Here is a 72,089-nt window from a genome sequence, read left to right as displayed (position 1 = left end):
CATGCACACCTGACACCATGTGCTTGCCAGTGGCCAAATGCTCCACTCTTTTTCTCTTTTTAGTAAATTATATCTTCAGATAGAGTTGGTGGTGGTGGGGGGGGGGGGGATTTTGATCAAGATACTGTACACCAGCATCAACACAAATTAATGCTTAATAATGCACTATGTACTGTACTAAACAGAATAGAGCATGTGGCCACTGAAGGGCACATGGTGTCAGATGCAAAACACTGCTGTGTCCACTGGAGGCCTTGTGGCAGTCAACATGTTAAAATTGAGAAATTTGTCACAGCATGAATGATGAAGATGCTTCCTGCAACTTCAGGGCATACAGGAAGCTACACTGGCACATAATTTTCATCTCTACCTTACAGTAAATATTTTGTCACACCCTACTTCCGCGTTGTTTGAAAAATTGCATAGTCGAAAAAGACCGCAATTTATGGTAGTCCTTGCAAAGACAATTCACACAGAAGTGCATGTACAATTATTGTACTGTACCTTGCATTCATTGAATGTAATATTCACCTGTATAAAGTATTCAGAAACAATTCTTTTGAAGTGATCAACACTGCTTGAAGACTGAAATTTACAGATAACACTTGAATTCTCGCTTCTTAGTGCTTTTTGTCTCCACTGCACTTACTTCACGCCAGATCTCTTCCCTGTAAATGTTTGTCATGATAATCATTTTTAAACAGCTTCCCTTCCACTATAAGCAAACTTTTAAGACATCAATCTTTTTCAGTTTAAATAATCCTAAATTGTCATTGAGATATTTGCTTGTATTTTTGGTAGAGAGCTTATTTGCAACTGTTCTCTTCTTATTTACCTTTATGGTTGTTGTGTATGACTTAATATTCAGGCTTTAATCAAAACATCTTTCTGATGACTATCTTCAGTATCTAGACCCAATGGAAGAATACTTCTAATTGTGCTGACTTACCAATATACTAACATCTTCACTGAGAGTTTCACACTACTATGTTCAAGGATGTACAGGTCGTACACCCATGCAACACTATGCACAGACCACCACTTCGGTCACCAAAATGATCATGTTCGACAGTGCTGGATGAGATGCAGGAACATACAGTGCACCCAGGAATATTGTTGAATGTAATTGTTTTGGTTGTCAAGGTTTTATGTTGTGGGGAGGCATAAGTTGTAGGGTGTGCTGAACTCCGTATCTTTGAACAAGGTCCACTCACTTGTCAACATTACTCCTTACCCATGTGTGACTTCTCAGGCTGCTTTCCAATCTGACTACATTTTGATCGATGACAATGTGCAACGACAGTGAACTTTGCAGATAGCAGAACTCTCTGAACGAGAGGATATTCGGTGAATGGGTTAGCTTGCCCATCCCCCTACTTAAATCCCATTGAGCACATACAGGATGTATTGGGAGATGTATTGCAGCACATCTGCCTGCACCAACAACCATCTACCAGTTGGCAACCAGTGTTGGATATATAGGACCACAAGAACTTCTTACCAGGCTTGTGGCCAGTATGTGGTCATGTTGCAAAGCATGCACTGGCAGCTGTGGTGATACACACCATATTAAGAATACGTCTTTTTGTAGTGTCCATGGGACCATAATAGATCACAATGACTTCACTGTGATAGTTGTCTTTTAATAAATGTCATTTCACTTCATCTCATTGCTTATTTCTTCCAGTTACCTTCTGTACTTTCTGTTGCAGTTCTTCCTACTTATGATTGAAGTTTCAATGAATTCTTTTACTTGGCAACAGCACACTGTGCAGAAGCTGCTTTCATCCTTAAGCTTTGAATACCAATGTAAAAAAAACTGCCACATCAGTGCCACTGGCAACCCTAACTAATTATTTATCACATCACAGCATCTGCATCATGCACACACTTGTTCCTCAGCAGCATCATTTTTATTGCTTTTGGGCTGTTGATGGGTTGGACCTATGTTAGCAAGATGCCAATGGCATGCCAGTGTGTCAAATATTAAGGTCTGTAGTTTCTGAAATTGACATTTATTTGTTGATTGTGGCCGCCTCAATCACAATTATTTCAATCTCTCATTGCCACTTTTTAATTTCCAAATTAGGATTGAATAGCTACTGCAAGGAAGCTTTTTTACAAATATTTGTCTGGTGTATAGCCTTATGTGGAAATAAAACTAGGATCATTGCAGACAAGAAACGAAAAGAAAGTTTTTAAATGTGCTACAGAGGTCTGCTAAAAATAGACGGGTACATTTATTAATAAATGAAGTAGTACTGAATTATATTGGGGATAAGAGCTTTAGGACACAATTTTACTAATAGAAAGGAGGTGTCGACAGGGCGTAGTGAGGCAGCATCACAGAATAGTTAATTCTGCAAAGGGACGGACACACACACACACACACACACACACACACACACACACACACACACACACACAAATGAACATTTTTATCCTTGAGAAAGGGTATAAGAAAATACAAGCATAACCACTCCCAACACAAAACAAGGAATGAGAAGTTTGTAGAGATACGAATCACTGCAATCAAACTAGATTTTCTTCTATAATGTGAAAAGGAAAGTACTATGTCCAAGGACCATAACAGCGTTTATTTAACCCTTCAATCCATGACACTGTTCTTTTGGTCCTGGCAACCTTTCATTTTATTGATAAATTGCCTTAAAAATTGTTGACTTCAGTTTACTTTCCATGTAATCCTTGGAAATACAAATAACTAGGTGCAAATCAACTTCTTTTTCTTACTTTTCACCATACATGTTTAATGCATGGCAGGGATCTTTCTAGGTCCTTTAGCAAACAAGCCACATTTCAAACAATTTCTCTTTGGTCTGAATGGCACATTATTTTGGCAATTCAACACTTGTCGAAAAGTCAGAAGCACTTGAAAGCTACAACTGACTATTATTGTGGAAGATACATGTGTTTCTTTATGCTAGAACTGTTTAGGTAATCAGAAGTCTAGTTACACGAACAGAATAATTATGCAAGATGCATTTATCCTTTACAGATTAGATAATATGTTAGAAGCAAAAAAAATCATCTGAAGTCAGTACAAGTGATCAAAATTTGGATCAATAATTCCTGAATGGCTTGAAGACACTCAGATCAGGAAGGTGACAGTGATTCACATACTGATAGTACCCAGGATGATAAATCTGTGTCGTTTAGCATTTCAAGTAGAGACAAACAGCAGAAGGTCCAATTTCTTTATTGTTTCTGACAAAAACTCAGTGCAATAAAACATCGCTAAGCATCAGAATTTGAGTGCACAATATAACGAAAATTCAACCTTAATCAGTAACAGGTAGCATAACTGTCACTAACAAGGGAACCTCCCCATCGCACCCCCCTCAGATTTAGGTATAAGTTGGCACACTGGATACGCCTTGAAAAACTGAACACAGATCAATTGAGAAAACAGGAAGAAGTTGTGTGGAACTATGAAAAAAATAAGCAAAATAAACAAACTGAGTAGTCCTTGTGAAAGATAGGCAACATCAAGGTTAATGGCGCTCAGAAGTGCCGTGGTCCCGTGGTTAGCGTGAGCAGCTGCAGAACGAGAGGTCCTTGGTTCAAGTCTTCCCTCCAGTCAAAAGTTTAATTTCTTTATTTTCGCAAAGTTATCATCTGTCCGTTCGTTCATTGACGTCTCTGTTCACTGTAATAAGTTTAGTGTCTGTGTTTTGCGACCACACCGGTAAACCGTGCGATTAGCAGACGAAAGGACGTGCCTCTCCAATGGGAACCAAAAAACATTTGATCGCAAGGTCATAGGTAAACCGATTCCTCCACAGGAAAACGTGTCTGATATATTCTATACGACACTGGTGACGGCATTTGCGTCACATGACAGGGATATGTTGTCGACCAACCTAACTTGTACACTTAGCGAATGGGTAAAAAGATTCTTCTACATTACCCGATTTCGGTTTTCTTGAGGACATGTTAATCACTCCCAAAAAAGTGATGAAAACATAAGAGTTTGTAACATAAACTGGAAACAAAACATTAAAATTTTCACTTGAGGGAAGACTTGAACCAAGGACCTCTCGTTCCGCAGCTGCTCACGCTAACCACGGGACCATGGCGCTTCTGAGCACCATTAACCTTGATGTTGCCTATCTTGCGCATGGACTACTCAGTTTGTATATTTTGCTTATTTTTTCATAATTGCACACAACTTCTTCCTGTTTTTGCGATTGATCTGTGTTCAGTTTTTCAAGGCCTATCCACTGTGCCAACTTATAACTAAATCTGAGGGGGGTGCGATGGGGAGGTTCCCTTGTAAGAATACATGGGATTATATCTTTGAGATCACACACTGTACTAATTTAGAAGTTAGGCACATTGCTCGTTTAAAAAAAAGAGAGCATTACATCTGAGGAATGCATTTTTGATCAAACAAAACAAACCAGTGTTCCTTATATGACAGTAAAGACTATAACAAATACATTGGGAGGAGCCTCAATATGTATCACAATCTTTATTTTTTCACAAGTTTTCCATTGCTTTAACTATTACACGAAAAGTTTACGACAATGAAAACTTTGAGCAGAACAACGACATTCCGCCAAAAATGAAAGTTTCCAAAGCAACATAAGTTTTCTATTTATATATGGTTTTGAATAGAATTAGACAACTGCAGGTTATGTGCCGGTCAAGAAAACATGCCATACTGCTCTGTTCTCTGCACCACAGTGCCAGAGTTTTGTTCCATAACAAAACTAAATCAGGAGTTTATTCTCTTGATGAGAGGGCAACACACAGTAACCAGTGGATTCTAATGGACATAGCATCCATAAATACATATTTTCACAGCAACATCCCGACTATGAGAAAGGCACATACGAAAAAAGGAGAATTTCCCTAGAGGAAGTAAGGCAATGAATGACATAGCCTCACATGGAGAAGGGCATTAACAAACCCCACCTCCAAAAGAATTTTCTACAAACTATGGCATATACGAGTTACTGACAGCTGAAATTTACACGAACTGGAAGCTTAATGAAGACATGATGTTCCTTGTGTCCACACAGATTGAAAAGTGATCTAACACAGCAAATGCACAAAAAATTGCACAACAGAGTAATATTTGCAAAGTGGGTATTTTTTTATGAGTGGAACTTCTGGTGTAAGCACAATAAAACAAAGTTTGCTGTTTATATATCAGAAAACTAAATTATGACTCAGTATTTCTGACAATCACAGTAAATACTTTCTTACTCATTCTGCCATCAAACCCATCATAATTCGGTAACATTGTTTTAAAAAATAATTTTTCTGTTTATTCTGAGGTCGGGGTCTTATAGAACCCACTCATCTCATTCTGAGAGTCCAGCCAATTGTGTATCCAAGGGTTAAAAATCCTATCATGGAACTAACAAGGGAACCTCCCCATCGCACCCCCCTCAGATTTAGTTATAAGTTGGCACAGTGGATAGGCCTTGATAAACTGAACACAGATCAATTGAGAAAACAGGAAGAAGTTGTGTGGAACTGTGAAAAAATAAGCAAAACATACAAACCGAGTAGTCCATGGGCCACATAGACAACATCACGGAGACAGGCAGCTCAGGAGCGCCGTGGTCCCGTGGTAGCCTGAGCAGCTGCAGAAGGAGAGGTCCTTGGTTCAAGTCTTCCCTCGAGTGAAAATTTTACTTTATTTTTGCATAGTTATTATCTGTCCATTCGTTCATTGACGTGTCTGTTCACTGTAATAAGTTTAGTGTCTGTGTTTTGCGACCGCATCGCAAAACCGTGCGATTAGTAGACGAAAGGACGTGCCTCTCCAATGGGAACCGAAAACATTTGATCGCAAGGTCATAGGTCAACCGATTCCTCCACAGGAAAACACATCTGATATATTCTATACAACACTGGTGACAGCACGTGCGTCACATGACAGGAATATGTTGTCGACCAACCTAACTTGTACACTTGGCGAATGGGTAAAAAGATTCTTCTACCTTGCCCGATTTACGTTTTCTTGTGAATGTGATAATCACTCCCAAAAAAAGTGATGAAAACATAAGAGTTTGTCACATAAACTGAAAATAAAAAATTAAACTTTTCTCTCGATGGAAGATTTGAACCAAGGTCCTTTCGTTCCGCAGCTGCTCACGTTACCACGAGACTACGGCGCTCCTGCGCCTCCAGTGCCCTTGATGTTGCCTATCTTACCATGAACAGTTTGTATATTTTGCTTATTTTTTCACAGTTCCACACAACTTCTTCCTGTTTTCTCAATTGATCTGTGTTCAGTTTTTCAAGGCCTATCCACTGTGCAAACTTATAACCAAACCTGAGGGGGGTGCGATGGGGAGGTTCCCTTGTAAGTACTCTAAGTGTTCTCTGGGAAGGCTTCCTTAAGTCCCACAGCCTAAATTAAATTCAACTGGTGCATACCATTCTTCCATTCCCTCCAGAAGTGTTAACTTTAGTGCTTCCTCAAACTACGTAGCATTCAACATATCTTTCTGCAGTGTTTGTCCATAGTTCTTTGTAATGAATAGAGAGCATATAATCATCATATTTAAAGTTACGAGACAGATTCTGAAACTACTGTGGAATAAGGTGACTGCTCTTCGTATACAAAACACACACAAAAAGAATGTTACATGTAATTAATAATCCCTTCTGACAGAACAATATGGTTTTAGGAAACAACATTCCTGCTCTGGCTGCAGATCTGTGCTTAAAAAAATTGCCACCTGGCAATATTGTTCTTCATCCATTAAGAAAAGGCATTTGTGCGATCAAGAGTACATTAACCCTTTCAGATCCACAGTGTGACTACTTCCGACAGTATGATTTTTTGCTACAACCATGTCCGATGATATCCAACCGCTGTCATGCCACGATTTTGAAAAAGATGTAATCTGAAGATTCACCTCTACTGATGCAAAACTGGTAGCGACTTATTAAAAATATTTTAACAGCCAGTGCACATTTTATTAACAAACACATTTCCATTATTGTGCTATAAATATGAGTTTGGGACAATGCAGTGAGTAGTAAATTGGGTTAGGAAGACTTCTCAGAAATAATGGAAATTAAAGGACCTCCCAAACATTTCATTAAAATAATTCAAAGCCTAGGCCCTATACAGAAACACATCAGTAACTGTTGAGACCAGACCAACTAGTATCTAGACAAAATTGTCATTGATCAGAGTTAAACAGGGATGCCCAATGACACCACTATTTTAAGTAATTTGTACACTTGCTGCCCACAGGAGTGACAAAATACTGTGACACTAATATTGTAGGTAATGGTATTTTAATTATTCTTTTATTTGCAAATGACTGGACTACATACAAGGTAGCACACAAAATTTATCACCATTTGTTTCTTATATAATTTGAGTGACACTAGATAGCCAGTTGAGCTTCTCACCAGCAATAGCAGTACACCTCTGAGAAACAAACGAGTTATGAAATTATGCATAGTCATGACACAGTAGCTAGGAGTCTTGTTGTACTGTTTCGAGAATTTATGTGTAAATTCTAGAACCACTCAGCCTTCTACCGTCTCGAGCACACATATTTTTGATACGAGTGTGAGAGAGTGGAATCCTACCTACTACGTGTCACATGTGTGTGTGTGTGTGTGTGTGTGTGTGTGTGTGTGTGTGTGTGTGTGTGTGTGTGCAGGTTTAAATTAAGTCGCAGGAAAAATGCAGACACTGCGGTCGAATGGCACCGACAAGTCAGGCAGTCCTTGGATGTTTACTGAGTGCATACGAAAGGACCATAGAGTATTTATGTAACTTTCTGGTAATAGTGTCAGTGGCTATTGTTAGTGAAAAAAGAACCCTTAAAAGACTTATTCCAGCCTTGCTAGAGGCAAGACGTATTTCGTGAATCCTGTGATACTGAGTTATAGTTATTAAGCGAAATCTTTTGTGGATGTAATTAGATTTGTTTTTGACGTGAGGCGATAAGAGTGACTTACAAGAAATCAAATGTTTATGTGAGAAGGGAGAAGTTTGTTCTGTATGAAGTTTTAATATATTGTTAGTAGATGAAAAGCAGAGAGGGAGAATTTTACATATTCCTGTACCTAGCATCACTCTTCGGAGAAGAAGTTTAGAGAGATTTCAGGAGCCAGCAAAGATCGGCTGCAGACAAGTAAGTCAGTCATCTCGTAAAAGGAGTGGAAATTAGTATATCTGCTTCACACTTAAACAGTCAAGCAAAGTGTTAGAACGTGGTAACCAAAGAGAAAGGACAGAAAAAACAGGAATCCTAAGACCAAAAAATGAGGAAAGCTGCTGTTGTATGTTGCCATAGCAACAAAACCAAATACAACAAAAACATTTACTCCGAGATAACGGAACATGCTCTAGTATTTAAAGGAAAAAAAAATTGAATTGATAAATGGAGAAGAAGATTCCAATGTGTTTCTCTAAGAAGAAATACACCTAGAACACTTCGATTAAGAATATCCGGTGCAAGGAATGTAGAGCTCTCACACACATCGTGGGCACGCAGACACAGAAACCACATCCGACGCCACCGGTACCAGATGCTGTTCACTGGTGCTGATCTGCTTCCACATCCGCTCACCAACGTAGTGCAAATTCTCTGCCGGGTGAGTGTAAAACAGAACTTTATTGTTTTAGTACAAAGTGGTACAAACTGTTCAGTGAACTTTAGTAGTGCAGTTATCATACTTAAAGTTAATTAAATGCTTAGAAGATCTAAAGCTTGCAAGAATATGGATGACGTACACCAAGTCGAGGAAAGTCAGGAACCACCTATGGCTATGAAAGTTACTAAGAAAGTGCCCAACTTGTCTGAGTTAGTAAATTTAATCAAACCTCAAAATGCGACTAAGTGAAAAACTAGATTCAGTAAGTTCTCGATTAGATGCCCAGAGTGAAGCTTTCAATGCTCCATTGAATCCCCAGAGTGAAGCTTTAGGTTTGTTAAATGCTAAAGTCAACACCTCAGAGCAGAGAATTTATGCAAAGGCATGGATGCTTTAAAGACCGAATTTGACACAAATAGTAAAGCAGATAATTTGAAATTAGATTTAAAGAATGAATTTACTAATTCCTTGGCCATTCATGTAAATCAAATGTTTACCTACTTCAATCAGAAACAGAATGATAATTTTCAGGATTTGACAAAAAGATTAGAATTGAATATTTAGGATACATGTAATACTGTAGAATAAGAGATCAATGAAACGTTAGGATCATTTGAGAATGTGTGTAATTTTAAATTTAATGCTGTAAAGCAGGGATTAAGTACTTTGAAAGAGTGTCGATAAGCAAGATAAGTTAATGCCAATAATCCAATTGCAAATTACAGGTGTAAGTACATGAGTAGACAATGTAGAAAGAAGCTTCAAAGAGAAAATAGCAAGCCCTGATATCATAAATGTAAGTAGTTTGGAGAAACAAGTTGAAATTTTAGATCGGAAAGTCACTGAGAGAATAACATCCGGGAATGTGTCTCCTTTGGCTTCTTCCAAACATACTGATACCAGTAAAGGCATAGATGACCTGTGGAGAGAAGTCAAGCTTTTCCAGGACAAAATAGAAAAATGGGCAACGTCATCTAATGCTGTGTTTAACTAGTGAAAAAGTTACTAATTTGAAACGGCGCGCTAATTCAGGGTTATCCAGTCAATTCCCTAAATTTAAGCCAGACGGGGATGTACATCTGACCCATTTTTTGAAAATGTTCAACCAAGCTTTGCCAAAGAATTGGGAAGATTCTAAAAGATAAAGTTTGCTGTGTGGTACCTTCTAGGAGGGACCTCAGAATGGGGAACTGTGAATATTGAGAAATTTACTTCTTTGGGAGACTTCCAAAACAAATTTAAAGAGAGATACTGTCCTGCTAGTGCACAAGAAAAGTTGATATCAGATCCATGGGACCGGGGGGGGGGAATTATCTATCCCCCAAGGATGTTAATATTCTGAGTTAATGGGCGGAGTGACTACCGTTGAATCCCGATTTGTTTTCAGTGTTTCTTCCAAAATAGTTTTCCTGCACCGAATTCCTTTAAAATCTGAAACTATTCTGTCATTTATTCTTTAAAATCTAAAACTATCCTATAATCTTATTATTTAAAAAACCGGATATTGCCATAAAATAGAGAAAAACTTAAGAGAATCACAGAAAAAATGATATCTAGGTGAAATAAATAAAATATTGTATTTGTGGAAAATGTAATAGGATGTGAGTAATTGAACAACTGTGATACCATAGTGCATAAATTTTCTATTTTGTATAGAGTATTTTATACCTCTTATGAGATGTGACGTAAATGGGAGGGTTTATATATGTAGATAAAAGCATTGTTTGTAAGAGCAAATAAATTATGGCTAACACAAAACATCCATCACACCTTTCAGACAACCCTCGTAAACAAGTGTGCCTGATTCTTCACCATTTGCTGTTTCCATAAGGTTGCTAAGAATTCCTTCGTGGACCTCAAGGGTGAAGGTGGGAATGTCCGTTCTGTAGGAGACAGTTTAACACTGAACCTCCTCCGGCATCTCACGTAAGTACCTGAGGGGTTGGGATCCTGGGGAAGGGTTTCCTGTCTTTGTGGCTATCTTCTTTCCCTTCTTCAATCTTAGCTACCATATCTATTTTTTCTGTATTTCTTCTCGTTTGAGGACCTGTCTTTTTTTTCTTTTTTTTCCTTTCCATATTCACAAACTTCTATCGCTGAAGTCCGTCCTTGTTTCTGTGGTTTCTAATAACCTACATCTTATCATTAGATAAGAAGGCCGAAGAATCAGACTACACTAACACATATCCGCATACACACAAAAATACATTTAGACACATATATAACTATGATGATTCCTCATCGCATATGTATTTAAGAACTATGACGATTCTACATCGAGTATACATACAAAAGAGAACTTAAGCCAGAGTGGAATTAACGGTGATAGTCATTTAAGAAAAGTCAGTGCAATAAGTACTCTGATGAATTTTAGGATAGTGGGACTTTAATGGTATATGCAGACATATTATCTACTGAGAGTATAGAAGTCGAGAAGTATAGGAGGACTCTAGGGATTGAACGATGTGTTAAAAAGTGAATACGAAGTGTGAAATGTTTTGTATCTTACCAGAGAATACCTAATTATAGTATACATAGAAATATATACTAGGTTAATGAACCGTCAGGCCTACTCAGAAAGGATAAGGGGGTGCATCCGGCATTTGCTAAATATATAGGGCAGGTGTACCTACATGAAGATAGGACAACCTATGGCCTAAAAAAATAGGGATGCTTTATTGGGGTGTGCCTACCAGGATGGAAAGAGTAAGTGCTCTCATAAGGTCAACCCACAAGAAAGCTATAGGGTACTGATCCTAGGAGAAGGGGACAGTATCGTGACAGAAGTCACAAATTTTATAAGAGTCATTCAGGAAAGCTATAGGGTACTGATCCTAGGAGAAGGGGACAGTATCGTGACAGAAGTCACAAATTTTATAAGAGTCATTCAGGAAAGTTTGAATTCTATGCAGAACTAGCATTATTATGTTTCAAGAAAGTTTGCGAGGGTCAAAAGAACACTTTCATTTTGCCCAGAGTTCTTCCAACCTAAAAAACTACTACTACTCATGTCATGAACACTTGGAATTTACTTTTGGAAATACAGAACGAGTCCTCACAATTCCTAAATACTAGTGAGGAGCTGACTAAAACCTCGAGTGAATCCTCATGGCTAAATATTAAAGTAGGTTGAGAGAGAATAGCAAAGTAGTAAGCAAAAGATTATTCACTGTTATTGAAAGAAAAGAAATGTATACCATAAAAATATGAAATTGTTATGTGTGATATTATTTACATAATGATTATGTATAAAATATCGCGTGTTCGATCTGAGGAGAGGGATATGTAGTTTTTCGATTATTTCTGAGTAAATTCTAGAACCACTCGGCCTTCTACCGTCTTGAACACACAATATTTTAGATATGAGTGTGTGAGAGCGGAATCCTACCTACTGTGCATCACCTGTCTGTGTGTGCAGGTTTAAATTCAGTCACACGAAAAATGTAGATGCACCGGTCAAACAGCACCGACAAGTACCTGTAGGGCAGTCCACGGATGCTTAGAGAGTGCGTACGAGAGGACCATGGAGTACTTATGTAACTGTGATAATAGTGTCAGTGGCCATTGTTAGTGAAAGAAAGCCTTGCTAGAGGCAAGACGTATTTCATGAATCCTGTGACAGAGTTATGGTTATTAAGCCAACTCTTTTGTGGATGTAATTAGATTTGTTTCGGACGTGAGGCGACACGAGTGACTTACAAGAAAGACGTTTGTGAGAAGGTAGAAGTTTGTTCTGTATGAAATTTTAATATACTGCTAGTTGATGAAAAGTAACCTTTGAGTATCTACTTATTTCACAAGTAGAGGGAGACTTTTAAATATTCCTGTACCTAGCATCCCTCTTTGGAGAAGAAGTTTCAAGAGATTCCAGAAACCAGCGAAGAAGATTGGCTGCGGACAACAAGTCAGTCATCTCATAAAAGTAGTGGAAATAGGTATATGTACCTCACATTTACATTGTCATCCAAAACATTAGATTGTTTCTAACATGGCTGACAAAGGACGACTAACAATGCAGCAGTGATCGGTAGTTGAAAAGTCCTATTGTGACTCAACAGGCGGTTTCAACAACAGTTCAACAAATTGTGGGCCCCTTGCAAGAAAAGCATTCAAAGGCTGTATTGTGAATTTGTACAGGAAGCATCAATACTGGAAGTAAAGCGACCTCAGCTGAAGCCAGTTTGTTCACCGGAGAATACTGAAGTGGTATGAGATGTTCTACCAAGGCAAATCTTACAGAAAGGCAGCAGTGCAACTTGGCATATCCACCAGATGCTCCATTCAATGGATTCTTTGAAGTGGCCTCCAGATGTACATGTATAAGACAACCTCTGCTCAGAAGCTCACTCCAGAGGACAAGCAACAGGGACTACTGTTTGCCCAGTGGGCAGAGGCAGAGAAACACTCTCTCAACCTTTGGATTTGAGATTAGGGTGCATTTTCATTTGGACAGTGTGGTTAAAATGTACACTTTTGGGTTACTGAAAATCCTCATGTGCTTCATTAACAACTTACTGGACTTCTCTTCTTTGAAGAAACTGAAAAGTGCACATTGAGCACACTCCGCAGTAACTTCTGTATCAGAGATTCTTGCTACTGCATTGCCATGTACTGCCAACACTGTGTTTGATTTCTTACATGAGCATTTCAACATATGGGTCATTTCACTCAGAGTTCACAGGTTGTTTCAATGATGGACAAAATTGTCTATAGTCCAGACCTCACCCCTTTTGTAACTTCTTTCTTTGAATGAACCTAAAGGAAACAATTCTTCCAAAATGTTAATGCTGTAATGGAGCTCAGACACATTATTCTTTACACTTGGTGAAATCACCAAAGATATATGCCGTAGGGTTTCACTAACATCAATGTTCATGTGAAGGTTAGGAATCTATATGGTGGACATACTGAGCATGGCTGCATTAGAACAATTCTCCACAGAGTGTTATCCGTGGTACTGTGTGTTCCTTTGAGTTTGTCTTGACAGTGACATATTTTGAATAAACAAAACTGATATTCTGTGCACTACCCTGTACATAAACTATTCGCAAAATGGCTTGATATTAGCAGTACATAAACTGGACAGATGTTAACTTTTTAACTTTTACACATCAGTAACAAAAATCAAGGCAATGGGATTTCAAGAGAAACATCTGAGAACTAAAACAGTTATAATGATAAGACTATGTACTCTTTCTAGAGTATCAACTACTGAAGAGTATTTTACTGTGAGATAATACAGTTTCCAATAAATTTCAAAGAATAGGTTACAGTCAATAAGTCATTTCAGGTGAAACAAAGTTCTGTAAGTTGATGGCAGTCCTCCCCAGTTAAAAAAACTGCACCAAAAACTGCACAGAAAATCATCAAAGAGGAAATTTTATCTGTTAGCAGATTTCACACATTTATGATATGATATATAGGAGAAACCATAAATTCTTATTGTAACTAACAGCATACAGATCAAATGAATGTAAGTAATATTTTGGGCAAATGAAAAAATGAATTCCAAATATTTTGCTCAAGAAACAGGATAACTGGCCAAAATTTATGTGATGGAAGGCAACAACAATGTCTGGACTTTTCAAAAAAGAAACATCAATTATGAGTACGATATTTTACCCTTTGGTACATTTGCCCAGCCTGCAGGTCACAGGACACCCCAAAATCTGTAGTGCATAAACACAGTCAAATGATGACAACATTTCACTAAATCCTACACCAGTTTGCAAACAGGAGTATTTTAACCAAAGCTGCAGAGTCCACCATTTTGCATTAGAAGATTCTGCCTGGATGAAATGCTTTCCTTGACAACCTGAACTCTTACTACATAGTACTTTATTTCCTTTTCTCTCAAATATTCTTTACATTTTGGGACAACTTATTTGCAGCAGGAGATTATTTTCCATGGCAGTTTTTAACTGATCACTGTGTAGCATGTTTCCTGTTGTCATGCCATGCTATTTTATTACTTGCTCTCAAACGTATTTTGACAATTATAAGGAATTCCTTCTGGCTTCCTTCTCAATCATCAATATCTCCTAGTAGTGGCAAGCAGGCAACACTTCAGGCAATAACATGGGGAGGGGGCAAATGTATCAGAACAAAGAGTCCACCTCTATCAAGTACCAAGGATCTCCTTGGAGAACTGAATACCGGACAGTATTAGGCCACACACTGGGAGATATATATATCTCTGCGTGCGAGCGTGTTCATTCATATTTTTGAAAGACTGGCAATGAATTATTAAATGAAATAACTGCAAGGCATGTTCAGCTGGTGGTCCTGGTCTCTCCACTGCACCCATAGAACATCCCCTTTGGATGGGGGTGGTGCCACTTCTGGATACTGACGTGTGACATTCCCCTGCTCCGAGTCCACCAAATTAGGTAAGAAGGGCAAAATCAATCACAGCCTATTTCCAAATGATATCCAGGCTTCCTAGTTCTATCACTCTCCAGCCAATGGTCCTCTTAGGTATCAATTAGTACCCAATTGCTTTGCAAAACACTTTCCTAGACCACAAACAAATTCCAGCTAACTGTGATCCTTGTACTTTGCATATGTGGTGGTAGTGGCAACAGCAGCAGGAGGAGATCAGTTTCCTACACCAACCCTCATATCATTTGTCTACATATATGATTGAGTGAAATGCCAATCAGTGAGTACTCTTTCTGTTCCACAGTTTGCTCCAAGTATCCCACTGCAATTCACTTTGCCTCATTTATTATTGTGTTCACCTCACTAAGTGTTTCTGGGGTCCCACTTCAAGGGGGGTTAGCATCATAAAATAAGTATATTCAGAATATGGACCAGTTTCTTTACTACCTTTTCTTGGTACACGACACATACGATATACTCAATAAAAAAGATACACCTATGACTTGAGAACATATCCGAAGAGAAAGTACAGCAGCATATTATTTGTGCCATAATGTTGTTGACACAGAGAGACTAATTCTCCAAATGACCATTCAGTATTCTACATACCTTTAAGTTGGCTGAAAATTTTGCATCATTTGCAGTAAGATTTATCTTTCATGCTTAAACTATACAGAAGCTTAACAACTCTGCATGTAACACAAATATGTTATGTTTGCTATCTGGACTAGCCAAAAACTTACCTTTGTAAGGTGCAAACACTAGCATAGCTGATAAACAGAACAGATTAACACAATAGCTTTTGTGCCATAAATTTTCTCCTCCCCTCATCTCACACTGTTATTCTCAGCAATTGCTGTTTCCTTGTGTTTCCATCTTTACTTCTCAATATAACTGACAATGGTATAATGCTTACTGATGCACCATCTGATCTACTGACATCTTTTCCCTCGATATACTTTTCCTGCATCCCTGTTAATCTGTGATCTGGGTGAGCTCCCCAGCCCTCCAACCTATTTCCTCTTCTTTGTGTGTGTGTGTGTGTGTGTGTGTGTGTGTGTGTGTGTGTGTGTAGGGTTTTCTGTTAGTTTGGAAATGTGATAGTTTGTAACAATATTCCACACTACCTTGTGACTGCAAGTTTTGTCAGTGGTACAGAGCGGTCAATACTCTTCACATTACCAGAGATATTAGTTAACAGATTTAATGCCTTCATTAAATTTACATTCTCACCAATGACTGTAATAAATGTACACACACAGTACTGAATCTTTCGACATTCCCTTTAAAGACTTAGGCTATGAAAAGATCTACTGAACATTTTAGAAATCTTTGATGTTTCTACCTTTAATAATTGCATGTGCCATTGTTGTGTATTTAATGGTACCTGTTCCTTTAGAGAAAGGTCTATAACCACATTCCTCACACACACACACACACACACACACACACACACACACACACACACACACTTGATTTGCAAAGTTCCATAGTTTTCGAAATCAATCTCTGCTGAAAACACATTTTGTTAACTATGGGGATGGCAGGCACAGTTCGCACAGGATACAGGGCCAATGTGCAGTGACCAATTTTCGCCGAAAGTGCTGGGAAAGTTCAGCTGTTTGTTCAGAAGGGGAAGCCAGCCAACATTGTTTGCCTGCTTTCGGCCAGTCATCAATGGGCTGCGAAGTCAGAATCAAAGTGGATGACCTGCAATCTTTATCAAACTACAGAAACTATTTTATAAAAAAATTCATTTTTGCATTACTTACAGCTTTATATGTCTGCATCAGGTTTATAATGACGTGCCATCTATTTCATTAACTGTCAGACAGTGATGTTGGCATTTAAGTAAGACACAGCACAAAATTAGAAAAAGTCTGCAATGAAAACTGAAGGCTGCTAACAGGCATAGGCATGCTTATTCAAATACAGAGAGATGCAAACAGGCAAACTAAGCCACTGCGGTCGGCAACACCTATATGAGACAGCAAGTGTCCGACAGTTGTTAGATCAGTTACTGCTGCTACAATGGTAGGTTATTAAGATGTAATTTGGTTTGAATGTGGTGTTATAGTCGGCACACGAGCGATGGGGGACAGCATTTCCACGGTAGTGATGAAGTGGCGATTTTCCCATATGACCATTTCACGAGTGTAACGTAAATATCAGGAATCCGGTAAAACAGCAAATCTCTGACATTGCTGTGGCCAGAAAAGCATCCTGCAAGAAGATGACCGACGATGACTGAAGAGTATCTTTCCAAAGTGACAGAAGTGCAACCCTTCCGCAAATTGCTGCAGATTTCACTGCTGAGCCATGCGTCAGCGTGCGAACAATTCAACAGAACATCATCAATATGGGCTTTCGGAGCCAGAAGCCCACTTGCCCTTGATGATGACTGCACGACAACGCTTTACGCCTTGCCTGGGCCCCATCAACACCAACACTGGACTGTTGACTGGAAACATTGCCTGATTGGACAAGTCCATTTAAAAACATATCGAGCGGATGGACATGTACAGGTATGGAGACAACCTCAGGAATCCATGGATCCTGCATGTCAGCAGGGGACTGTTCAAACTGGAGGCGGCTCTGTAATGGTGTGGGACATATGCAGTTTGAGTGATATAGGACCCCTGATGCGTCTACATAAGATTGACTGATGACATGAAGCATCCTGTCTGGTGACATACATCCATTCATGTCCATTGTGCATTCCGACAGACTTGGGCAATTCCAGCAGGACAATGCAACACCCCACAAGTCCAGAATTGCTACATAGTGGCTCCATGAGCACCCTTCTGAGTTTGAACACTTCCGCTAGCCACCAAACTCCCCAGACATGAACATTATTTAGCGTATCTGGGATGCCTTGCACCGTGCTGTTCACAAGATATATCCACCCCACTCTTACTCGTACAGATTTAAGGACGGCCCTGCAGGATTCATGGTGTCAAATCCCTCCATAACTACTTCCAACAGTCTAGTCATTCCCATGTCATGTTGCGGCACTTATGCATGGTCATGGGGGCCCTACACGATATCAGACAGATGTATCAGATTCTTTCACTCTTCAGTGTATGTTGCTGCATATGAAATTTAGCCAACATATTGAAGTTTTCTTTAGATCTGGGTGGATAGCTCTATCACCAATCTCAAGAAAATTGATCTGAAGTAGCAGACTCATTTGCGATCAAGTCACTGATAAAGCCATAATGAAATATCCACAATGTTCTTCACATTTCATGAATGGCTTGAGATACTGGAATGACTTTGGCAAACAGAGGTGAAGTTGACATAACCTTGGCATATGGTTATTATGACAATTTTTATTACTACCATGTTAGTCCACAAACTACAGACTTTTTGATGGAAGAATATAATTTTTAAGTGTCACTGATAGTTGGTGAAACGAGAAAATCTAAGAGTTTTGGAACATAAGAGAAGACATTACACATCTATTTTTGTACCAAGGATGTGCTTTTCATGCAATATTGACCATACTTTTCCTCAGTTAGTAAACTTAATGAATAACTGTTTCAGAATTCTCTCAAATTATGCCCGCTCGCTCTGCTTTAGTGGAGTGACGCTGTTCTGGCAAAAGAAGCAAATTTTAACTTGACAAGAGAAATGTAAGTTTTTTTTCACAACTCGCCACTTATGTTGCTACACTGGTGAGTTACAAATGATCAACAAGTTAGGCAAAAATAAATCACGGCATTTGTTGCATTTTCAGCAGAATTCTTTTGATACTAACCAAAGCAGAGGTGACAGAAGATCTTTTCGAACTGTCACCATGCAAGTTTGGGCAGCAGGGGCTCCACCTAATGTCTACAAAAAATACAAGAATAGGCTTCATATCAGAACCAAATTTCCCCCAACACTCGGCATTTCCCCTACAGTGGATGCCCACAACCACCATCACTACTGCTCTCCCTCATGCACGTCTCACCAACTGCACATCTACCAGCCACATTATTCTGCAAACACACTAAGTTTCACATTACCATATATACCCGAATCTCAATCAGTTTTTTTTCCAGTTTTCAGGATCCAAAAACCCCATACGACTTCACTGAGTGCAAAGCGAATGGATGTTCTGAAATATGACCCTAGGAGCTGCCACAACTAACTTTTGCTGTCAAATATAAGGAGCACTACATAGGCCTGCTTTGCAGCCACAAAGAAATGCCTGCCTGTGATGGCAAAAGTTTTAAAAATTAAGGCACATGAATGTTCGACGAGGTTTCAGGACTGCATCCGGATCACACTGACTTCTTGCCACAATATTTCGGCTGGCAATTGTCCAGCCATCTTCAGGTGAGTGTCTGTCACTGGAAACTGCAAGTTCCCAGCGTCAGCTTTATAGCAAAAAACAGGAACATGAGCCTTGTGCACCAACATTCTAAGGACGCCAGTAGTTTATGAAGTGTTCTTGTTGTTTCTGATGGAGACAGCTTTACGGAGAAGCTGGAACATCTAGAGTCAGTGTTCAGAGGCAATGGTTACGCTCCACATCACATTAGAACAGCGCTAAGAAGGAAGAAACACCAACATCAAGAAGGTAAGGAGCCATTCAAGACCAGGGCACTTGTTCCCTACATTGGCAACCTTTCATCTAAAGTAGGCAGAATCCTCAGGAAACATCAAGTTAAAGTAATCTTCTGGCCACCAGCAAAGATTAATGCCCTTCTAGGTTCAGTAAAGGACTATACAGGTCTGTGGAAGGCTGGGATCTACAAAATTCCTTGCCAGTGTGGCAAGGCTTACATCAGACAACATGCACAATACATGAAAGGTGTGCTGAACATTAACGCCACACTCTCCTTTCACATCCCAGTAAGTTGGCCGCAGCTGAGCATTTTATTACCACAGGACACGCTATGGATTTTCCAGCCACAAAAGTTTTGGCCCCAGCGAAAACTTTTTGGGATTGAGTAATTAAAGAATCTGTGGAAGATACGCCAATCTTATAAACTATGACAGGGGTTTTCAAATGGGCAAGGCTTGGGACCCGCTGATCTCTTAACTTCTTCCGAGAGAAGACTAACATAATGACGTTCGGCAACATTTGACATCTGATTTTAGCGATGCAAGTGTGCATTCCAACAGAGGGCGGACATGTAGTTTTCACCTTTACACATGCCGCTGAACAGTATTTCCAGAGAGTGCGAGTTTCGATAGAGGACGCTCCTGTGATGGCCGGCAATGTGCATACATTTTCGAGGCCAGAACTTGCAGTTTCCAGCGACGGGCACTCACCTGAAAATGGCTGGACAATTGCCAGCTGAAATATCGTGGCAATAAGTCAACGTGATCTGGCTGCAATCCTGAAACCTCATGTAACATTCCGTACATCAGAAGAACTTCAAGAATGACAAGGCACAACAGATTGCTCACGTGCAAAAAATCGAAAATTTTACAGCTAGCCACAACTGCATTGGTCCTTTTATGAAGTGCTGAGGTTTTTCACTTCAGAGGTGTACTTCAATTCGCAGAAGCTGCCGAAAAATTGTAAGTATTCTTACATCGGGGGGGGGGGGGGGGGGGGGGGGGTGAGAAAAAGTGGATGTCCACCATACTTGCTTGCACTGCAGATGGACTCCCTTTCATAGATTTTATGTGAAATACTTCACCAAAATCTGAAATGTTTAAAAAACTGTAATTTTCTGAGCAAATGAGAGTGGGTGCTTTTTGATGGACATGCTGCTGCAATGGATTAGACTTGCACGGAGTCGTTTCCCTGCTGTAATGCTTGGTTTACACAGTCTGATTGGTGTTAGATGCGTACACAGGCCATACACCACCTCAGTAAAATGAAAATTGTTAGATAGCAAAACTTACTTGGCAGTAGTTCTAGGCAGGTTGACAGCAACTCTGCAACCACTCAACGTCTGTTCTGACTTATGCATATAAATTGACAGGCTTTCAAAACGGGACGTGTAAAATGCGCAAAAAGTGTACCAATGAACTGATGATGCATGGAAGTGTAATCCAAATTGGGCATTTAAGAAATGTTCAATATTGAATGAATTAGATGGTGCAGTGGATGACTGACTGTACTAAGAATTGAGCAACAAGGAATCTAGTGATAGCGATTCAGAATTATCTAATTGAAATTTTATACCTTTCGTAAAATTTGTATTATAAATCTAATAAAATTCTGTTTTACATTTACACTTCTTAATTTCTAAGTTATTTTCGTTCTTTTTTGTAAGTGCTGCTAGTCATACATTTAAAGTATACTACAAAAGTCGACTAGCAAGCCTGTGAGTGTCAACACTACATCTTGGATGTTTTCATCCCAGTGACAAGAGATGGTTCCTATGAACTGTGAATCGCCCCATTATTAAAACTGAAAACTTTCGAAACTGGAGGTTCCTCAGTAAATAGTACATGAGAGGGCAATTCCTCATATCATAAATTACTGTTCTTCCTTAATCCAACATCTCTAGTGATTTTCCTACATAAATCTTTATTAGAATCATTTTCTCCCCTTTATTTCATGTGAAGATCAAATACTATCTGGTCCCTGAAATTTGAGCTCTTACTGCATGTATATGACCATTTGTTTTCATTTGGTTAACAGACCTTCATTTATAGCTTTATTTTGATTACTTTCCTTAAATATAACTAATTTTCTACTTTTTATGTACTACATAAAAGATAGTTTCAAGCCAGTTATTAAAATTAAGGAGAAAAGAGTTTCTCAACACAAACTGTATATCCTGTTGCTATCCCTCTGATGTGTAAGTTAGTCTCAATTTTCATATTTAATTACTTATTTCTGCCTATTTACACATCTACAAAGTTCTGCCACATTACATACAATCTCAATTCAACTGTTCATAATGCTTGTTAGATAAAACTGTTTTCATATTTAAGAAGCACAAACTCGCTCCACCACTCACTGACATTTTTGTCGAACACCTCTGCTTGTAAAATACTCTTCACATACTGCAACTAGTCAAACAGGAAGTTCCAAATCTCTATACAACATGTACATCAATAAATGATATTCATTAGAAAGAAATGGCTGATTTTTTTTATAGAATTAAGTCCAACAGTCGTGTCAGGACAAGAAAATGTAACAATGAAATAAGGCATTTAAAAATAAATTAAGAGGGATGAATTTAATACAAGAAGGCAATTAAGCACAAATACAATATTTGTTCACAAGTATGCAGGCATACATACATAATTTTAGATTCCCTTTGTTTCATGTATTTCCGAGGAAAGTTCAAATTTTAAAGGCATTAACTGCAAAAAATAGATATCTAGCAATTTTGTCTGTATACCCTTCCATAACCAGGTCTCTCAGAGACTGCATCTCTTTCTGAAAAAAGAACACGATTTAATTTCTGCATGTCACCTTGGGGTGACAGAGAATGCAGTCTCCCATTTTATCGATGTATGGCTGTGCTGCTGAATATCTTCCAATCACAAGGACTATGGCTTTTAAATTAAGGTATAATAGTATAACAAGGATTGGACAAGTGCTGCAAATTTTTTAATACAAAACAAAGCGGAATGTGAAAAAATTTCCTTAATACCCTACATTTGTCATATGCTTCTTAATAAACTTAAATACTAAATTACAGAACATGCTTTGAAAGATCAGAAATGTCTTAAAACTTCCAACACCTTTACTCTCACATCACAAACATTCATTTTTCTTGTCCATTATTGTTCTTCAGTACTTACACCCATCTCCCTCCTGCAAAAAATGCTCTGTTAACAACTGCAACTATCAGCCGCACTCTGAACTACCAACACTTGTTGTTAGTTTCAGGCTAATACTACAGACTTCACATGCACTGTGTTGGTATTTAAATAAATGAATGATAAGAAAGGAATAAAACTCAGCACAAACAGTAGGCACATAGCATGACAGCAGCACCCACCCAATATCCAGTTTTCCATTTTTCATAAGCTGTAAAGAACTTGCATCACTACCACCAACAACCTGCCTGGGGAGAGGATTAAGTAACTTTATGAATTGGCAGTTCTGAACTTTCTAATTTTTTCCATTAATATACATCTGTAACTCACATATCAGAATAAACACAAAAGTTTGAATCGACAAACCTATTATGCTGTGCACTTCTCCCATGTAAAAAGGGATAACAGTTTCACTATCACCTCTTATCTCTTTTTAAAATGTGATTCGAAACACAGGAGGAGCGCAAAGAATGGGGACACAGCCTTTCCCTTCACTGGTCCCCACCCTGGCAACAGACTGCCGCTTTACAAGTCCGCAAAAACAAAAACACAACACGCTGCACAGTGTCTATGGTCACAGTTACCAGTGAGTCCGTGAGTCCACGCACTTACACACTTCTGCAGGATACGAAACCTGGAGGCAAACCTTTGCATGCAAACTTGCAGGAATCACTTACCACATCCCAACGTAAGCAAAATGACTGCTTTGGAACACTATTGGAAAAAGTACAGGGTGTTAAATTTTTGACCCTGACTTGTTGGAATTTTGATGGAAACAGTAAATGAGAAGAGCAAGTGATTGACTGAAAGTTTGCCAGTAAAGGATAGCAGCATCAGAGTTCACCACAATCATCCGCCAAGCACAGTTCATATGGCACCTAGCGGTTGGCATTCTTCAGTTGGTTGGACAGCCAGTCGAGACCCTCGTAGAGGCCATCTCCACTTGTGGCACAAGTGGCTTGTATGTACCAATTTCGGTTGCGCAGTGAATGCAGGCCAAGTTTGTCCGTAATTTCTGCTGCATTCATTGCATTTGGCAGATCCTGCAAGAACACACAATTATAACACTTTTTAGTACTGAGAGATTTGTCTGCATGGCTGTGAAAAAATATTTAAACAGTAAATATTAACCTAAGATAAGGAATATTACTCCTATTTACGGAAGTTCATAAAATGATTCAGTCATTTTTTAATGTTTTAACCCTAACGATAAATAAACTACCACTCTGTACCAATTTTCTCCTGAAAGTGAAAATAGTATTAACATTAAGGCTATTCAATTCTGTGAGAGCTGCACTTTTAAACAAGTGAAGAAATATACCTAGCAGTTAAGACAACTTCAGACTAGAACAAAGAAACATACAAATGGAGTATAACTTGTTTCTAAACTTAAATCTCTCTTAACTGAAGACATCATGTATAAAGAGAAAAATACAGAAAAAACAGCACCATCACCTTCAGTACATTTTCAGTTTCTGGAAGGTATACTGTACTCTTCATCCAGCCTCATCAATAATTGACACTGCAGTTCATGATGAATGTTTTATAAATTCACAACTTCACTTGCCCTGTCTGCATTATACATGATATCTTCAGCAGTGTCACCAATATTTAAACACCCGTGCTCCAAGTCTCAAACAGACATTTCTAAATGCTATGTAAGCACCTCACAGCAACTATGGCGTAGAAATCTTATCCAACTTCTCTTCCAAGCCTAAAATTTATTAAATAATGCCACAGAGTAGTTTCTAACCCTTGAGGAGGAGATGATTCAATTACCAAGTCAGCATTCAAAACAGTCTACAGGTTCAGATTCTTTAAAACTTCCCTCTAACTGCAGAGTACACAATCAAATTGCCACAAACTTATTTCTAGTACCTGTAACATAGTGTTACAAACAAGGAAGTTAGTAGTATATGACGTATTCATTCACTATTGCAGTACAGTAACTGCAAAGTTTCTAATAAAGGTGTCACATTAGAAATGTACTCTGCTGAATACAATAAAACCACATACGCAAAACTAAATGTAAATGAAGAGACTTAAAAAAAAGGATACTGTTAAAGTAAAATTATTCTTTCCCTGTACTGTACTTCAAAGGGGGGTTCAGATGGGCACTGAAAACCAAGTTTTACATGAATTAATTGAAACCTTTGAAAAAGTATTGAAAGAGTAAATAGAATAGTTAAAAAAATTACTCAAATTCAAGTTTAAATTGTTTGCGAGGCATTTCTAAGGTGACTGAGCACAACATTTTAATAAACCTTTACTCTGCTATAGAAACTGATGTGTTTATCCTGACCCTGTGACAATGCAATTCTGAATTAAGATTATCCCAAGCCGAGTAGTCAGTTTAAGTAAACAAAATTGTTTCCACAGAACGGCATACAAGACTTTCTAAACAATGAATATGTGAAAGAACTGTTTCAGATGCTTAAACTGGGTCAGACATTTTACTTCTCACTTTCGATGTGTCTACTACTCATTTATTCCTTAAAAGGGGGGGGGGGGTAGATGTAATGGATTTTTGTCCAATATTTTCTTGATCCACACAGTTTAATTTATGTTTGTGAATTTTATCATGGTGGCAGCTATAGAAATCCTTTAAATTGTTAAACTGCTTAATTCTGCCCTAGCAGCCACTCCCACCTTTTCTGACATTTGGGAAACTGTTTGCTTCAGCGGAATTTTTGTCAGTGTGAAGGCTATTTTCTTTCGATATCTTTGGCTGATATCTTTCTTGCATGTGGTTTATTTACATTTTGACAATACTAACACATATTAGTAGGTGGAAGGTTGAACTCTCGAACCTTCACGTGCAAGTCAGGATTTATGCATAATGGGTGGTGGGAAAACTGTTTAGGAAACGGAGGTTTCATAGAAATCCGTTTACCAGCAAAAAAGAAGCAGCGCGAAATGAAGAACATAAGCTCTCAGCTTCAGCATTGAAACTTGTGATTGGAGAATTGTACAAGTGTGTGAATTATGTTGATATGGATTCCACTGTATTCAGACTTATTGATTTAGAGCTTCTCCGCCAGGCTATAAAGTTTTCATGTTCATGTGTTAGCTGTAAAAATACGGAATACATGATTGTTGCTGAAGAATGAAGAGTGGGAATAGCTTGTGATTTTAAATTAATTTGTAATCTGTGTGGCTCTAAATTCCTCCTTAAAAAACACTGACACTGCTACCTATGAAAGCAATTTTAGGTTAGCATACGCTCCGAGACACCTTGGACCGGGCAGGAAAGGAGGTAATTTATTGTGTGGTTTTCTGAACATGCCTCTATCTTGGGCACAGTTTGAAAAAGCAGTGAACGAATTGGTAACAAAAAAGAAATATCCTGGGTTAGATATTCCCGCCCGCCCGTCTGTGTGTGTGTCTGTGTGTGGATGGGACCTGGATGAAAAGGTGTTACACATCTCTGTATTGGTATTGACTCAGGTAAAGTTTTAGATGTAGAAATTATGTCTAAATACTGCCACCAGTGTGCAACAAAGCACATGTACAACAATGAAGACAGTGAGATACTGTAGCAAGAAAACATGCAGTAGCATGCTCCAAAAATTATAGTGGCTCAAGTGGGGGCATGGAGGCTGCTGCAGTTGTTAGGATGTTCTCATCTGAGGTCCAGTATAGTGTTAGATACACTAAATAACTTGGTGATGGGGACGCCTCTTCATTCAAAGCTGTAACAGATAGTAAGCAGAGGAAAGAAAACTAAACTTACTGTTAGACACAAGGATAATTGCGTCTGAGAAACCATTTTAGGTGATCTTCATTTAATGCCATATAAATTGTTTGCAGCAAGTGACTGCATCTATCTTCCAAGATAATGTGATCACCAATTACAATAAGTTTGGTGAACATCTGGATGTAGGAAGTCATTCCTCTCACAAGAACCAACTGAATATTATCTTGCTATTGGAATAGTTGATGGTTTAGCATCTTCTCGAGCATATCAAGAAATTTGACGAGTTTCTTCAAAGTAGGGTAAAAGCATTGGTCTGTCTTCAGGATTTAAAGGGGATGAACAAAAATAAAACCAGTGGTGTTTCAGTTTCCAGTCACCTTGGAATGGATAAGTATAGGTTCTGTGCAGTTATCAAAAGAATCTTATGCCATTCTTCCCACAAAATAGTGGCAATTCACATGATGAGTCAAGTGGATAGGAATCCGTGCACTCTGCTCTTCAAAGTAGGCTACAAAAGGTCAACAATACTGAGATCTGATAACTGGGGGCCAGAAATGTGACAAATTCATCCTCATAAAACCAGTCCTGGGCAATGCAAGGTGTGTGAACAGGGGCCCTGTCAGCATTGAACACTGCATCACCATTGGGGAACAAGCACTGTACTATGGGATGGACTTCATCAGCCAAAACAGTCACAATCCTTGGCAGTAAAGTGACATTGCAGAGCATTCATGGTGCCCATTAAATACCATGGTATGGCTGTCCAAATCATCACAAAATTCGTTTGATGCTTGGAATGTAAAATTAGCTTGGAAACAGTGCGACTAAGACTTACCCAACCGAACAATATTCTTCTGTTGTGCCATAGTTCAGATTTTATAGCTTCGGCATCAGGTTCTCCTTCAGCTCACCCTACAATTCCCTGCATATGGGATTCCCTTCATGTAGTTTTTGTGGTGACAGGGTTCACGAGTGCAAGATTCAGTTCTGCCACGACTTATGCAGCTGTTGTTCCATTACAGGGTGTATACGCAGACAAGGAAAAGAAATTCCTGGATTTCCTGGTTAAAATTACACTCTTCCCAGGTGAACATATACTTTTTCCATATTAAGTGACAGTATACTTTCCCTCAGAACTGTGAAGTTTATCAATCCTTTGAGTGGTTAAGGTTTTATAAATGGCGCAGAACTTCTTTGCGGCAATTTAGAAAACAAAACCCAACAAGAGCAGGAACGCATTTTGGAAAGACCTTTGATGTGGCGTAACACGTACAGTGCTCATTTTCGTATTACGAAAGTATAAATTGTAATTCCACCAAACACAGCACAAGTTAAGGTTTCAATTAATACACACAGAGTAGCTACAAGGAAATCAAAGCATTAACATATAATATCGATCTTTAAGATTAATAAGCTACAAGAAAAGCTAACCTTTCACGTGTGTGTGTGTGTGTGTGTGTGTGTGTGTGTGTGTGTGTGTGTCAGTCGCTTAGCTACACAAATGCACTAGTAAAATTTTAAATAATGAAATAAATGTCTGGTCTTTTGGGCACAAAATTCTTCTAAGTGGCTGGTCCTCTAAGCTTTAAGTTTCAAATGAGAGTCAAATGCTCTGTGATTTAAGAAACTCATCGCCATCTCTAACAATTCATCTTGCGTAGAAGGAATTCACTTTGAAAGTAATGCTTTTCAAACCTCCATGCGAAATATTTTCCTGCGACCTGTTAGAAATAGGTTTCTTTCTTTCAGTAGAGCACCAGAAAACAGGCGTTACTACGCATGTGCAGCTGCAATGATTTAAGGCAACCTGATATTAAGCTTTTCAGTGTGGTTTTCGGGACGCAAGTTTTCTTGGCGTACCGGTTCTGTTATCTCACATTTGATTCTGTATTATGGTATAATGCCACTGATGCCAGAAGATCAAACTGTGTACTTCAAATTCAGCGAACAGTTAAAAGTGGAATGAAACACTTCGTTTCAAATCAAGTGACTGCCTCTGCGGAAAAGATTAAAGCCATATTTCTTTACCAAACCGACAAAAATAACTTCATTGATCTGCAACGTGATTAATGTTTAACTTCCGAAAATGTGGAAATAAAAAATCAGAGAAGTGAAACCAATAACACATTTTAGCTTCCCATAATTATGTGAATGTATTTTAATTCACTTCATAGATTTGTTTAGTTTTCATTTGACACGAGATGAAAAGCAAATTAAGAGGAAACAGCAAAGTCACTAAAGGTAAACAAAGGTCACTTGGAGACTAGCCCCCTTACCACTCCAACTCAATTCAGATTGCTCTATGCATGCGCAAATCTAGCAGCTTCGGCAGGCCAGAAATTTTTTTTTAAGTAGCCAGAAGCTGGGAAAGCTAGGTTCGTACGCAATTCAACTGCACATGTGCATGAGCCCACTGGCAACTGCTCAAATGAACCTAATGTAAACAGTTGTGACTTCTCGCTTGTCGAAGCAATTTCTTGTTATGAAGTATTGCATATGCTTTATCCTAAAGCCTTTGACACATTTTGCTATTGGAGACGGTGGTGTATGCACTGTGTTTTGGTTTCCTTTTAACTAGTTTTATTTTGTTTTTCCTCTTTTTTATTGCTGCAGTATTACTCTGCAGTATCAGAATACAGTTCTTACCAGTCAAAATTACAAAAATTTAACTGGAAACTATAACAATGAAAATTTCCCAGAATCCTAAACAAATTCCCAGATTTTCCCACTTTCTCCCAGATGAAAATATTCACAGGTTTTTTCCTGGATTGCTCAATTGTCCCAGGGCATGGTAAGTCGCAATGCCGATGAAAGTTTATGTTGAGAGATCGTGACTGTCACTGAAGAGGATTGTGATAAAATTAATCAGTCATGATCTCTCAACATAAACTTTCATCGGCATTGTGACTTACCAGATAATGTTTTCTTCTGCTTTTCCTGTATGCAGTATAAGGTTTTGATGCAGTGTCTCTTTAAACACCAAACATTTTGGCTACCTTGGTTATGGAAGCACCTACCATACGAGCACCAACAATTTGCCCATGTTTGAATTCCTTAGCAGACATAATGCACTCACAACCATACAGAACACTGTTTTGACCACAACTGACAATTGCAACATACTGAGGACAACACACAGGTACACGGTCAAATACAACTGCGAAACCTGCAGTCTTGCCTAACATCTGCATTTATTTTCAAGTGCACATTTCTCATAGTCCTTCCATATTTCTTAACATCCCCTGTATATACATCAATCCCAGGATTTATAAGGTTATGGTTACTAAAGGGATCTCACATCTGATTTTGTTATAATCACAGTTTAACTTCAATACACTGATTTCAAATGGTTTGCTGTATCAAAATGTTAGGGAAAAGTTAAATGTGTCCTATATTTTCAACAGCCATACACAGAACAACTACAAAGGTTAATAGAGAACTGGATTACACGTCTCAAATGCTGAGTAACTAAATGGGTATTACATATTGTCACACAGAGCAAAAATATGTTATGAACATAGTTCCTCCCTATCATCAAATACAACAACTGCACATTAGAGCCAAAATACCCTGCACAACATAACTAAAGGATCCCTTTCTCAAAGTCCTGTAACTGTCTCCCTTTGTGATCAGTGAATTTAAAATTTGGCTCAAAGGTGCCTAGGATCTTCCTCTGTGATTGGCAAAAGTCTGGTGATGTGCAAAGTCACCCTTGGACTCAGTGAAGATTTGAACAGCAAGGGGGGAGGGGAAAAAAAAGAAAGAAAGGAAGGAAGGAAGGCAGGGGGGGTCAGAGCACAGTAGTTCATGTGAGGTGAGTAAGTGATGGCACGTTGGCACCAAACTGCACCACAATTTGGATCAACGCCACTGTAGACCACGTCAGACAATGGGAAGATGATCACACTCCTCTTACTAACATTTCACTCCCCCTTTTGATGTCTTTTTGTGACAGGTCAGAACTGCAATGTGCAGCATTGAAATAAGGTGATTTTTCTTATAGGTGTCCCAGGAGTCATTTCAGATATACTGAAGCTAAGAACTGTCACGAAACGGCCTTGGGGCATCAATGAAACCACTCCCTCTTGGGTGTCCATTTACCCCCATTGCAAAGGCAAAAATGATCATTTCCAGTGCACTGTGGAACAGAACGAAATTTGAACACGATTCACAGTAGCTAACAGTGTTTATGCTATTTCAACCCTTCTGTTTCACACACTCTTAGCATGACCATGGGGAACGGGAGGGAAGGGTGACATTGACACACCCATAAAGAAATCTGTAGATGGTCCCTCTAAGACCACCTTTGGTGCCACCCACACACATTTGCTGAGCACTTTAAAAACAAACCTGCAGAGAGACAAATCTCACTTCAATTTCTAGGTGCCTCTTTGTGAGCAACCTGAACAGTTGCCCACAATCAGGAGTTAGCAGCAGCATGTCCAGGGGTTGCCTTCCCAAAGGCACCTACTATGCTGTGCTGTGTGTGTGTGTGTGTGTGTGTGTGTGTGTGTGTGTGTGTGTGTAAGTCCCAACCTGTACACAGTCCAATCTTGCCACGTTGGCAAACAATGATGAAATGACAGACAACACGAACACCCAGTCCCCAGGCAGAGAAAATTCCCAACCCAGCCAGGAATCTAACCCCGGGACCCTGTGATCCAGAGGCAGCAATGGTAGCCGCCAGACCACCAGCTGCGGACTTTTGGTGAAAATCTCCAATGTTTAGCAGTCTTGTGCCTGTCTTGACTCATCTCCTCTATACGGGAAGTAGCGATCTATTCTTGTCATGATATTGTCAAAATTTGTAGTTGGTATAACAACCGGCAGGTAGCTCTAAATGTAAAATAAGTTAATGCAGGTAAGTGGCAAAAACAAATCCATAATGATTGAATACTGCATTAGTAGTATGCTGCTTCTCACAGTCATGTCAAATATCTATGAATAATGTTGTGGAATGAAATAGAACGAGTATATAAGGATTGTAAGTAGCGAAGGCGAATGGTCCATTTCTGTTAATTGAGAGAATTTTAGGGAAGTGTGTTCGTCTGTTGAGGAGACTGCGTTTGATACCGATGCAACCCATTTTGAGTATTGCTTAAGTGTTTGGGATCCACATCAGGTAAAATAGAAGGAAGACACTGAAGCAAATCAAGAGGCGGGCTGCTAGAGTTGTTATAGTTAGGTTCGAACAACACACAAGTATTACAGAGATGCTTTAGGAAGTCAAAGAGGAATCCCTGGAGGGACAGTGGTTTTATTGGTACAGGGTACCATGTACTTCACAGTGGCTCGTGGAGGATATATGTAGATGTAAAGGTACATTTTTTTAAGTGCTCAACAATGGTGTGCAGGTGGCACCAAGAGTGTTCCTGTACTGGCAAGGGAGGCAGGGTCTTGGAGGAACCATTTGTCCTTTTATTCATGCACGTGTCAATGTCATCGCCACTCTGATGGTCACAGAACATTTTTCGGGCAGAACATCTCCACACACAGTCGCAAGACAGTTTTCAAGGTATTCAATAAAGCACAGGACGAATGATAATAAACAGTTAAATGCATAATAAACTAAATCAAGTCATAATCAAGAATTCAATAGTAACGCTTATTAAGAATAGGCTACAATCGCTGAAATCTTTAGTGTCTCCTTGTGTTTACTGCCAGAACCTAAATTCGACAATTCCATATTTTGGCGATCCATCCGTCTGCCATCTTCAGGAGAATCACTAATGTTAACACAGTGTAAGTTTAAAATAAATCTTACTGTGATGAAGTTTTATATTAATTATACCTGCGACATTTCTCATCACCATACCATCTCCATCACTTCCAGACACTTATCAATAAAAATTTTGCATTCAATATTAATTTGAAATAACTACACAGTAAGAATGGCAGCTAGTAACTGCTTTGTAATAATAAAATAAAGATCAGTTTAAAAACCTCCCTGAATGCTGTCAAAGTTCCATTACTGAAAACATTCCAAGGATAAACATTTACTACCGTATTTATCCAATAAGCCTAATTTGTCATTTGAAAAATACTGTTTCATCTTATAATCGTAGATTGAAGAATTGCTGCTGAGACTAACATTTTCACATTGTTTAATAGAGAATGTAGAAGTAGTCTTACATTTACAGATGATGCTTTGACTACTGAGATCATTAACACATTCATTTAAAAGAATAGTGAAGGGTAGAGCTGAGCAAGCAATATTCACATTCATACAGGCTCAAGATTTCCCAAAACACTGAAGCAATCTCAGTATCAATGTTGTTCTAACAATCACATCACATTTGTTAGTGGAAGGGATATGCGAGAAACTATTACTTAGCCACTAGAACAGTCTACTGCTCTGCTTAAAATACAAATTTGTCCATTATTTTATTATGAGAGATGGTAATGATTTACTAAGTGGGTTGCAAATGAAAAAATCTGTTGCAGTTCACATATTAGAATATCAGGTAAAAACTTTCCCAGACTTTTAATCTGCTTTACAACATGGAGGCAGCACTGGAATGAAACATGGAAAATTAATCGAGATTGAAATGTCTAACAAGCTAAATGAATAATACTAAACTTAACTGTTTTCACAACAAATTACAGTTACAGGACCGATCATGGCAATAGTATCAACAGGTATCAGTAGATGTCGGGACAAGCGAAGTTCTGGAATTAGAATGAATGGTGATTTCGATCTTTTTTACTTTTTAGTTGCTGCCCTTAGACATGACTTACACATTAGAAGATATTGCAGTCCATGTTTCACAGCTGCTTGAGCACAGCACTACAGAACGGTGGGAGGGGGAACAGTGCTACCAGCTTGGCTTTGAACTAGATTGAGTTCAGGGAGAGGAGTGGTGCACGGGCAGCAGATTATGTCATGCTGCCAACCAAGAAAAAGTATACAGTTTACTTTGACCTTTCAAAAAAACTTCTACCATGTTTGAACAGCAGTTTGCCTGGATCCACTTGTAGATCGACTTGTAGATCGACTTTAAAATTTAACAAATACTCAACAATAGTATTCATTTCTGCAGGAGATGGTAAATGTCTGGATTGGAGTTAGTTAGTGAACTTAAGTGATTAATGCGGCAATGTTATTGAGGCTCATCTTAACATATAATGGGAACAAAAGGTGTGTCAGCTGCTGGTTCTACGCAGTCAATGAGAGTGTGGTGCACGGACAATGTATTTGGAAGCAAGAGACATTGTAACATTCTCACATCCCTAAAGAAGCGAAATCTGGTTCGTATTCAGATAAAAAAAGCTGTGTACTCAGGTATCACGATAGCCACAATTTCCTATATTGCAATGTATTCAGAAGGAACAGTCAAATATTTGTGACAATAAAGAAAATGATATTTAATAATACCACAGACGACATGGTAACTAAGAGAACTATCAGAATTTTCTAGGTGGATGCAGAGCCAATATCTAAAAAACTTTCAAGCAGATGGCATTTCCTGATGTGAGCAAGAATTCTAAGTACTAACATTGACATATTTAGTAATGAACTGTTTTTACATGGAGAAAGCAAGCTAAATGGTATGTGTGTTTCATAAAGGAAAGCGAAAATAGGGGTTTCCTTGGAGTCACAAGCCAGATTTAAAATACCTTCACTGACAAGGGAACCTCCCCATCGCACCCCTCTCAGATTTAGTTATAAGTTGGCACAGTGGATAGGCCTTGAAAAACTGAATACAGATCAATCGAGAAAACAAGAAGAAGTTGTGTGGAACTATGAAAAAATAAGCAAAATATACCTACTGAGTAGTCCATGTGTATGATAGGCAACATCAAGGCTAATGCGAGCTCGGGAGCGCCGTGGTCCCGTGGTTAGCGTGAGTAGCTGCAGAATGAGAGGTCCTTGGTTCAAGCCTACCCTCGGGTGAAAAGCTTAACTTTTTATTTTCAGTTTATGTAACAAACGCTTATATTTTCATCAATTTTTGGGAGTGATTATCACATCCACAAGAAAACCTAAATCGGGCAAGGTAGAAGAATCTTTTTACCCATTCGCCAAGTGTACAAGTTAGGTGGGTAGACAACATATTTCTGTCATGTGACGCACATGCCGTCACCGGTGTTGTATAGAATATATCAGACGTGTTTTCCTGTGGAGGAAACGGTTGACCTATGACCTTGCGATCAAATGTTTTCGGTTCCCATTGGAGAGGCACGTCCTTTCGTCTACTAATCGCACGGTTTTGCGGTACGGTCGCAACCCAGAGACGTCAATGAACGGACAGATTATAACTTTGCGAAAGTAAAGAAAGTAAACTTTTCACCCAAGGGAAGACTTGAACCAAGGACCTCTCATTCCGCAGCTGCTCACGCTAACCACGGCGCTCCTGAGCTCATACTATCCTTTATGTTGCCTATCTTGCACATGGACTACTCAGTTTGTATATTTTACTTATTTTTTCATAGTTCCACACAACTTCTTCCTGTTTTCTCGATTGATCTGTGTTTAGTTTTTCAAGGCCTATCCACTGTGCCAACTTGTAACAAAATCTGAGGGGGGTGCGATTGGGAGGTTCCCTTGTGAGTTCAGAAATCACTTCAGAAAAAAAAGTAGGCCTCTTGAAAAAGTCCATAAGGCAAGGAAGAATTGTGTCAACAAACACTCTAGGCGTAGATTGGTTCTACTATGTTCATTATTGTCAGTTATTACCCATTGTGTTTTACGTATTATTTTACAGGCACTGTGCGATTTTTCTTTCGAGTAATAGATGAGTACATAGCATACAAACCCCACGATGACTATTTTCTTCTTCTTACTGGCCATACCTTCTAAAACAAACTACTTTTGAAATGCAAAAATGTACTAGAACAAATAAAATGTCTATAAAACGCCACACTGTACAACATACTTGTAGTAAGACAGTCACAATTCCTGAAATTGGTCACCTATGACCTCCGGCCTGTTGAGGAGCACCGCAGTCCTGGGTCCATAGATAAACCATGAAAATCCACTGCAACACAAACAAACAAACCTGGCCTGCAGACAGATCGGTGAGACTAGGACCTGCACATTAGTGGGAACCAAATGGCTTTAGATCGGCAGGCCCGATCCATTACAGATACCCACAGAAACTGCTTGTGGTTTTGGCCCCATCACGGAAATCCACTCCGTGTGGCCAGCTATTCACGAGCCACAGACAGCATGCTGATGATATGAGACCACAGTGATCAGTCCATGCAATAAACAATTTGTTCAAACACTCTGAGAATCAATAATAATGAGGATAGGTAGCAACTCGCCTTCAGATTATTGCTGACCCACAGACAGGCACAAAGGAAAGACAATCGCACTCTCGCAACGAAATTTTCAGCCATACCTCTTGTCAGGAAACGAGAGAGCGCGCACGCTTAGTCGGCGGTGTGGGTCTCCCGCATTGTCCCCTAAGCTCACCACCACCACCACCACCACCACCACCACCACCACTTACAGGTAGTGTGTCTCGTACATTATACAGAATATTTCTCTAAAAAAACACCCACCCACACCCAGACATACACCATCACTTACACTGTGTTTACAAAACATGCTACAAAGATACGACACTATGGTTTCACAGAGAGTGTACACACTCAGGGATGCTGTAACATTTTTGGATTATTTTATATGTATGTATATAAGGTTTAACCAATTTTTAAAAAATCAGAAATACCAACACATGTAGCTAGTATTGCAAAATTCCTGGGAATTTAAAATCTAAGAAATATTCCCAGGGAATATTGTTGGCAACATTCCCAAAATTCATAAATTCCCAGGAATTTATTTTTAATTAGCAAGACAGCTCAAAAAACTTGATAGGTAAAAGCAGTAATCAAACTCAAAAACTGAAATATATTTCAAGATAAAATTATAATTAAATAAAATTCCTGTGAATTTATGATTTTAATAACAAAAGAACTCAAATTAATAGGTTAATGTGGTAACTGTGCGATTAAGAAACCAAGAAACACTTATATGTTAAAAAAATATTATAACTGAATAAAACATCAGAAAAATAGCAGAACGTAAAATGTCAAAAATCAAATCAAAACAACTAAAGGCAAAAGGTTTAATACAGCATCTTTACTTTTGATTTTCCATCTTTTTTTAAGTCCCCTAATCACTACCATTGCCACTCCCAATGTCCATTAAATCATCTTGATCCTTCACCTCTTCTACATTTCCAAATAAAAAACAAATAATCATCATTACAGTTACTTGACACAATCTCATCATCTTCAATCTCAAGGATTTCTTCATCTTCTTCCTGCCTTCCTGTTTCCTCTGGGTTGGCTTCTGCTTGCTTGTTTGTTTCTTCTTCTCTTTTGGAGGTGGAGCATTCATGAGCTGCTCGCTCAGAAGAAAGATGGTGGTGCCCCAATATTCCTATGGCTACGTCTGCAAAGTCACAAGTGCCTCTCAAACCCCCCCCCCCCCCCCCCAACCACGACAGAGGCCTGATAATTTTATCCTTATTGGCCATCCCTTCCCAACGAAACTTTGACAATAAGCCTCCCTTGTCTCTGTAGTCAGCTAAACTCCCTCTTAACTTTTAAGACATCCAAACCCATATGCTGAGCACAATCACAAACAAAACCTATGGCATCTCTTAGTTCCATAGTCCAGCAAACTTCCCTGCATTTTAGGGTCAAGCATAAATGCTGCAAGATGGATTGGTAAATGCCAAAATTTTCTCTTCTCAATGTACTCCATGGCTGTCTTCAGATTTTTGATTTATGATTTACTTAAAGATATAAATGATTTTATTGACATAAAACATGGTTAAATATTAATTAATGATTCTAAAAGTGAGAGTGCTATTTTGGAAAAATAAATTTATAAATCATAATTTATTGAAACTTTCCTGGCAGATCAGAACTGTGTGCCGGACCGAGACTCAAACTCGGGACCTTCGCCTTTCGCGGGCAAGTGCTCTACCATCTGTATTTATTGCAAGAAATGAGAAGTCTGAATTCTGAAAGTGAAACCTCTCTAGTCATTCGTTTGCAAAAACTAAAAAATTCTACAGATGACAGCCGGTTGAGAATTACACCTACCTAGAAATATTTAGCAAGTTTACGTTTCATTCAGAGAAATGTGGGCTTTCAACTTCCCTAAACTTAGTAGGTCTAGTGTTATTTTAAATTATTTTTAATGCTAGACTAGCAGTAAGTGAGGTTTTGCATGGAATTTGCAAGGAAATTAATGTAGGAAATTATAAATCTTTGATTAAAATGTATGAATTTACTTAGTTAACGTAGTTCTAAGGTTCTTTAACTGTAACCAAGTGTTAAAACATTCAAAATCTAAAAATTTTCAGAAATTCCCAGGCCAAAGAAATATTCTCGGCAATATTCCCATTTTATAAGTTCCCTCCCACTGAGAACATACCCAGCCCACAGACCCATTCAAAAACACAGTAGAAAATCTTAAGATACTCCACCACTTCCCAAAATCTCATACAATGGATTTAATGGAGGAGCTTGGAACTTGTGTATAGTACAAACACAGCAATGAGAAAATACTCTCAATGACAAACTAGATAGTGAATCAGTTAATTTCTTCAAACATTTCTCTTGTGTATGATAATTTTCACAAATATGTACATTTTTTCATTAGCAAAAAATAATTGTAATCACACACACAAACTTTGTGAAACAATGGTGGTGTTATATCTATGTAGCATGTTTTGCAAAGGAACAGTGAGTGATTTGCATGTGCGTGATGTTCCATATAACAGAGGCAGCACAATACCTATTAAGTAGGTAAACAAAAATACCATTTCTAACATTAACATTTAAAAATATTCATATTGTCCTACTTTCCAATTGCAGTCTAAAAAAAACCAAGAGAGGTAGAAAATCACACACGCAAACATCACCAAACAATCATGTAAACAAATGCACTTGAAAATTAGAATATGTTGTCGAAACAAGTTGTGCTAAGTATGAAAAAAATAAGTAACTTGTGAAGTTTTCATTATTTAAATCAGGAATGACGCAGTTGCAAACTTTCCTGACATGAAATTTAATATCTGCTTATTCCACTCCAGCTTTTGTATTACTGGAAATCCAGAGTTCAGACCTAAATATGGCCCACAAACTAGTTTGCAAGTTTTAATAAGAGGACGAACAAGTTGTGTCAAGAATACTGTAACAGCATTTCCACACAAAAAATATTAATGATATTGCCTAGTTAATTTTTCCACCTCCTCATCCAATCCATTTCCACACTTTGATGCACCAACCAACATATCAATATGGATATTTTTAGCACTGTCACACAACAAACTTCAACAAAATTCAAGCATTAATATTGCAGCGAAGTAAACTTTTCGTCTTCGAGTAATGTTCAAATTACTATCCTATCCATAATTTCCTGATAAGGAAGGAGGTTGTTTCAGCTCGAGTACAGCCAGGTACACATGAGCACAGGTGGGCAGGGGTGGCCAATGTTACAACTGGGCCATAGTGTACACTATCAGACTGCACTCACCAAGCACACAAGAGCAGGGGTGGACAAACAGCTCATGAATGAACAGAACATGCGCACTAGGGCTGTCTGCTATGTAGCCTGCAAAACCCGTGTCTCTGCATGTGTGTGACAAGGAGTGACTGAAGGCACCCTTGCACTATGGAATTGCCTGTGGTAGAATTTTGTCAGATATATAGATGACTTGTTGAAGTAACATCAATACAATGGTGTCTGCTAAGAACTCTTGACTATTCCACGAATGAAATTCCCATTGCTTACTCATCATAAAATGAAAATTAATCCCTTGCAGTATCTTCCCACAATACCATAATATATCAAACCAGGCTACATAACCACTTTGAACTGTAGCTACCAGTTTCAATCTTCTTTGAATTTCATGTAGCATTATCACTGTTCCAATGAAGATTACTCCACAGACAGCCTCTTAAAAAGTTTATGTGATATGCTAAACAAGTATAACTTCTATGACATGAGTACACTTTTCATCGACAGAAACAAATACATAAAGCGTGCAATAAAGATTGAGTGCCTCAATTTATACATAGTTTTGTTACTAAACAGCTAATGTAAGTATAGTAGTAAGACCTAAATGTGGAAAAACAATAACATACAGGCATAGATCTATTTCGAGTGCTCCATATTTGTATCAATATCTTAGGATAATGACAGTGTTATCAACACATAGTGTTATCATGAATACTCCCCGCTTAATATAAATTTGTATAATGTTTTCCTTTTTATTGTGAAATTAAACCTATATAAAATTCCAAATGTAAGCTATTGTACTACACTAACATTCATATGATTTATATATACATTGTTATGAGAATACAACCATCTTTATACTGTAATTGAACTTTTTGATGAAGCCCATTGTATAAGAAAATACTGAACGGCTAATAAAGATTCTTATTCTTATTGCAGCAAAACAAGCAGGACAATTTTAGAACACTTTTATTAACAATCATACTCCCAATACTAGCTTCAGGAATAGAACACAAACGAATAAGCCATTTATCAGTTGAAATTTATTTCCTATTCTGAAATTTTTGGCTATCCCAAGAGCTCATAACCTATTTCCTGTTTTCCACGTTTATTGCAAATTATGTGACATTTCTCAAACTCTAACATGCTACCTCAAGAGCTTTCCTTTGTTATTTTGCCACAATAACTACCTTCACTGCTAAATTTGTCCATTTATGTTGTTTGTCAGAGTGTATACATGGACATGGTAAAAAAATCCCAGATTTCTCCCGGATTTCCCGATTAAAAATACACTTTCTCCCGGGTGAAAACATTTTTTCCCTGTTAACTAAGAGTATATTTTCTCTTGGAACTGTATAAGTCCTTTGAATGATTACGGTTTTATACACGGGAGTAGAATTTCCCGGCGCTTTATAAAACTAAACACAGGGAAAAAAAGGCGTTTTGGAAAGATCTTTGATGTGCAGCAACATATACGCTGCATATTTTCGTATTACGAATGTAGAAATTCTAATTCCACCAAACACCGCATGTTACTTTCCGAAGCATTGAAATCGAGATTGCGAGGCGCTTCTGTGAGCAAGTCATAGCTCATGTCACGTTATCTCGCCAGCCGATGACAGCGGGTATTTAGAGCTCAGGACACGTGATGTAGTCAGCCAATAGCAACATCACTGTTACGTAGCGCGAATGCACAAACAGAAAAAGTTAATGGTTTAAATTAATATACATAGTGTTGCTACACGAAACGCAAGGCTTTCACATATAATATTGGTCTGTAAGATTAATATGCTGCAAGACAAGCTGAGCTTTCACATACAATGTTGGTCTTTTATGAGCGTATTACAATTTACGATACATCACACAAATGTGATCTTAAAATTTTTAATAACGACTTAAATGTCTTATCTTCTGGGCTCTAAATTCATCTAAATGGCTCGTCACCAAAGAGTTGATTTTTAAATGAGGGTCAAACGCTCTGTGATTTAAGAAATTCATCGTACATTATCGCAAATAGTTCCGTTGTAACTGCCAGAATGGCACTTTGATGGTAACGCTTTTCAAACCACTATTTGGAATATTTTCCCGCGACCTGTTAGAAATACGTTTGTTTCCGCAGTTGCCAGAGAGCGCCAGATGACAGGAGTCACTGCGATTGCGCAGGTACGATGTCGCAGGGAGCCCGTATGTTCGTACGTGTAAAACATTAAAAGATCATACATTATGTCATAGAAGAAACAAAACATTAGAGGAGACTCCAAGAGCATCGGAATTTCGAGACCCATACTAAAATGTCCAAGTTTAAAGTGCACATTTGCATGTCCATATTCCCAGTTAAGTAGGCCACGCCCTGATATTAAGCTTTTCAATGTGGTTTTCGGGATGTAAATTTTCTTGGAGTACCAGTACTGTGTTATCTCATGTTTGGTTCTTTATTATGGCATAATGCCATATGTGCTAGAAGTTGATAAAGTGCACTTAAAATGCTGCGAACAGTGTGTGGAATTAAAAACAAAATTTCTTTAGCAAACCGACAAAAATAACTTCATTGTTCTGCAAGGCAATTAATGCTTGCTTGACTATCGGAAAGGCGGAAATTAGAAATCTGTTTTGTTTTCTTTTGATGTGAGAGCAGTAAACGAAGGGGGAAACAGCAAAATCACTAAATGTAAACACGGGTCACGTGGAGACTACCCACTGTAACTCAGACTGCTCTACGCATCAGCCCTGGATCTACGATATTTCCGAACCGGTGCAATACCCCGCCACTCCCTCGAGTGTTTCAGATAGGACGTAAAAAATCGAATTTTCAAAAATATGTTCATTTTTAGCGCACATCTTTTTGAAGATGTCTGATGCATAAAACGTGTGTTCGAGGAAATGTAAGACATGTTATTTGGTCGTAAGTGTGCCGAAGGGCAGTGCCTCGCCTCCTCACACAGCATTCTTCCATCGTACGTCACTGTACTTCGCTCTGTAGAATTGAAACTTGTATATTTTGTAATGGATGCCATCGAACCATATTCAGGACAGTGGAAATTAAAATGTCCTGTGGTGCCTCTCCTGCTTACAATTGGCCAGTTTGAAATCTTGTCCCTCTTCAGAAAATTTGCACTCTTTATTCCCTATCAGCTAACAACTTGCTGCCCTGTGTGACATAAAATTAATTATAGGATACATAAACCCGGTAAAGACACGAGACAAGCAAGACAATACACATTTCTTCAATCCTTAGCTCCTAGGATTTTTCTCTCTTATCTTGATACAGCTTTACATGACATGCTTTCCTTTCTGCGAAAGAATCTATTACCTCATCAAAGTTCGTGAAATATTTTGCTACATGAAAAGTCTAAATGTCGTTGTCTAATACTGAAAAAGCTGTTAATGCAAATAGGACCCAAGACTGGTGTGGTTTCCCAATCTGATTACGTCTATTTTGTCACTCTTTGCTAGATAAAACGAAATAGGCCTGTCTAATACTGCAACAATTGTAATACACACCAAATAAACGAGACTGTTTTGGCACAAATGGTCTTTTTTGTAACGACAGAATATAATTCACAAAGTACCAATATCAAGTGCCTATTAGGCCTACTACAAGCAAAAAGCCTTACGTTACGAAGTAGTTTCACACTTCCTTCATATGCTCCAGTTTCTCAAGTATGAGATCGAAAAGTAGTAGTACGAAATTTTTTATACAAACTTGGAATCGTCATATTGTTCCATAATTTATGCGATGTCCCCGTTTCTTCTCCTTCCTCATTCTAACAAACAGTCTTGTTAGCACTAGTTCTGTAACTGTTCCTGCCAATGTCAAAGCTTATTCGCAGGTTAACTCCACTAACTCTGCCAGAATCACTGGTGTAGTTATCCTGCGATTATTCTCCGGTTAGGCGTTGATACATGTTCGTACAACGCGTATTCCGCGCTTCTTCCAGAACAGAACTTAAAGCGGCTGATAGCCAGGGACTGTACAACTGGCCCTTAGTATAGCGATCTGCCCAAAAATTTTCTGTCAAAATTTCATTTTCTTAGATACTCCGAGAAGGTAATACGTAATCTTTCTTACCTGTTATTCGTTTATTTCCACTCCTGCAGTCTGAATCTATGGATTTAGCTAGTAATTATAACAACGATCATCATTCGCAAACCCAACCAACCACACAATCAGACAGTGGTTGTCATTCATCCGTTCGGCCTTACTCCGCTCAGCTCGTATAACCCCTTTTGTCTGTAAGAAACTGTTTCTAGATGCGACGAGTATTCCCCGGACAGACATCATGTACACTATGAACACATTCACAAATCAACTTACAATTGATTCAGAAATCAACTTAGAATGTGTTCAAAAATGTTCAAAAACTGACAAGGGTGTTTTTCAAAGTCATATTAATAATCGATAGACTAACAAGTGCTGGATGCTAGTTGCTTTGTGAAACAAGGTTTTTTCCCTCAATAGTATGAATTTGCCCCCCACCCCCCTCCTAGAACTGGGCCTGCTGCGCATGCAAGAGTCTAGCAGCTTGGGCGCTCCAGTAAAATTTACCCGGCAGCATCTAGCTGCTTGCTGCGACTGCTTATTACACAGCCAACAGCCACATTTCTGTAGCCAGAAGCGGGAGAAGGTACTACTAAACTGCGCATGTGCATGATCCCGCTCGTAACTGCTAAAACGAATCTAATGTAAAGAGTTGTGACGTCACGTTCATCGGAGGCAATGTGTTGTTACGGAACACTGCATAGTCTTCCTAAGGCCTTTGACACATTTTGTTGTTGGCAGATGTTTTTATGAGCACTGGTTTGTTGCTGTATATGGCGCATTTCCTTTGCAATTTAAGTTTTATTTTCGTTTTTTCTCTCGTTCATGTTTTATTGTTGCAGTATTATTCTGAAATGGCAGTATACAATAATATCATTTGTTCTTGCCAGTCAAAATTACATAAATTTTACTGAAAAGGAAAACAATGAAAACTTCCCGGAATTCTAAAAAAATTCCCGGATTTTCCAGGTTTTCTCCCGGATGAAAAAATTCCCGGGTCGTATACACCCTGTTTGTGTTCTCCTCCTTACTTCAATTTAGTACTTAATTTGCACACAATTTTTTTGGCTTTTCTACTATCGCTCAGAGTTTAGACTTTTGAAGGTTTTCAGATTTCACCATTTCATTCACAATAAATATGCAATACCCAAACATTTCAGGACTGTATCAAATGCAATGAGGATATCAAAATATAACCATGTACACAGAAATTACCAGTCGAATTTATAATGCAAACAGGTGTACTTATTAATGATACTTCCTGATTTCTCACCTGTTTATTGGCAAATATCAGCAAAACTGCATCCCTCAACTCATCTTCTGCTAGCATTCTCATCAGTTCTTCTCGAGCTTCTCCAATACGTTCTCTGTCATTGCTATCTACCACAAAAATTAATCCCTGAAAAATGGAAACATTACTGCACACACTGTATTAAATGAGCAATCAAACAAAATTCTTGCAATTACTGTCTACAGGAACTGTGGCTATATATTTACATATTAACAAATAAATAGCTTAACAGCTTGACTCAGTCCCGTCTTGAAGTTCACCAGCACAGACTTCTGGTCCTTAGGGAACATGGAATAATCACAGTCAAGCTGCCTCATAAGTAACAGCTCATGACGTTTATTTAGAAACCTGATATACACAAGCCCCTACATAACAGTTTGCAACCATCACACAAACATTTGTATTCCCAAGCAGACAAGCTACAGAATCCTAGTAAACCTATCTGAAGTAGATTGAAACACCATCCCCAGCCTCAACTGAATTAATACCAATTAATTGTTTAAATATAGGAACACTTCAGGAAGGAAAGGTGCCATCGCACATGAAGGAAGAAAAGTATCTGAACCTGTCCCTTGTGGTCTACCAGCCAACTGTGCCATACAACTAATATAATCTATGCAGCAATGTAACAGCTTGGTTCCCAAAATTTATTTCTGGTACATTTGAGGAATCTTCCCTCCCCCCTCTTCTCCCCCATATAACCCTAACACTTTTGGTCCAATTTGTCAAATGCACCCATTACAGTGATACCATTCCAGAAGCAAGACATGTATCACTATTTTTACTAACAAATTATATTCACAACCAAAACTTGTAAATTAAGAAAGCAGTATCATACAAATACCTGCTCCGAATACAGTATTTGATGGATCACCATCCTGCCATAGAAATGCACAGACTTCCAAATAAACGTTACATTAACAACAGACTTGCTATAGGACGAAGTAAAAACTTCGGAAAAATTACTGTGACACTTGTACACTCAAAAGTAAAGAAGTCACTTATAAAAAATGTGGTGTAGCAATCTGGCTTTCAAAGTAATTAGGAGAGAGTGGAGAAATCTGAAAATGATGACCAGCATACAGGAAGAAATAGTTACACTGCAATTGTGACACCCCAATGCAGGATGCAGATCAAGGGATAAATGTTTATTGCCTGAAGTGAATCAAATATTTAAACTTTGCAACGAATTAATATAGACTGCAAAGGGCGACACAAATGAAGACTACTACAGCAAATCTGTTTTCCATGAAGAATTGTCAAAAAAGGTTTTGTTCATAGCAACAAAGTAAACTACAAATTAACGAAAAACTGTGTTACAGGCAATTATCACAAAGAAATTTTGTGTTTACTATACTTTAGTAGAGGCCATGACACTATTCAACACAAGATTTTTAAACATCGACAGAATGGAATAAAGGCAACCAAGTGCTTTGGCAGACAGCGACAAATGGCAGTGGATAATTTGTGGCTACATAGCAATTTCCTGATTGGGAGAAGCTGAGCCCTTACATCACGACCAATAAGTTAAACGAACATATAGCTAAGTGCCATCAGCCAGACAAAACATATTTTAATTAAAGACAACTACACTGAATTTAAAAAAGAAGAATTACATTCTGAGTTAATAAAGCAATGCGATTTAGTTAGGGATGAAGGAAACGAACATTCTGGAGATGTAAATATGGATCTAAAACCCACTAAACCTGACCATACAAATGCATATTCAGCAATATATTACCAATTGAGAGCAGTATACTCTGAGACTACAAAATATTTAAAAACAATAAAAACATGGTTTTCATTCATTGCTGACTTATGAAGACACTTATTAAAGAGGTACTGATGTGTAAGTAGAGCCTGGAACCTAACAATACTGAATATAACATCGCTGTAAAAAGATGTGTCTACAGTCTGATTAAAATTATGTGACAGTTAACAGTTCATGCATTTGAGCTGGTTTCCTCCGATCACCGAGCTCAATGTCACATCAGAAACATTTGTTGTTGTCAAACTGCCACAGCAATTTGTTAGTTCACTTCCAATTCCTCATCTGGCATTCTTTCTTGATGTGTAGCACAAACATGCACGATGCTAACGAACACACACATTTCACACACAGCACTATCTAAACACTACTGGATACTTTCGCACAAGACTTTATTCAGCCTCACATATGCAGTTATCAATCACAGAGATTGGATTCGATTAGATAAGCTTTGCACAACACTGTGTGAAACCAAAGATTTTGCAGCCTGCAATTCAAACGATGACGTCTGGAGCTTATGGGTGCTCAATGGCAGGGTCATCAGCACCCTTACACTTATCAAAACAAATGAATGCAGTTATAACCTCTAAAATTGTTCAACACTCGTGATCGAATCGAACAACTGATCACTCTACCTTACATCTGTAAAACAATGGAGAAAGAGTAACAGAAGCTACACATAAGACTAAAACAAAAGTAAAAAGGCAAAGGAGCTGAAAGACAGGACCAGGAAAATGTAGCTGGCTGACCTCTTACAAAACTATGGGTGAGCCGTCACCCTGTTAACACATTATAACCAGTGCCCTAAAATCTTGGGAAAATTTTGGACAGTTCACAAAACTATAAAACGAGAAGCATTAGTTTGACCATTATTTAAAAGATAGGGCAGATCCATCGTCAAATCTGCCACGGCCTGCTGGTAAGAAAATAAAAAACACAGTCAAATAAAATGTAGCGCACAGTTACCTGTACACCACAAGATCCACACTTTGGAGGAGCCTCTCACTGGAGAAAGAGGCCATTCGTCATAAGGCAGTCGCATCTGCTAAGACGAGTAAGGAAGACCTCGTCCTGGTGACAACCACTGATCCTCCCACTGATGCACGACACTGGACCTTAACAGCAAGTTTATAGCATGCAGAGGGATGGCACAGTGAAATACCTGAGGATCACAATGTACCTCCTTGGCTGCTAGATCTGCCATTTTGTTCCCCTCAAGACCAATGTGCCCTGATGCTAAGCAGAAAGAAACCTCTTTCCCCAGTCATAGTTTGAAGAGGGCATCCTGGATATTCTAGAGTATTTTATCTGCTGGATGCAAACATTGGAGAGAGTAAAGGGCACTCAGAGAATCTGAACAGACAGGAAATTTAACACTGGAAGAATGTCATCTTTTCCAGTGCCCACAAGCTCGCATATAATTCGTCATTAAACATAGTAAAATCTTGAGGCAGTTGGACCTTGAGGACACGATCCGGGAAAGCAACAGGGCAACCAACGTAGTCCCCATGTTTTGACCCATCTGTAAAGACAGCTACATAGTAGTTGCACTCTGATAAAAAGTCAGAAATATCATGTGGAAAACAAAAGCAGGAGTGCAATCTCTCCTGTACTACACCAAATCTAAAATTACTCTGGGGCTCTGCAGTAACCAAGGCAGCAGATGGTTAAAACCCTGGATTTGGGGTTGTGCTTTCGTCACACGAAGTGACTCCAGCACACGATACACGCAAATCCCAAACGGCATTACGGCTCATGGACGTTTAGAGAAAAGCCGTTCCAGAGGCGGACGAGCAACAGCATGGTATGCAAGTGAAGTTGGAGCTGCAAGTAACTTACATCCCTGACATATCACGATGAAATGCCACCAGATGATGGGACTGGTCCTGCAGGCACATGTGGCCACTCAAATACTCTCATGATGGACAGTGCCTGATCTTCAAACAAGGAAGCCTCACCAACCCAAACAGTGCAAATCCACAAAAGCCCAATAAAACTGAAGCACATGCACACTGCATGCTCCATAAGACCCTGGCTACGGAACTTTAATATGTGTAATGCAGGGATGGCCCAGCGTGCCAAACTGCACACGTATACAGATGTGCTGCACGCGTGCCGTTCAGGGCTCGGTCTGCCTCGCCACTAGTCGGCTTTCCTCAGTCTTTCGCGGCACTGCTTGACACGGTGCGACATTAGACTAGCTGTGCGATGCAACATCTTTTCATCTGGCATATGGTGCTTTAGTTGATTCGTAGTGGCAGCCATGTTTATTCTTCACTATTTGTTAGCGATTTGTAGGAAGTTTATAAGTACTGCACAGTGGTTGTTGCAATGGAACACATGCTCACAAAGAGGCGGGGTAGTGACAACGTCACGAGCCTTCAGAGCTGAATGGGAATTGCAATATGTTTTCGAAGAGAAGGATGAAAATTCTCAATGTCTATTATGGAGTCGCATACTCGTCGGCCACCGCAAATTTGCAATAGAATGGCATTATAACACCACACACAAGGAACTTAATGATTTAGTTGGGGCTGACAGATCAAACAAGTTGGCGGAATTAAGAAGACTTAGTGTTATGCAGCGAGACGGACCGAACATGAGTACCCCTTACAAATCTTTGTGTTTCTGATGTTTGTATTTGTACATATTTGTCGTTAGAATTCGAATTTATAGTTCACTCCATTTTTGTTTCCTTTTTTTAGCCTGCAACCGAACGTAGCGACCTGTCTTTAAGAGCAAGCTATAAAATAGCGCTCACAATTCCATGAGCGAATAAGCCTTTAGTGATGGTGATTTCATCAAGGAGTGTATTGTTGAGGCGACAGACCTCTTGACGCCACTGGAAGTAAAGAAGTTTAGTGAAATTAGTCTTTCCAGACAGACAATAGCTCGCCGCATAGCTGGTATGGCAGTGGATGTCTACAGGCAGTTAATTGATAGTGCCTGCAAGTTTATTGCATTCTCGATTGCTTTGGACGAGTCGACTGACATTTCAGACACAGCACAACTAGTGATTTATGTTCATGCAGTCGACACAAATTTGCACGTGACAGAAGAACTGTTAGATTTAGTACCAATGAAAGACAACGAGAGGTACCGACTTGCTAAAAGCAGTTGAAGCCATTGGCCTGAATAGGAAAATGTTAGTTTCAGTCACCACGGATGTAGCGCCAGCAATGCAAGAGGCTCAAAATGGGCTTGTAGCATTGTTGCGTAAAAAACTAGGACGATCGACAGAAGATTTGTACAGAATTCATTGTTTTGTGCACCAAGAAGCTCTTTGTGCTAAATATGCAAATTTGGAGCACGTGATGAAGTTGGTAGTCACCACAGTAAATTTTTTGAAGTCGCATGGCTTAGTACACCGTCAGTTTCAACAGTTTCCCATGGAACTGAACGAATAGTACGGAGATGTTATTTACCACTGCGAAATACGTTGGTTAAGTCGAGGGGCATGCCTCGAAAGATTTTTCAGTTTAAAACTCGCTATTATTGAGTTCCTGAAGGAAAAAGGAAAGGCACAGCCAAAATTAGAAGATCCAAAATGGATTGCAGACATCACCTTTTTAGTTGATCTGACTGCACACTTGAACGCTCTCAATAAGACATTGCAAGGTGAGAAGCAGCTTATTTCTGATCTGATGGAATAGTGGATGCATTTAATAAGAAACTTGCATTGTGGAAGGAACAACTCATAACAAAGAATACCGCCCATTTCCCTATGCTCTCTAAAGTGAGAGAAAATGCAACTTCTGACAAATTCGTTTGTGTTGGAGGAACTACAGGCACAATTTTCTAAACGTTTTCAGGACATCTGTTTTTGAACTATTTTCTAGACCCTTTGCCGTTTCAGTTGAAAGTGCTCTAGTGCATTTGCAAATGGAATTGATCAATCTGCAGTGTAATTCCCGTTTAAAGGACAAATTTTGTTATGTAAAAACTGTCCAGGAATTTTACGAAGGTTTTCCTCGGGAAGAGTTTCCCTGTCTCCACAATGAGGCTGCAAAAGTTATATCAATGTTTGGATCGACACACACGTGCAAAAGGTTTTTTTCGATTATGAAACTAAATATGTCACAATTATGTGGCAACCTGAGTGACAAAAATATGAGAAACTTTCTGCGTTTCTCCGTGTGCCGGATATGAACTTTTATTATGTCTGCAGCGAACCAAAAATAATTAAATTAATGGTGATAATTTTGTTGTATTTGTCATGTTTTTTGTTGAGAATTGTAGTTATTGCAAATTCTGTACAGTAGTTCCAGATAATAAAATTTGCTTGTTTCACATGTAGTTATTCCACATCGTACTGCATGCTGTAGACTACTTTTACATCCGTTTCTATATCTCAGCTTAAATGTTGTAAGAATTTTACGAGTGACGATGTGAGAAGCACGATATTGTTGGTGTAATGCAGTTTCAAACCCAGCGTTATTGTTATTTTTCTGTAGGTGTACCAACAGCCAACAAAGATTCAGTATTGCTCAACATGATGTGTTTTACAGAGCTTAATATTATCAAATGTCTTAATATGAAACTAAGCCACATGCTAGCAGGGCGGTGCTCCTTATGCAAATGCACTGTCGCATGCAGCATGTTCGTAGTTTCGCGCATGCGCGCGCAGTCAGATGGTGTGGTAGTGGGGGACGTGCGATGTCAGAAGGGAGCGATCCGCGCACATGTGAAAGCTCGGCACACGTGCCGCGTTTTTGGCCGTCCCTGGTGTAATGCCTTGAGAGATCTGGTTTTCAGGTCTCCCTGATGTGGCAATCATGATAATTTATAGTCAAAAATTAGACCCAGAAACCTCACCAAGTGTCTAAAATGTAGGTTGGTGTCCCTCATATGCAAATCAGGCAAATTAAAAATAGGACGAGTTTGTTATGACTGGTGATCACAGTAAAAAAATAACAACAACAACAACAACCAATGTCACCCAGCATTGTACTTTAGCACAATGGTTAGAGTATCAACTTGTTCCATTGAAGGTTATAGGTTCGATATTTTGACTAAGTTCAGTCTTGATCACACCATTTATGTTTCAATGACATAGGTAACCGGTTTCGGTTATTTTTACATAACCACCATCAGACCCATGGCTCCCTTAGGATGGTAGGCGGAGCTCTCCTCAGCTGCTATGAAGTCAACTGTTGACTTCGTAGCAGCTGAGGAGAGCTCCGCCTACCATCCTAAGGGAGCCATGGGTCTGATGGTGGTTATGTAAAAATTACCGAAACCGGTTACCTATGTCATTGAAACATAAATGGTGTGATCAAGACTGAACTTAGTCAAAATATAATAATCTATTGATCACTGTATTCCAAAAATGTTTACCAAAATTATAGGTTCGAATTTTGTCTAGTGCTGTGCATTCCAGTGAGTGGAGATGTTATCAGGAGGGAGACATCCCTTATTAGCAAAGAGGACAAAGTACACAGGATGGCCTGGGAATCTGCAAATGGTGATTGCGTAAGAAACCAGGAGTTGGCTCCATTGTGTTAGCAGAGGGGGAATCTCAGCTTCTGCAAGAAGATCATCAACAAGACTAGTGCGAAAGGCACCAATAGCCACACACACACCATACTGGTGAACAGGATCAACTATTTACAAAGTGGAAGGAGCTGCTCAGCCATAAACCTGACTACCATAATCTAGCCTGGACAACAACAGAGCACAGTAAAGATTGAGGAAGTAGTGCGGTCTGCACCCCCAAGATGTGTGGGCCAAGATGTGAAGAGCATTAAGCTTCCACATGCAGATAGTCTTCAGGTGGCAAATATGGGGCAGCCGCGTCACCTTTTTATAAAAAAGGTAACGGGACTGTGCTACAACATCTAGGAACCGTTTGCATTTTACGTTCTGGATTGGGGTGTACTGTGGGTCGACGACAAATGCTCAACCCGTGTTTTGGAGGGAGAAAACTTAAGCCATGGGAGATGGCCAATGCAGAGGCCTGTTGAAAAATCATAGATGTCCAACACCGTGGTAATCAGAGGTCCAACAAAGGTTACAAGCACATTAACAGTGAGAAAGTGCATCACACATAACATAGAACCCTGTGGGCTGCTCTTATCCTGAATCTGAGGCAGTGCTGAGTGTTTCTTATATGGTAATTGATGTTCATATGTCTGAAATGTTTCACTTTGAAAAACACGCCATGAACGAGGAGGAAATATAAAAATGCAGTAAATGAAGCAGGCAATAAGGAATACAAACATCTCAAAAATGAGATTGACAGGAAGTGCAAAATGGCTAAGCAGGAGTGGCTAAGGACAAGTTTAAGGATGTAGAGGCATGTATCACTATGGGGTAAGATTGATACTGCCTACAATAAAATTAGAGAGATCTTTGGGGGGAAAAAGAACCACTTGTATGAATATCAAGAACTCAAATGGAAAACCAGTTCTAAGCAAAAAAGGGAAAGCAGAACGGTGGAAGGAGTATACAGAAGGTCTATACAAGGGCAATGTAGCTGAGGGCAATATTATGGAAATGGAAGAGGACACACATGAAGAAGAAATGGGAGATACATAACTACCTGAAGAATTTGAAAAAGCAGTGAAAGACCCAAGTCGAAACAAGCCCTGGAAGTAGACAACATTCCACTATAACTACTGATAGCCTTGGGAGAGTCAGTCCTGACAATTCTCTACCATATGGTGAGCAAAATGTATGAAACAGGCAAAATACTCTCAGACTTCAAGAAGAATATAATATTGCCAATCCCAAAGAAAGCAGGTGTTGACAGATGTGAAAATTGCCGAACCATCAGTTTAATAAGCCACAGCTGCAAAATACTAGCATGAATTCTTTACAGACAAATGGAAAAGCTGGTAGAAGCCAAGCTCGGGGAAGATCAGTTTGGATTCCGTAGAAATGTCTGAACACACGAGGCAATACTGAACCTATGACGTATCTTGGAAGATTAAGGAAATGCAAACCTATGTTTCTAGCATTTGTATACTTAGAGAAAGCTTTTGACAATCCTGACTGGAATACTGTTTTATATTCTGAAGGGGGCAGGGGTAAAATACAGGGAGCAAAAGGCTATTTACAATTTGTACAGAAACCAGATGGCAGTTATAAGAGTCGAGGGACATGAAAGGGAAGCAGTGGTTGGGAAGGGAATGAGACAGGGTCGTAGCATTTCCCCGATGTTATTCAATCTGTATACTGAGCAAGCAGTAAAGGAACAAAAGAATAATTTGGAGTAGGAATTAAAATCCATCGAGAAGAAATAAAAGCTTTGAGGTTTGCCAATGACACTGTAATTGTCAGACAGCTAAGGACCTGGAAGAGCAGTGTTTTGACAGGAGAATATAAGATGAACATCTATGAAAGCAAAACAGGGATAATGGAATGTAGCTGAATTAAATCAGGTGATGCTGAGGGTATTAGATTAGGAAATGAGACACTTAAAGTAGTAAAGGAGTTTTGCTATTTGGGGAGCATACTAACTCATGATGGTCTAAGTAAAGAGGGTATGAAATGTAGACTGGCAATGGGAAGGAAAGTGTTTCTGAAGAAGAGAAATTTGTTAACATCGAGTATAGATTTAAGCGTCAGGAAGTCCTTTCTGTGAAAGTATTTGTATGGAGTGTAGCCATGTATGGAAGTGAAACATTGACAATTAATAGTTCAGACAAGAAGAGAACAGAAGCTTTCGAAATGTGGTGCTACAGGAGAATGCTGAAGATTAGATGGGTAGATCATGTAACAAATGAGGAAGTACTAAACAGAATTTAGGAGAAGAGAAGTTGTTGCACAACTTGACAAGAAGGGATTAGTTGGTAGGACATGTTCTGAGTCATCAAGCCATCACCAATTTAGTACACATAACCACTGCAGGGGAGTGATGCTTATCCCTACACTTTCTTGCAATTACAGTGAATAGAACCTGCGATTATATATTTATAAATTACCAAACAGTTTAACAGCTTGACTCAGTCCCGTCTTGAAGTTCACCAGCACAGACTTCTTGTCCTCAGGGAACATGGAATCATCACTGGCAAGCTGCATTGTAAGTTACACCCTATTAAATTTACTTATAAACCTGCCACACAAAAGCCAAACACATCCATATTCCAAAGTAGAAGCGAACCTGTCCTAAGTAGATTGAAACATCCCTAAATCAACTGAATTAATACTTATTAAAGGTTTAAATACAGTAACAATTCAGGAAGGGAAGGTGCCACTGTACACGAAGGAAGAAAAATCCTTATTAAGTAGCTGAACCTGTCTCTCAGCCAACCATACCACAAAATATTTTAAGTTATGCACTTATAACATGACAGCTTTGTTCACAAAATTAATTTGACACCCTTCAGGTCTCTCTTCCATCCTTCTCCACCCACAGAACCCTGACATTTTTGGTCAAATTTGTCGATATAATTCACGAGTGATGCATATCCCTACAGCTTGGTAACTAATTATTCTTGCAACCAGAAGTAACAAAACAGTAACACAAAATTACATGTCAAGTATAAATGTACAGATAATGTTTGTTGATTTTATTTTTATTTAGCTTGTGGTGCACTGTATCGAGGGACAGCGATCAGACTGGCTTCAGAGGAGAAAATACTTGCTCAGAAACAGAAGAAAGTATCCCATGGCTAATCATCCAGCCATGAACACACACAGACTCCCAAAGAACAATTGCATAAACAATACACACTTACCTAAGCCGTGCAGGAGCTTAGCGCACAGGTCAGCAGCCTGCAAGTGGCGAATACCCGTGTTGTAGATGAAATAGGTGTTCTGGCGAACCGACTAGAAAAGCTTGAAATAGATTCTACACAACTGGTAGAACAGAGGTTAAATGAACAGGCTACCAAGATCAAAACCGAATTCAACTCCTGGTTAGAGTCAAGAGATAGTGAGATAGACAAAAAGATCGATTCAAGGGTTCAAACAGCTACGGCAGAGAGACTGAATCACTCAATGCCGCAATAAGTAGTTAAGTACAAAATGAAATGCATACTATCAGACAGATACTCAGTGACGATATTCCGCAGCAGCAAGTAAATATCAACAAGCGAATATCCAATTTAGAGAAAGGATTAGCACTGAGCAGCAGGCAAGCTGAACATCAAGAGATGTCTCCAACAGCTAATGTTTTTGGCAATGCACAGGCTTTTGCGCAATGCAACAATAGTGAATCTTTAGGCAATAATGCGAAGAGCTGTAGCATCTGATCGGAGCACACAGCCTATATGCAAGGAGCAAACAAGCACAATCCGAAAATATTGGCTGAAGAGAGCTTAATTAAAAATAGGCAGTTTCAAACATTTACTACTGAGCACAAATCAGTACACCCCATAGTATTTATTAAAAGCTTCAAAAATATCCTACCTAGTGTGTGGAATGAGGCACAAAAGATCCAATACGTAATGTCGTACATTCAGGGCGATGCAGCGCTGTGGGCGACGGAAGTAGCCGACCCCAGCCATGAATACACACTGACTTCCAAAGAACAATTGCATAAACAATAGACACTTGCTTCAAAGGACAGAAAATGAACTGCAACAAGATTACTATGTCTCATTCTGTATATTGAATAGCAGAGGAGTTGCTGGATAACACTGACACAGACATATAACATGGACAGACTTTCAAATCTGTGAACTTCTGTGCATCAAGCAGGAAAGCTTGGTCTTTACTCAGAACACTACGTGGTAGCACCTTGCGAGCTCGCACATATGGTCCTGCTACCTCCAACCCTGTTGTTACCAACATTGTGTGTACTTCCAGAACTCCTCGAGGCTGAGCACATACTACTGGAGCTAAGAAGAAATTAACGGCGCACAAAACAAACTGCAAACCACAATTGAATACTCTCTACGAGTCAACATTGGGCAAGTAATGACTGCCATAACAACGTGGACCAGGGAAATCCCAGGCTTTGATGGCATTCACACTTAATTCCTTTTGCACTGTGTCAAGTATGTGAAAAAATGGCTTGCTGAGTTACATTCTAAAAATGGGCAATGTACCACATGATATGAATCAAGTGTTAAGTCACAACCTTACCGAAACAAGGTAAACCAAACAACAGGCATGAAAGTTATTGACTCGTAGCTTTACTTCAAATGCTACGTAAGCACCTGGAAAAAAATGGTGTACAATAGAATACTTCACAAGATCTTTGGAAATAAACCGGTAGAACAGGCAGGATTCAGACCTAATCTCAATTGCAATGATCAAGTCCTCTCCCTAAGAACTGTCTTAGAAGCTGGCTTCCAGAATCGAGAGAAATCTTCAGTTGCATTCATTGATCTAACACCTGCCTCAAATTTCTCCAAGTCATCTCACCAATGATAGGCTCAGTAACTGATGTTTCCAAGCACTAATGGCCAACAACGCAAGTTAACAGATGAAGCTAATAAATGAGCTATGACAAGGATATACCCAGATACACATGGAACCACATCAAAGTAGTTTGGCTATGTTGATAATAGGGCTCCGCAATGAGGCACAGAGATCTTTAAGTTACGGAGTCCATATTTGCCAATAATATATCAGCTGTTAGCGGATATTTCTGAAAATGGAGGTAGCACCCTAGTGCCAATAAGATATAACTCTCAATATTTCATCTAAACAAAATGGCTAACCAAAGGTTCACTGTCCACCTTGAAAGAAGGTTCTTCAGGCACAACAGAAACCTAAAATATCTAGGGGGTCTCATTTGATGGAACAGTTACATACAATATTTATTTTGAACAGCTGTCAAAATCAAAACTGGAAAAAACGACCTCCAAAACTGTGGATCATTATGGGGATCAATTGCATCAACATTTCGTACTTCAGCTCTGGGACTAGTTTAGCCTCTCTCAGAATATTGCTCACCATCCTCAACGAACAGTGCTAACAAAAAACTTGTTGATAGACAGCTCAAAAACAAAACATGTCAACTGGTACCATCAGACCCACACCTACTTTCCGGCAACCCATACTTAACCAAACACAACCTCCACTTCTACAGTACAGTGGGGAAGTGCACTTTGTGGGGAAGTAAACAGAACTAGAAAACAACTCTAACCTCCCTCTTTACAAAGACATTCCAAGCATCAGCAAAGGCAAGTTTCGCTCTCATCACCTGCCCCCAGAAACTACAGAAATGTTTCCTTAGAAACAGCTTTAATACTGATAACTGCTGGAGAAATACTTGATAGATTAATTCTACAATGGAACTTAATTCACTGTGCATATGGACCAATCCTCCTGGCTTAATTGCCATGATAGATCTGGTCAGTTCTTAATCAGATAGGAACCAACACAGGAAGATATGCCAACTCTTTGCACCAGTGAACAAAATAACATCTCTCAAGTTGTGACTGCTGTTCTGCAAAGCATACTGTTCACCATGTAACTCTATGTCTTCTGACAAGACGACTACACCCACCCATCACCAATTCCCTCCAAATTTATAGTGCTCCATATCTTGCCCTGAAGTGAAGCTCCAGATAGCCAAGTGTTTGAGAAAAAAGCATTTTTAGCACGGATCAGGCTAGCCAAGAGTGATTTTTGTTGTAGTTTCCGAGTAGTGGCTGGCGTAACAGTACAGAACAGTAATCCAAGAGTCATGGGGTTGCGTCCCTATGTGGAACCTTATTTTTAATTTCCATGTTACTTACACTGCAAATAAACCAAAATATGCTCAATATATTGTCTTTATTAATAATTTCAATAAAAGAATTAAATGAAAAGGAAAATTTGGAACTCAAGACAAAACCCTTCCTGCACAACAAATTTCTTATGTTAACCAACTCTTTACAGGAAAAAGAAAGCCACAATGATACGACAATAGAAGATGGATTGTATTCACACTATATTAAAGTGATTTTATTAAATTGATTCCTGTACACGCACTAAACTAGTGCAACCCTGCAATGTCTATTTTTGACTTCAGGTAAAGAATTTCATCGAAAAGCTTCAAAACTTCTCTTATCTCACTGAAACGGAAAAATTGCAACCTGTAAAGATGCAGCAAAATACATTCCACTTTACATCACGTGCTATCCTCACCAACATTTTGTGACATGATATGTTACAGTTGGTTTGCAGCCAAACTGCAAGATTATAGAGAACCTTTTATAAAAAGTGAATAGTTTTTCTATAGAAGCCTTAAACATCCATGTAACTGCACAAGTGCAGTTTTTATAGTGTGTGCAAAATGCTGTGAATTACTGCTTCCCCTATTTTTTTTTTTTTTTTTTTTTTTACAAAGAATGTAACCCCAGCACATCATGACTGAAAAATAATGAAACTAATTTAACATACAAAATTCTCATTTATGCCTTACAATCCCTTCCTGAAAATTTGTTTGCAACTGATTCTCCACAGCCTTTTATGAAAATAAAAGCAAACTCAACAATGTTCTGCAAATGGACTCAATCCCATGACCCTCCAATTATTCTGTACTCTTTCCATTGGAACAACTACTTCCTGGAAATTATGTTAAAATAAAAGATTCATACCCCACCCAATCCATGCCACAAACACTGTTTCTCTGAATGTTTCTTCTTCTGTCACTTTCATTTTGGGCCAGGCCTTGCATATATCAGTGACTGATATCTTGCAAGAGCTCTTCCTGGCAATCCAACAGAGTTCCTGGTGATGACAGATTCATCAATAGACAGTATTCATGGACTTGATATTTGTTTGCAGTTTGAGATTTTAATATTTCTGACAAATCCACACAGTAAATAAAATAAATCGTTTACTGACAGTGTTAAAGAGGTCATTTAATATACAGTGGTGGAAATGTTTATTGCATCACCATGAATTACTTCATCTTTTTGTCTTTTGCAGCAGTTTGCTTCAGGTTACACCAGTCCCATTGTTGCTAAACTTTGTTGACATATTCTTGCCTTAAGAATCTGACTTCTTCATGCATGTTTTCCAACAATACACAACACACTGTTGTCATTTGGTTTTACAATGAAACCAGTGTTTATACTGCCATTTTGAGTTGAGACTTTTGCAGTGAGAAGATGGGCAGGTCAGTTGAATTAACACCAGAAAAGAAAGCTGCTATACTTGCTTATTCGTCTGTTGGTCTCAGCACCACAGAGATAGCCTCTTAAGACAGGATAGAATCAGTCTATGAATTCGAGGTTACTGAGAAAATACAGGGAAAAAGGAAATGTTGATTGTCAGAAAGGAAGGTCAGAAAAGGGCATCTACTGCCAAACAGGACAGGATATTGAAAAGGCTTTCACTCAATGGTCATCGCCTGTCATCAGCTGAACTAAAGCGAGACTGGGAAGAAATGTGTGATATCTCAGTAACCAGTAGAACTGTAAGACAGACTACTGGAGGTTGGACTCCAAGCCCGTCGTCCTAGAAGGAAGCCTTTATTGATCAAGATAATGTGACAACAGTTACTACAATGGGCAAAGGCACATGCAACATGGACACCAGAGATGTGGAACAAAGTAATCTTTTCAGACGAGTCCAAATTTAATCTGCATGGCTCAGATGGAAAAGTGTTTGTACGTCGAAAAAAAGATGATCATTTGCCATCATGCATAACACATACAGTCAAACACCCACAAGGACAGATGGCCTGAGGGTGCATTTCCAATGAAGGAGTAGGTCGTCTGGACTTCACCAATGGCACTGTCAACACAGACGCCTACATAAGCATTCTTGATAGGAAGAATATGCCAACCATTAGAGACCAGTTTGGAGATGCTTCCAACTGCATTTTTCAGGATGACTCCGCTCCTTGCCACAGAGCTTTGAAAATGAGTCCTATGACTAATATTTGTACCGAACATGAAGCAGATTACTTTCCTGGTTAATTATCACGTACTTCTACATTTCAGGTAAAATCATACCTTTAACAAAATGTGGTTTAAGTATTAGAGTCGCCTGGAAACAGCCCTGATCTCAATCCTATTGAGAACTGTTGGAAGGTTATGGGAAATGCTATCACCAAAAAGAAGCCACAGAATAAACGGGAGCTGTTCGAGACCCTTGTGCACGTGTGGTTTCATGAACTGAGTTAGGGGTAAATTAAAAAGTTAATTCTCTCAATGCCAAATGGTGATTAAGGTGCTTGGTGGAGCAACAAAGTATTAAATGAAATAGTGTGTTCATATGTGGCAATACAAACACTAAAATCTATCAGTGTTATGTTACAACATTCATATGCAATGTTTATCTTTCAACATTAGTATTCATATTTCAGAAACAGAATAACTGACATATCCACTTACACTCATTTTTCAAGAAAGTGTAAAATTATAAAAAACAAACATTTTTATAAAAACAAATTCACAAAAATTTGTATGTATATTCACTTCTGATAGAAATCAAGAGAAATCAGGCAAATTTAGCTCAGCTATTCAATGATTGTAACAAAAATTGTTAATTTTAAGAGGTGATTCAATAAATATTTCCACCACTGTAGTCCACGTAAATCACAAAAAGCCCTATCTGATTTGCTAACTCAATATAGTATCGAAGATTATTTACAGAAATGTTGTGTAACAAACAGCAATTTTGGATTTTAAAGTAATTATAATGATTTGGGGGTAAAAGACTAAGAGTACAACAATGACACAAGGGCAGCCTCCAGATGCCACCACATTAGATGGAAAGTTACACTTCACTAGCCTCATATCCATTTCATGAACAAGAATTCAGGTAGTTTTGAATCACAGCATGTGTTTTGCCACATCTACATCTCTACCGGCCTCTTAAGCACATTTCAAAATAGTAGTAGTTCTCTTTGCAACCATGGAAGACACGTGCATAATATGGCCTTCAATTATTCTGTTACATGGCGTTACCACCCAAGCCACGAGTCTGTTGGGACGGCTTTAAAACTACCTCTCATGAAGTTATTCCACACTGTCTTTCAATAATACATCACATTCCACAAACCACAGTATGGTTCACATTCCTGTTCCACTCACAAATACACAGCGAGGGAAACGACTGTCCATATGCTTCCTTACAAGTCCTAATTTCACATTTCTTCGTGGTTCTTACACAAAATGTTCAATGGTGGTGGTAGAAACATTCTGCAGGCAGTTTCAAATGACAGTTCTCTAAATTTTCTAAACAGTGCTCCTCAGAACGAATGTTACTTTCCCTCCAGAAATTCCTATTAGAGTTCCCAATGCATCTCCAGTCTGTACTGGGGCTCAGTTTCCAACACTTTTCGAAAATTGGGGAATATGGAATCTGCCTGTTGCCCTTCATGATTCACAGGATATGATGGGCAAGCTGAGTTCCGCATGAGTGATACTTTCTAAATCGGTTCTGATTGGTGGGCAGCTCTTCCCGTCAAGGTACAGCCACTTATTTACAAGAGCCACCTACACTTTTTACCAGTCACTTCGGACTTTGCAGTAGGCGAGAAGTTCACGGTAAGTGTTACTCGTCCTGCTCATTATTACATTCTGTTCGTGGGAATCGAAAACTCATAACATTCCCATAAAATCAGACTTGGGTTTAGGGCAGGGATTTATTTATATTATTCCTGGTGGAATCAAAGTTGGTTATATTAACATCTTCATGCAAATTGAAGACTTAATTGTGTGACAACATCAAGAAAGAGAAAGATTTTCAGTGGTAAGAAACAAATGTGGGTGGTAACAAAGATAACATATGTTAGCTTTGTCAATTCACAAAAAAACTATATACTTCCAACCTAACCCAGATCCCTGGCTATGCTATAGATAACTCCCTCACCACAACAGGGTGGACACAAAAATGGGAACATCAAACACCGCCGTGCCTAATATGGAGTAGGAAACTCAATGGCACTCCAAACAGCTACTATCTCTGAATGTTGAAATACAAGTACTGTATAGTTTCCAAGGATATCTTAGACAATTCTTCCTGCGAGGTAGTGGCAAATTCAGGTAACAATGATAGATAGCGATCATGCACCACAAATGTTCAATTACAATGAGATACTGTGACTGGTGGCCTGGGGAGATGGAAAAACTGAGGAGCATTTTTCCGAAACTTGACAAATGCATAGATACAATTTTTCATAAAATTTTTCTATTTTCACCATAAATACTACTGAACACTATAATTTTTACATGACTACTAGATCTTACTGATAAAGCATTGTAACAAAATATATTAAAATTTAAGCAATACTAGAAATACAGTAGCATAATACAACAAAAACCTAACTATTTTAACGTAACTGTGAACCTGAAATAGTTATCATCAACACTACATGAAAGTAATAAAAGAATAACTCTGCTACAGAAAGTATTGCATGTTATGTACAATTATTGTCAAGTTCTCTCTTTTACGTCTATACGATATTCGTCAAGGACATTTCTTGTGAAACTCCACTGCAGCGTCTGGAATTACAAAGTAATTTAGCAAAGCAGACAACTTTCTTCTTTTCTAAATTTTTAACAATCCAATCTATGTTTGGAACTAAAGAGTACCACACTCTTCTAAAACTTTATATTCTTTAGAAGACAAGATATCTTTTTCTGCACGACTTATTTCTACCAAATACTCCGTCTGGAGGCATGTAGCTATGAACAGAATTGAAGGGGGGAATATCATTGAATTTTGTGCTCTTTTCCAAGCGTGCTGCAATCATACAACTTTTTACTTTGGCTGTTGCAAGAATCTAAGAACATGTATAGTATTTTTATCGCCATTTGGTTGTTTCTTATGTGTCAGAAGAAAGTTCAGTTGCATCAAAGCAACTTTACTGCGTCCTCTTTAAGATTCCATCTCAAACCAGATGCAGAAAACAATGCTTTCCCCTTGTTCTTGCTCTTTAGTATGGACCATGATGCACAGACCATATAACCACACTTACCTAGTGTTGAAAATCTCACTGACAGTTTTGAAATAATGGTTTTGCTACATGTCAAAGTTAAACCGAAAGAGTTGGATCATCTTCCTTTATTACATCGAACATGAAACTACTTTACACAATTTTTATGTATGTATCTGTAGTTTGTAGTTCTTTCTTCTCCTCCAGGCATGTTTCTCATTTTATTTCCAGCAGAGTGGAGCAAGCATCGATATGAGCATCCCGAATTACAAGACTGAAATGTATGTGAAATATATGTTAAAATACAAGGAACTTTTTCTTTCTTTAGAGACACTCTTGATTATTTTACTGGCCAAGATCTGAAGGCAAATAACTTCTCTTACAACTTCCCCTTCTCTGCATTTCTATTTCTTTATACCACTCTTAATGGCAATAGTTAGTTTCTTATGATCCTTTCCTGTTCTCTCTCTTCCTCCCCTTTGGTAACCTCCCTCCTTCGTGGAATTTGCTTTATAGATAAACCAGGCAGTCCTTTGAAAGTGACAGCACAAATGGGCTCTAGTTCATTCCTTTCTCTAATTTTGTGCTTAACTATCACTGTTTTCTTCGTTTTTGCATTCTGGGTTTCCACTGACTTGCACTCAAGGTGAAGAAATATTCATAAATTTTAACAAACTTATCTTGATCAGTTTTATTTAATGGTGTCATAGTGATGAAACTACGTGATGTCTTCATAATGTAAGTCAGCAGCTTCCTTTAGTTTTGAAGGAAATTTTATTTAATGATGTAACTGCACACTGTCTTCACAACATAGTTCAGCAACTTAACATTCTTTCATTCCTATAGTTTTGAAGGCAACACCTCACGTCCAGGAGTGCATTTAATGATAGATTTCTTTTCACGCTTTTCACTCTGTTGCACATTCTTTGACTAGTATGCTGATTTCAGATTCACAAGAATCTTCATCCATTCCGCTTTAGCTTGCAATACTTCTTTGTACTCTCTGTACATTAACATGAGAGCATCAATTAAATATTTATCTAAAAGTAAGCTTGGGGAATTGCGATAAAATATGGCTGCAACATTATTACAACAATGAGCGACATGACAAACAGCAACCTACACCAGTCTACACCATTACTGTTAACTGGATGCTATGGAAAAAAGAGCTAAGACAACTGGGAATTGTGGACTTTACATTGCATTTGTCAAAGTTTGCTTTAAAACTCCAAGAATGCTTATTGTGAGTCAGTGATAGTTAAATGGGCTACAGTCAGTGCCTATTAACCGAGTACTCATGTACACCACTCAACTAGATAACTGCAAGTTAAACAAAGCATTGTTGGCAGCAGCAGCAGCACGTAGTTCTGACTTTAGGAACTACATTCCAAGGTAGTAACTAACAAGTTGTTTTATACGTGACTAACAATTTACAGTTTTTCCTTTTACGCTAATTTTATCAGCTACAACACTGACACATGGTATTATCTATAGAAGCTTTCTGCAGCAACTCAAAAGCAAGGCAATTACAAACCTGTGTGTTCTGGAAATAGTGCCGCCATAAAGGCCTTATTTTATCTTGACCACCAACATCCCATACAGTAAAACTGATGTTCTTATATTCCACAGTTTCTACGTTGAATCCTGCAGAGAAAGATGACATAGCAATTACTTGGAACATCTTTACACAAACTAAAGGCTTTCACACATCATACACATAATATCACAAGGTAAAATGATTTTATTAAAATTAAAAGTTAACTTCTGAATAAATCGAAGCCCTGCCATGTCATTTCCTATCCAAAGTTAATAGCACAGCAACAGTATGAAAACTATTAAAATGTAGGATTCTTCATTCAGATGCCGGAAACCACTGACGCCCACTGCCTTAGAACCATCTTCAACCGAAGTGCTTCGTAAAAGCAAATTTTCAGAGACATGACACCAAGCACTCAAATCACAGCATATGCTGAACAATTATTAATGGTGAGTTAACATTCAGTTATCTACCAGCACAAATGTCTGTACATACAATAAATTGCTGGAAGTATCACAGTCAATCTACTGCTGGTCCACCACCTATAAGCCCAGGAAAGAAATTTCAATGGCAAATGAATGTGCTACAGAAATATTATTACAGTTTCGTTCAGACTCTCAGGAAATACTTTTATGGTAAGTATTCACAATCTGTCTTAAAACAACGCAATCAAAATTTATGAAGTGGGTAATGTATCAAAGAGTCAAGACAGTGGTTCCTTGAGCAACAGCAGTTTTCAGATATAAATTTACTTTTTGAGTTAGGCCAGTATTACACGATCACATTTCTTTGACAAAGAAATATGATCAAATATTCGGCAAATTTCTTTGACAAAGATGTTTGGCATGGCGCTACAAAGGGGTATTACACTGCCGTCAAAGTTAAAGATTGCGAACAACAACAACTTGTTAAGCACCGCCATTGCTTGTACCACAATTGCATTGCATGTGCATTTGGAAGGCAAGCGGCACAAAATAGGAAAACATACTTGGATGAAGCCGTGAGTTTTAGGTTGACATAATACAAACATTTAGCAAAATTTGTTACGAGAGCTGCAAGTGGATGACGTCAAGTCATAAATTACTTACAAACAGATGAGGGCACATTTCAGTACGTGCTCAGTGAAGTGGCTCCTCATATCACAAAACAACACTCACCTGATAAATGCTATATGTGCAGACGACAGACTAACACCGCAATTCCTTGATACAGGATCAAGCAACTCTAGTTTGGAACACAGCACTCAAAACAGTGCACATTAAAGAAAACAATTGCAACTACAAAATTAGTAAGAAGTACCAAACAAATGACAGTTTTTTTACTAGTGGCATCCAGAGTTAAAAAACAAAGTAGAATGAAAGCTAAAGAAAAAAAATATTTTGGAGTGTGACCAATTTTACTCCAGCTTGCTGAAAAGCTAGCCTAGATGTTTCCAGATGAAGTGGATGGGTAGGCCTATATCTGTGATTGTGGATGTGCCTATAGCTGTGATTGTGGATGTGAAGTTGACTGCAGCATATTCCGTCTGCCATCAGCACATAATGCGCCCCTTGCTCACCCCTTATCCCAGTCGAAGCAAGGTCATTAAAAAGAGTCTAAGGAACATCATCATCTAAATTCTGAAGCCATATTTACAAACACACTACAAAGATGTTAAATAGCTGTAGCAATGCCACTGCTCCAAGCAGTTACATTTCACAATGCATGGAACAGAACACGAACAACTTTTGATCAAATCTATGGTGAGGCTCTAGATTTGATCATATTCCTTAATATATTATCAAATTTCTTGGACATAAATAGTTGACATATGAACTTTGACAAAAAAGCATGGTAGTGTAATACCAGCCTTACTGGGAAAACCCAAACTAGAGTAATACTTGAATGGACATAGACAAATATTTCCAAGACAATTAACACTTCATATAACATGGGGAAATGCTTTTTATGAGGAAAGCAACTTCGCCACATGAGCAGCTGACAGTGACACTGAGCACTTAAGCAACAGGAGAATGTTCTTAGAATTCTAACAACAATGTTCAAATAGGCACTGAGTGAAATACCTAACATGTGTGCTATATACACTGTCAGGATTTCAATACCGTGTATCAATTGTGGCAAGTTACAGACTTTTTCCATTTTTAGATATTCATTCCTGCTGTGAACCACAGATTCCCCAGGGGTAAATCTGACACTGAAGCATAAGAATCACTATAGCCCTGAATGCACTGTTGCATGATGTTTCACTAACACTATTCTGATGGCACCCTTCTATAGAATAAATAGTTTTTTATTATTATTTTAACTACATTGCCACAAGATATGGCATATAAATAGCAGATGATACTATGTAAACATGGAGAGCTGTGAGGCACTGGCCAAATCTCAAAGTACTAAGTGAGAGACGGCTAGCAATCCCTTATGCAAATCAATATAATACAGTTTTCCAAGTGAAGAGCAGACAGAACTGAGCGTTTTGGTTAACAGTTTGCAACTAACTTCTTCATATTACAGTTCCCCATTTGCTGTTGGGTCAACTTATTTTCACTATTAAAGAATGATTAATAATTGTCTTCCCATCTCAATTGCTGTGTTTCTTGCTCTTAACTTTCCATCAACATTTATTTCCTACACACTTCAATAAATACAGCAATGAACTCTAGAGCAATAACTCTTAACAACTATTTTGGAATTAACTCCATCTGCAAATATGAAAAACAAGACTGAACAAATAGCCAACATAAATATCAACTCTGCAACTTTCTGGTCTAAATGCTCTGATTTATCTCTACAGATGAGATTTGTATCCACAAGTTTGAGTAATTTTACTCAATCCTCCAACTTCCAGGCCTGCGCACATCTAATTCATGCAAACTTTTGGTGCACATACAACAATCTGTGTAGATGTGACTTATGTTAACAGATCACTGCATGCAAACCAACTTTAAGAACCAGAACTGTATCACGTCTGGAATACAGTTACCGAATCAAAGTAACTTTACATGTGACAAAATTGCCAACAAACACAAAATTTCAGGATTTTATTGACACAAGTTTCCACAATGTAGGAAATATCCAAGTGTAGCTGTAGACTTCATGCATTAGGTGATGGGCATGGAGACACTCATTGGCAGTACGAAATTTTTTGATAAAAAGGCAAACAATACACTACCTGTGACAGTTTGTCTTTACACTTAATTTCAAGCCTGTCACTGTAACAACTGCCCCCCCCCCCCAATTGAACCACACATTCACTCAGAGTAAAATGTGACATGCATGGAATGCGTGATCTGTCCAGTCTTGTCTGACGACTGCTGCAGTTAAGCTGTTGTATATTTGATACACTGATGTTTGATGTTAATGTGCAGCTAAGCACTTTTGTAAGATCCTCACTGTTTTACTGTAAAGATTTCTTTCTAGCTTTTGACATTTCGTTGAATACAATAAACTTGACACACTGAAAATGCAATCTTAACAATTCCTTTCTGGTCTCCATGTTTGTTCACATTTCATCCTGTTAACTTCCATCAGAGTGAGATGCACCAACAATGAACTGAACAGTAAAGGCAACCAAGCTTATTGTCGGCTAGGTTGTTCTTATGGTACTGTCCCGTAAACAACTGCCACTGATATTCATAGCCAGGTATACAACTGCAATGGAATCATCTTTAACAACCACATGAACAGTTTAACATATGGAACTTTCTCATACATCCATAACATGTAGCTCAATAGAATGGAACTAGTTGTTATTGCTCACTTACGTGAAGAAGATATTTCAAATAGTTTGTAATAGTACATTAGCAAATTTTATATTAGTGCACTGTTTCTACTGTAAACAAACTTCAGTAATTGGAAATGCCGGAACTATTTATCCACAATTTGTGCTGTACATATTTATAACCTAAAGATATAACAGATGGAGCAGATTTTTCTAAAACAGGCCAAAAAATTTCCTTACACTTTCTGTAATACAAAACTACTAGTCCTACTGTTAAACTTTGTCATTTGTAGGCAATGAATGAGCAAATTTTATCGTCAATGTCACTGACAAATCAGAATATTCAATTTACCTTTCCCTCCTTGCTGAAGCATAGCATTTACAGTAATGAACTAGAACACTACATTGCAAATGTCAACATTTCAAAACTGCACTACAGTACTGCTCAAACACAAAATTGTCAGTAGCGAGCAAGCGGGTGTATTGGACCTCCCATCGAGCTACAGACCCCCCTAAAGATGTCTCCCGCAGACGGGGACAAAACGTTGGGAATTTAGATAAAATTCATCAACCGACCACGGCATAACAGACCAGATAATCATAACGGACATGACAAAATTGGATTCTACATTTAGCCACTCACACAAGTTTGGTACCTTAATATTCAGTCAATTCCACCTGAACTAATATAGCACAGATGTTTAATCTTTAGCAAGCATCCCTGTAAAAATTTGAGCAAAAAATAAACTTACAGAAATCTAGGCCAACTAATCAATATAACGCATACAAAGTGGGTTCACTACTGTCTATATTTATGAACTATGAAGTATATATATCTGAGTTTCTCCCCAACTTCCACACTGAACATAAAAGTACATTTTATTCACAGCTGAATACAATTCTGAAGTTAACATTAATATTCGAAGTCTTTCGGCTTTGATACCTATTCAATTTTTTTCCGTGCCTCTACGAAATTCGAGTGATAAGTCACTTAAAATACAATGCAAATTACATACTGCTAAGAATTTATTTTTCAGGGTGCAACGTGTCAGTAGTGAACACGTCACAAGAAATGTGTCAAAACAGTCTACAAATGGGCGTAGCCACTCACACCTTAGTTGTAAGCTTTTCAATTGTATCATACCACAATGACATTCAAGTGAATTTGTAAATGTAACGACTGGTTTATTACTTACAATACAAAGTAACCAAACAAAGTTAACAATCACGGTTTCACTTACCTATGGTTGGAATAGTTGTTACTATTTCTCCTAATTTCAGTTTATATAAAATGGTGGTTTTTCCGGCAGCATCTAATCCCACCATCAATATCCTCATTTCCTTCTTGCCAAATAGGCCTTTGAAGAGATTTGCGAAAACATTTCCCATGTTTACTTAATTAGTACAAACACCTGTAGAGAAATGAAACACTTTCAATCACCAACATCAGAAAGCATGTTATTCCCAACTTTTGAGGTTAAGCAACGGGCAAGGCTATTGATTCTAAAATGGCATTGTATGACTCAACCACCGGCTCCTAACAAATTATATATTACGACAACAACCCGTTTACAGCGAGCAAGGCTGCCCCCGAATTATTAATGAAAACTGATAATTTCTGTACCGAATAACAATATGCACCAACATACACAACGACCAACCCAACGGGAAAGGTAGCTATTTGTCACCTTCCTCTGCAACCACTGCAATGTATTACTGCTCGATAGCACGTTAAAACATCTTACACACATTTATATAGTTTCAAGACAACACGTGTGATGTTTCCGTTGTTAATGCTGCAACATACTTACGCTCACAGCTTCTGTGACACACTCTTTCTTACGAAATGCTAGCACATTTACCAGGCCGCACACTAATAGTATATGTCAAAATGGCGGACGTGGAAGAGGATTCGTACTTCATGCCACGTATGGGGGTCTCACGATTGACGTAATTGGTCGAAGAGCTTACACGTGACCAAAATGTCAGGAAGCACTATCTTTGAAACGTCAGTGAAGGCTTGTATTTGGAGGAAAGACAGATTCAGCACAAGGTTAAGTGTGGAGTTCGACGAGAACGGAATGTGTACACTCTTTAACGAAAATTTGTGGTGAAACTATGATGTGTTTTTAATATAATGAAATATTTTTCTCCGTTATAACCTTCACTCACCGGTGTTGGTATCTGTAGACATTGGTAGCGGGCTTTTAAATAAGTTAATGAGAACGCTTCATACGTTATTCCGTATAATTAAATGATAGCTTAGCGTTTTGAATGAAATAACGATTTTATTTTGTTTGTGTGTGTGTGTGTGGCACAGTTATTTTGAACATTATCTCGAAACTGTGTTTTTCTTTTAATTTTCAATAAATTAATGGTTTTAGGGTGGGGTTGACATTACGTCCGTATTGAGATGTCACCGGTGTTTTTATGAGTGAAATAACTTTCGATCACATATTTTAACACATATACGAAAATAAATTTCATGCATTAATCTTCCTTGGTTCCATCATCTCATGTCACACTAAAAGTAGTTTAGATTAAAACAATGTATTATATAGAGCAATTATGCGCTTTATCGAATTGGTGACTTTCGGAAGCGTGTTTATATGTCACTCTTTACCTACGAGAAGTACAATATATTTAACATAATCGAATCGACGTACCAAAATTATATATTTCTTTCCATAATTTAGCTATTTCAAGGCTCTGCTTTGAGAACTGATTTGGACCTTATGTGACCGACCCCGCTCACACTGCCCTTCCAATTCCATTTACACTTCCTGTTCTCTTCCTTAGCCTCAGATTTACTTTTGTTCACCTTTCCCACCTTTATCCATATGAAAACAAAAACAAATAATCCTGAAAACCCTACCCAAGCCTAATTTTATTTGTTTCTGTAGCAGATACTGTAACCGAATACTTATGGTTATTATCAGTAAATGAGAATCATCTGACTACTGTAATGCAAAACACTATGTGCATGTTTATTGTTCTTCTTAACACAAACATATTATTTCACATAAATGTGCATTGAATTCCCCAACACTGAACAATATTTTGTGCTAAGTTAGACATATAAGCAACATTGGGAAAAACAGATTTTGAAGCATTTCACTAAACTAATTAACTGTGACCCAGCTGTAACTTTTATAAATGTTTAACTGTATTGTGGTGCACTTAGTTTTCTGGATGAAAGCAGCTTTTTTTTCAGGGCTGAATCCTTTCTCTTGCAAATAATTCTACTTGTCACAATGGATGTATTGCAAAACTAAATGAATCACGTGCACTGAAACAAAATGCATGAGCCTTCCATTTCTGCTCGCTTTGATACAGATCAGATTTTATCTTCCACAGCTGACTTATGGTTTCAGCTGAAGATTAAGGAAAATGAGTTGCCCAGCTTTGAACTGGGAAGTTTAAAACAGAAGTGGCTGTTGTAGGCACAGAGCTCAGAGGAGTGCCAGAAGCACTCAGGTGCAAAATTTGGATCCAGGGTGTATCATAATTAGCAGCAAAAACTGACACAGGTGAAAGTGTACCATAAAAGAAGCAAAATGTAAACTTTTCAATAAAGTCACTATCTAATTGGCCTTAGATTTCACCCAAGGCCTACCTCACTTTGCCCAACATTGAGGTATGTGGTATGCCTACAGGCATCTACATTATATCCATACTCTGCAAACCATTATGAAGTGCATGGCAGAGGATACATCCCATTGTACCAGTTATTAGGGTTCCTTCCAATTCTGTTCTTGTATGGAGCACAGGAAGAATGATTGTTGAATGACTCTGTGCATACAGTAATTAACTTAATCTTGTCCTCATGATCCCTATGTGAGTGATAGCTTGGAAGTTGTAGTATATTTTTAGTTATGATTTAAATCTGGTTCTCAAAACTTTGTTATTAGACTTTCTTGGGATAGTTTACATTTGTTTTCAAGAGTCTGCCAGTTCAGTTTCTGGGATATTCCGTAAAGTGGGACACACTTATGGTATGTAAACGTTTAAAATTTGGTACTAACGCCATATGTTCTTCGGTGTGATGAGTGTGAATTATTGGAGATTATT

At 38.5% G+C, this 72,089-nt stretch overlaps 1 protein-coding gene across 1 annotated transcript; it reads right to left on the bottom strand.

Moving 5' to 3' along the window:
• Positions 1 to 22,091: 22,091 nt before the first annotated feature.
• Positions 22,092 to 69,955, bottom strand: LOC126229576 (ADP-ribosylation factor 1). Its single transcript, XM_049942343.1, has 5 exons — positions 69,830 to 69,955; positions 69,260 to 69,430; positions 64,295 to 64,404; positions 44,201 to 44,326; positions 22,092 to 23,750 (listed from the first exon to the last, which is right to left on the bottom strand). Exons 2-5 carry the CDS (start codon positions 69,405 to 69,407, stop codon positions 23,586 to 23,588), a joined length of 549 nt encoding a protein of 182 aa, XP_049798300.1. The 5' UTR covers positions 69,408 to 69,430; positions 69,830 to 69,955; the 3' UTR covers positions 22,092 to 23,585.
• Positions 69,956 to 72,089: the final 2,134 nt, after the last annotated feature.

The sequence above is a fragment of the Schistocerca nitens genome, unplaced genomic scaffold (genome assembly GCF_023898315.1).
Source record: "Schistocerca nitens isolate TAMUIC-IGC-003100 unplaced genomic scaffold, iqSchNite1.1 HiC_scaffold_375, whole genome shotgun sequence".
Taxonomy (NCBI): domain Eukaryota; kingdom Metazoa; phylum Arthropoda; class Insecta; order Orthoptera; family Acrididae; genus Schistocerca; species Schistocerca nitens.
This window is presented reverse-complemented; position numbering and strand designations above follow the sequence as displayed.

Bases quoted from the DNA above. Each gene is read 5' to 3' on its own strand.
- LOC126229576 (XM_049942343.1), bottom strand. From the start codon at position 69,407: ATGGGAAATGTTTTCGCAAATCTCTTCAAAGGCCTATTTGGCAAGAAG. The intron at 64,405-69,259 runs GTAAGTGAAACC...CTTTCTCTGCAG, and splicing joins AACAACTATTCCAACCATAG to GATTCAACGTAGAAACTGTG. The intron at 23,751-44,200 runs GTGAGAAATCAG...GTGTTCTTGCAG, and splicing joins TGATATTTGCCAATAAACAG to GATCTGCCAAATGCAATGAA.